The sequence below is a fragment of the Apium graveolens genome, chromosome 2, assembly GCF_009905375.1.
Source record: "Apium graveolens cultivar Ventura chromosome 2, ASM990537v1, whole genome shotgun sequence".
Classification (NCBI taxonomy): Eukaryota; Viridiplantae; Streptophyta; class Magnoliopsida; order Apiales; family Apiaceae; genus Apium; species Apium graveolens.
In genome coordinates this window covers 142,199,382-142,271,470 of record NC_133648.1, presented here as the reverse complement: position 1 = coordinate 142,271,470, position 72,089 = coordinate 142,199,382, and the positions used below count along the sequence as shown (strand labels likewise).

General features: G+C 36.8%; 1 protein-coding gene and 1 non-coding gene across 2 annotated transcripts; one reads left to right on the top strand and one right to left on the bottom strand.

Annotated features, from left to right (window-relative positions):
• Positions 1-46,069: 46,069 nt before the first annotated feature.
• On the top strand, positions 46,070-46,989 carry LOC141707892 (NDR1/HIN1-like protein 1). Its single transcript, XM_074511325.1, has one exon. The coding sequence runs from the start codon at positions 46,186-46,188 to the stop codon at positions 46,813-46,815; it is 630 nt and encodes a 209-aa protein (XP_074367426.1). The 5' UTR covers positions 46,070-46,185; the 3' UTR covers positions 46,816-46,989.
• Positions 46,990-51,830: 4,841 nt separating this feature from the next.
• Positions 51,831-51,937, bottom strand: LOC141709605 (small nucleolar RNA R71). The gene has a single exon (XR_012570171.1). It is a non-coding gene; the product is annotated as a small nucleolar RNA R71 (small nucleolar RNA).
• Positions 51,938-72,089: the final 20,152 nt, after the last annotated feature.

Genomic DNA, 72,089 nt, shown 5'->3' with positions numbered 1-72,089 from the left:
TAGTATTCGGAAAAGATAAAAGTATATGGGAGTATCTTGTAACTTCAACTTTTCAACTTATATCTAGTAAATGATTATCTTATGCATGACAAATATTTTCAGAAAAATGTTGAGACAAGGTTAAATATATGAGATCACCTTGCAACGATATTTTATACAGTTATAAACGGGAACTCTGTTTATATTATACATGTCAGAGGATTTCAAAGATTTGAGAAGTATATATGTATACTGAATATTTTGCGACTTCGTCGCATTAAAATAACAAACTTGGTTTATTTCTTCTTGAACAAGACTTTCATGAGCACTATGAGAATGCTCATATATTGTTAATCATAATACATATTATTTCGGTGGGCTTGTTGCTCACCCTTGCTTTCTTCTTTCATCACACAACAACAGATAGACAAGATGAACAGGATCAAGCTCCCAATTCGCGAGCAGATAGGAAACGTTGCGCAGTTTCCTGTAGGCGTTGATGCCGTTGTAGCTAAGGTAGGGTCTACCAATAGGCTAGGCTTTCAACTTTTGATGTACCAGACTTATGTATATTTATGAATTGTAATAATGGCAAAGAATATGTAAATTTATTCAGAAACCCTTTTGAGGTGTAATGACTTATAATTGTGGAATAAAATGACTTGTGTTATTGTTTGGTATTCATCTCTGAGACTATAACTTGTGGTGTGTGTATATTGTGGGATCACAGTACGCAGTAGTTGGTTGATTATTAAGATTAAGTATTATTAAGGGAAATGGAACTCGTGACAACCCGGATCCCCGACCCCGGATTTGGGGGTGTTACAAAAATGGTATCAGAGCCAAGCGTTATAAACCTCAGAGATGATGTGGCGTTAAGATAATAAGTTCACTAAGATAATAAGAACTCTTGCCAAGTTCATAGTCGGACTACCTAGCGTAGTACTGACAATTAAAACCCTTATGGGAACCCTTATAAATATCATGATAGTAACATAGTTCGTTCTCATATAGGGCAGCGGGGCACCGAACCCTGAGGTTCAGGGGCATCAGCATTAGGATGTTTTATTTCATATTGGAGATCAAATTGTGAATCCAATAGAGTACCCTAATGAGGGACCGGATGAGATTCATATTGAGAATGTTGCGGTTGAGGATGTTATCCCAGAAGCGATTGTTGCTGAGGAGGATCTTGTGGAGGATCCTGACGAGAATGAAGAGAGGACCGCTGAGGAATTGATGACCGTAGTCAGGGCGACTACCAGAGCTAGAATAGCCACGAGGGTGGCACACGAGGATGAAGAGTTACCAAGGGCACAAAGGATAATGAGGGCAGAAGGAGTGGGGCCTTCCACGACACCAATTATACCAGTATCAGACCCTCTTCCAGAGGTTCCTGTAGATATCCATGAGGTTCCACCAATTCCTGTTCCCTCCCCTGTACAGAGCCCAGCACCTACTGAGGAAATGCCACATTTATCTCCTGCACCATGGTCAACTGATATCGTGCTTGGTTATCTATTTGGATCTCCTAGGTCTGCACCACCTGCACCCCATGGACTGCTAGATGCTACCACTCAGGCTTCTCTTATCGCCGATTATTATATGACTTTGGGTGGCCTGTCTGAGGCCCGTAACGTTAGGAGTGATCTGTTGGATCGACTTACTGCACCAAGGATTGAGGGCGGGGTACTTCCGGCAGGATTAGCTTATAGCATGGAAAGGATTGAGGCTACCACCCGAATTACAGCTAGAGGCCATCTTTAGGGTCAGATTGATCCAGCTCTACTTGCAACTATCCTAGACCTCATCGCCGCTTTAATGGAGTAGGTTAGGGATGTCGTGCGTGCCCGTATTTGTTGATCCATATTAGTGTGCAGAGTCTGAGCAATCTGACAAGGATTTCATGCAGCACCGCTTTTGGAGGATTAGCCTAAGTTATGAATGATTAGTTTTGATAACTAGATGATTATCTATGGCAGTACTTTTGGGATAGAAGCGATCAGCTCAGATGATGTAATTCTCTTTAATGTGTTTAGTTGTTGTACCCTCGAACAAATGGTTAAGTATATATTCGTTAATTTCAGTTCAGATCAGTTTGTTTGTGATAAGTTCATATTGTTAATTGCGTTGTGAACACTTAAGAAAGTGTCATGAAGTTTATAGAACTTGAGAATTCATAATTTGCAATCATGCAAGGACTGAACGAGGGAAGGATTTAAGCAAAGTAAGTAAGACAAATATCCAGAGATTTTCAAAAAATTTCCAAGCATTATGCCCCCACGAGGAATAAGATTAGGGGCAAACTTTGAATGTGATAATCAGGGAGGTCGCAATTAAGATATAAGGAAACAGAAAGTCGAGTAAGGAAAGGAGACCCGAGACGGTACTCCTATACTGCAATTCATGGACCTGCCTAAACAAAACTTATACTTTTATCCCTAACCACAACCCTGAGGAAGCAATGCGGTGGGAAATTCTTTCAGGACCTTTAAGTCGCTAAGCTCTCAGAGTTCCAAGGAACAAGCTGAGCTAGCCGAGGCAAGAGCCTGGCTAAAGGAAATAGAGGAATCATTTGAGATTCTAAATGATTGACGAATCACAAAAGACTGTTTTTGTCACTTACCCTCCTAAGAGAGAGACCACCCGCTGGTGGAAGGCTAAGGAAGATAGAGAGATAGTGTAAAAGCTTTAGAGTCAGAACAAAGGCAGACGAGTATGATGAATTATGAATCTAAGTTGTAAAAGCTGTCAAGATTCGTTCTGAGGACACGAATCCGGAATGACGGGATGTTTGAAATCAGTGCTTATGTTGTGTTGCTTCATGAAATGATTGTAAGAGAAAAAAAAACTGAAGTGGAAAGGAATATTATGGCAATAGAGTTTGAGGAATGATGAGGTAGTTGGGTATGAGGAAACCCTAAAGAATCATAGTAATAGAAATAGAAAAGTATATGATCGTCAGGATGATGATGATTCACTATGAGTTAAAAGTTGATGGTTGAAGGCATAAGAGATGTACATATTGTACCCCCTTTAAGTTGGGAGAATTCGAGGAAACCTTGAGATAGTCCGAAAGATAAACAATGAGACGCGGATAGACTGAGGAGACAAGAAAGTAGGAAATTAGGAAAATTGGATGAAGGAAGTGACCTTCAAGAATGTGAAGTATAAGACCGGTGACATGATACCCAGAAAGGGAGACGCCAGGTATGAAAGACATCCCAACATTGAGATGACTGTTGAGATAAACAACAAAAGTAAATAAGGAATTATTAAGAAGAAGTTCACGTTGAACACGACCAATATCTTCCTGGACATCCCTGTTGTCATTACCAAATTAGGAAAGAAAAGCGGGTAACCATTGTTATCTTTTGAAGTCTATATGTGTTGACCTCTGTTTGAATAAGGATGCTATTGTGAAATTGGTATAGACTATCTGGATGGGAATGATTGAATAAGACACCCTTATCAGGGATATATGACTTGATTTATCCATGGAAGGATGCATGTATCTTTTTAAAGGTGGAATTAAGGATAGAACATCTGTAACTTAGAATGAATCCTAGGGGAATGCATAAAGGTTGGCATTTCACCCTTAATAGGGATAGTATGAGTTTTGACGTTATAAATTGGAAAGGATTAAGGTAACAACAACCTTTAAGGATCAGTGGAGAAATTTTTTAGAAGTATATAGACAATGATTCTGGTATTAGTAAATGGTATCTTGATATGCCCTGTGCCTAGGGTGTACCTGATGAAGGATTTAAGGATAACCTTAGAGGTTTTACAAGGAGAAAGGTAATATTCAAAGTTCTCAAGAATAGAAATTTTGATAAAGGAAATGTGACGTAATTATAATAATGCCAGGTGGGGCACATGTTGAACCATAAGAAAGTATAGATTGACCCAATAAGGGTCGAGATTGGTGAAATCAAGGACCCAAAATAAGAGACGTCCTAAGTATGATCAAGAGTCAATCATGACAGTGTTAACCTCTAAAAGACCGAGGCAATAACTTATGGAAAAGTGATGATATATTTTTTTACCAAGGTGTAATGAAGAGCATTTTCACACAAGCAGTGATTGGAAATGAGGTAGAAAATTTAGTTTAAGATCATTTAAAAGACATTGATTGTAAGGAAATTTTACTATTAGGAAAGGCCAAAGAGGTGGCCAACACTTTAAGTGTAAGAGGACAATTATCGGCGCTCGTGCCAGAGGAATACAGTAATAATGGTTAAAGCCGTGAAGGTTATATTATGGTTTGGAAGATTGACATTCCTTCTGATGACTGTGCAATACCCAACCGTAATAGTAGTTTAGTAAAGGTTTAATTCGTATAATCGCCATGAGCGGGCTATCTATCTTAGAAGGTACTATCTTGAGATAAGCCAGGACCATGTTACAGAATGACTAAATGAACCTTTGAGATGCATGTCTCCCAACCTGCTATCGTTGCTTTCATTGAAACTCTTCTGCAATTTTATCTGCTTCATGTCATATGTACATCAAGTTCAGGAGTGTTCTTCATGAATCATGAACGGTGATCATGTTACCTCCTTAGAAGAATTCGATACGAGATGTATGGACTCCGTATGGTTAGCTATTAAGACTTCATGGAAAATGAATGACTACAGTAGGTCAACGGTGGACCCTAGTAGTGCAGGATAGATTCTGCGGGTAATGAGCCGATTAATTACAACTGTGAGAGTTGTATTGGAATGGATGTTGAGATTAAGTACCACTAATCGGGTTGTAGTGATGTATAAGTTATCATTGATAGACTAATTAAGTCGATTATCTACCTATTGAATACTTATTCCTTCTTATCAATAGAGAGTCATATTACTATACGAGGAAGGTTGCAGTGCAAGCATAGAATTCTAGTAACGATGATGTCTAGAATAAGATCCCAGATTCGATTTTCGATGTCGAGGGAGTTTCAAAGGTGATTGTGTATAAGCTCGAGGAAGAGCATGGGTCCATAAAATGATGGATGGAATAGCAAAAATATTTAGGCATGTGAAATATGATGCTATAATACTTGACGTTGATATATATATACGTATATGTTTTGTTCTCCTATGACAAACCTCTATAGTTCAGAGGTAGATTCCAAGCCAGATATTTATGGCAATAAAGTTTTTACGTATATACAATTCTCTTCAGTTCGCTCTTTTCTCTTCTTTTCATTTCATGTAAGCTGAGAAGAACAACCCTTCCAGAAGGGGAGGTATTGCCGAATGACTATCTATTTGTGTGATAGAAGCCTAGTAGGATACCACATGTTGTTTAATTGCTTGTCAAGTACTAAAGGCTGGCCACCTTCTGTACTAACTATGCGATATAACAAGTGTTCATGATCATAGTGATCTCTCAATAAATTCTTTTACTTCTATACGATGGATCAAGCTTTCAAAGATAGAAGCAGTTAGAAAGGAGTAGTATCAGTGCGGTGGTATTCCGAATCTAACGCGTTCGTGATACTAAGGTTGACGCAATTATTAAAAGGTTATAGAATGCTAACGAGCAAAAGTGTAACCGGTATAGTATTATGTACGGAAGATAGTAATGACTACGAACTGGAAAAGAATGGGTATTGAGAAGCAAAAGCTATAATGCTAGAAGCTATGATGAGAGTCTGTGCAATAGACTTGAAAGAATTTGAAATGGTCACTTAACACGGATTGAGTTTTCTTACGACAATAGATCATATGTCAGTATTGAGATATCGCCTTATGAGATCCTTGAGGGAAGACAATGTCGATCTCCCTTATGATAGGATGATGTTACAGAGCGTAAGATGCTCAGACCAGTAGTGGTCCAAAGGACCAAGGATATAATAGATCTAATCAGAGGACGGCTGGTAGTAGCCCAAGGTGGACATAAAAAGTATGTTGATTTGACACGAAAGGATAAGGAATAGGAAATAGGGGACCTAGTAATGTTAAAGGTATCCCTTGGAAAGGTTGGATGAGGTTCGGAAAGAAAGGAAAGCTAAGTCCACGAATTGTTGGACCCTTTGAGGTATTAAGACGTATTGGGAAGTTAGCATATGAGCTAGCCCTACCCCCGAACATGTAGCAAATTCATAACGTGTTCCACGTATCAATATTAAGGAAGTATAATTCGGATGCCAGACAAATAGGGGCATATGAGCGCATAGACATGCAACCCGACGTAACCTATATGGAGCAACCAGGAAGGGTTATAGATTGAAAAGGAACAAGTGCTTAGGAGAAGGGCTATCAAACTAGTCAGAGTTTGATGGTAGAACCACAATGTGGGAAGATTGACTTGAGAGTTAGAAAGTGCAATGCTAAGAAAGTATCCCTATTCATTTTTTTCCTGATTCCGGGACGGAATCCTTTTAAGGAGGGGAGACTGTAATAACCCCAAAATTTTTGAACTTTTAGTAACCCTTATGAATAGTGTTTTGCGGATTATGCTGAATAAGAAAACTTTCCATGCCACACTATGTAGGGGTTCTTCTATTGTTATTCTGAGATCTTATTAGTACTTTATATGGGATATAAGTGTATGTAAAGATCGTCAGAATCCAAATTCGAACACTTTGATTTTTCCCGAAAATCCACCAGATACCGAAAAAATTGAGTATAAGGGAACAGGATAAAAAGGATTTAAATTCAAGGATTATAAGAAAGGATCATAAAAGGAATATAATGTATTGAGAAAGGTTAAGGGAACCCAAAAAATAAGGTCCCGGGTATGATCCCTCAAACGATAAACGAAAACGAAAGTTAAGCGAACCGTATAACAGATCAGCGGTCATTAGCCAAGTAATTAGGAGCTAATCAAAGAGTTTAGTGAGGATGATGTCATCAAACCAATAAGAAGAGGACAAGCATGGGAAGATGACATAAGAATGATGACCTAAGCATGATCAAAAAGGAAGGAAGGTTGGTTGATTATAAACCACACAAAATTCACCATGGTTAAAAGGTAATAAATCAAAACAAAAGTGGATCAACCAAGCCAAACAAATCAAAAAACACAAAAAACAAAGTTGACTCTCATTATTCAAGTGAAGCTCTCGGCTTTTCTTTTTTTCAAAGAGGAAAATTTCAAAATCCAAGATCCAACCATTGTTAAATTGCAAGGTAATTATCCGAGGTTCCTTATGTTTAGTTATGGCTATCCTAGGAGTTTAAGCTCCAAATTCCTTCACAATCTCTTTCAATAAATCATTTAAGAAGAGAGTGAATAGTGTTTTCAAGACATTTAAATTGTTTGATCTTGTGTTTTTGGTTAGATTAAGCTTTGGTAAGGACTTTCAAGGGTGATTCCAAGCTCCTTAGTTACTCTTACTCACCAAGGAAGGTATAATCTCTTAACCTAGCATTTTTATTGAATATTAAGAGATTATTATGAGTAGGATAGTTCATGAGAAGCATGGAGATTGAATATGTAGAGATTAGTTGGTTTTGTGATGTTTTTGGAGTTGTAAATATTGGTTATTAGTTAATGAACTAAAGAATAGTTTTAGTTCATGTTTGAGAATAATATAAATTGGAGAACTTGAGGTGTTGGGGCTGTTTTAGTAATTTATGGATGGAGTTTGGTTGTATGGTTGAATTGTGGTTGATTGTGGATTGATTTGGAGTAGGATAAAATTTGGTAATCGCGTAAACATAGCCGTCGTAATGCCCGATTTCCTTTAGACTGTTTTTGTTCTTAACATCAAGACCCATGAACTAACTGTTAGGTTCTGACCATTACCATGATTAGATAGTTCATGTTACGAGCTTCGTTTTGATATGTGGTTTGTTTGAATCCGATGTACGGTTTAGGAGAAACGACCGTTTTAAGTAACGGCGCTTCGTGACCGAACCATTACCCCTCGCCTTTCTTTGAAACCTTGTTTAAGGACTTTAAATGACTAATTGGGGTATGAAACAATTATTTTAAGTGTATTAGGCAGTTGGTAAGGTACTCGCGAAAGAATCGCCTTAAAACTCTTAATGGTTAATTTATTAAAAATGGTGGAGCCGAGGGTACTCGAGCGACTTAAGTGAATCGTTAAGCGCGAAAGCGAACGTTAGGGCTCTAAATGGTTAAAGTCTAGTTTCTTAAGCGACCGTGGTTTAATTCCGGCTTATGTTGTTGTTCATAGGTTACCGGATCCACTCTAAGCTTAAGTCTACCCCGGAATACTCAGGCAAGTTTTCTACCCGTTATACTGTTGTTGTGATGTAAATATATGTATATGCATTATCTTGTGATAAGTGCATGATTGTTATTAGAAAATATTGCGATATATTGGAGCATGTGATATGGTATATATGCATGTCTGTTTCGTAATCTTGATATCTAATTGTTGTTTCAATTGCTTATAAGTTGCATAATACCTATGCTAGAGATAAGCAGTAGTTGCGTATACCCTTAGTAGAGGGGACCCAAAGGTGAACATTTTTCTAAACCGGGAGTCGATGTTCCCGAGTATAATATATATATATATATATTTATATATATTGATATAGTTTTCAAAACTATTAATCGAATAAGGTTTATTCGATAACTTTATTTTATTTAATGAATATTACTCTGAATATTCATTCGAGGACTTATGACTCCGCTTTATTTAATGAATATTATTTTGAATATTTATTCGAGGACTTAAGACTTCGTTTATTTTATTTAATGAATATTATTTTGAATATTCATTTGAGGACTTATGACTCCGCTTATTTATTAAATAATATTCTTTATTTTATTAAAGAATAATGTTTCGATAATCAAACTTATTTTCGATTATTCAAATAAAGATCGTACTTTCGTATAAGTATATCTTTGGTTATTTATTATTCATTTCAAGTATAAGTTTTAAAACTTTTACTTCAATTATTTTTATAAGGATTATCCTTATGGGAATATTATTTAAATAATAATATTCAGATATTTTCTAATATATCGGGACTGATTTATTTCATTAAATCAGCTTTACTCCAAACATTCTTAAAAATGTTTTCGAGTCTTCAAAATGATTTTAAAAGTTAGAGCTGATCCCACAACTCATTTTCAGATTTAAGATCTTCCTTTCGAAGGAGACTTGGATATTCGCTCAAAAATCTTGGGGATCCGGCTCTGTGGTGTATTTTATATTCGCAACGAGGTTGCTGTTTTGAGAAAACAATTTGATTACTTGCCCAACGTTCGGGAAGTAAGTCCATCTAATTGAATCGTCATAAGCGACAGGATGGGGTACGGTCTATGAAGGTGTAAGAGGCTGGGTGACAGTCAATCCACGCGTGAGTGGCCGGGTAACGGTCTAGGGCGAGGTCCTAATGCGGCCAGGGTGATGACCTGCGAGGAATTCATCCATCTACAGTAGAAAAGGTTACTTATTGGTATCTTTGCCTGATCAGCAAGATATCGGGTTTATGCCAAAATTATCTTCTTTCCAAATTCATTGGATATGACAACTCTGTTTATACTTTTCACTACAGAGGTTTTCAGGGAATGTGTGAGATATATATATATATAGGTGTATATATATTGGGACTTAAATGAAGTATCTCGTAACTTCATTTCTTTTGAATGATATTTCAAAGATTGAATCTATTCAAGTCTTATCTTGTAGTCTCATCTGTGTGATGAACTTTTGAAACTAATTATAACTTGAACGGTGGTAGTTCAAGTAGTATTCGGAAAAGATATAAGTATATGGGAGTATCTTGTAACTTCATCTTTTCAACTTATATCTAGTAAATGATTATCTTATGCATGACAAAGATTTTCAGAAAAACGTTGAGACAAGGTTAGATATATGAGATCACCTTGCAACGATATTTTATACAGTTATAAACGGGAACTCTGTTTATATTATATATGTCAGAGGATTTCAAATATTTGAGAAGTATATATGTATACTGAATATTTTGCGACTTCGTCGCATTAAAATAACAAACTTGGTTCATTTCTTCTTGACCAAGACTTTCATGAGTACTATGAGAATGCTCATATATTGTTAATTATAATACATATTATTTCGGTGGGCTTGTTGCTCACCCTTGCTTTCTTCTTTCATCACACAACAACAGATAGACAAGATGAACATGATCAAGCTCCCAATTCGCGAGCGGATAGGAAACGTTCCGCAGTTTCCTGTAGGCGTTGATGCCGTTGTAGCTGAGGTAGGGTCTACCAATAGGCTAGGCTTTCAACTTTTGATGTACCAGACTTATGTATATTTATGAATTGTAATAATGGCAAAGTATATGTAAATTTATTCGGAAACCCTTTTGAGGTGTAATGACTTATAATTGTGGAATAAAATGACTTGTGTTATTGTTTGGTATTCATCTCTGAGACTATAACTTGTGGTGTGTGGTATATTGTGGGGTCACAGTACGCAGTAGTTGGTTGATTATTAAGATTAAGTATTATTAAGGGAAATGGAACTCATGACAACCCGGATCCCCGACCCCGGATTTGGGGGTGTTACATTTACAGATTGTCTTATCTTCATGAAATCTGTTCTTTAATTGAAATTCATTAAATACGAATTGCTATTTGATGTGGATCTTTAAACTCTGATACTGTTTTGAATGTTCTGTGACTATTCAATCCAATGAGGCTAACTGTGCTAGATGCTGACCTAGTAGTCTTTAACATACTAGAAATCCCATGTTTGAATTAGTTATTTATGTGGAAACTCATTAACACAAGTAAATTCTAATTTTGAGCTTAGTCAAGTTTACTTTGTGTATCTTATTACTAAGTCACAAACTAGATTCTTGCTTCTTATCTGTCAGATTTTGATGTCAGTAAATCCTAAGAATGAACTAAATGCTTATAAGCCTCACTTATCAAAAGAAAAGAAAAGGAAAGGAAAGAAAAGTCAGGTACTCCTTTGAGATCTAGAGTAAGTATGTGGAACGGAAGACCCAAGTGCATTGCTGGTATTAAGTAATATGCATTAGAAAAGCAAATAAATTTTCTTGGTGACTTTTCACATTCTCTGATTACAGGAGAAATACTCTGACAACATCATAAATTCTGATAAACAGTTATGACTCACTTACACCGAGAAGCCACTGTAAAAAGGAATTTCAAAAGATGCATAAAATGAGCAGAAACAGTTGAGGTAGATTCTTGCATAAATTTGTTCTTGAGTAGACTTTGTGATTGATGATAGATTTTAAGCACTTTTCTTAGTTATGCCTTATTTCTAAGATGTACTGAAGTTTATCAAACTTTAATCTTTATCTGATATTCTGCTGAATGCACACACTTTCACTCCATATGAATGTTGAAAATTACTGTGGTGATTAAGTTGTTTTTGACAAACAGTTAAGTGTCATTTGCATAAATTATGAGGACAAGTTCTGATGGAAGTTCTGATGATTAAACTCTGAAGAAAACAAGTCAGTATTTGTATGAAGAATCATAAAAAAGATATTCACTTTTTGAGTACAGAAGCCATAGTCTGATGACTGTTAAAATCTGATATAAGTTTAAGTTCTGATATTAAATCCTGATGGAATCCTTGATGCTTACGTGGCATTATTCTTTACTTGACTTATTTGTGGTAAAAACTGAAATAGTCATATTTAAATCAGAATATATTTTGGTAAGATAAAAGCAATCATAATCATTATGGGTTAGTGATAAACGTGTTTGTCTTGAAAAACTGCATGTGCACAGTAATTATTGTTTATTTCTTATGCTCATTAACTCATGCTTTAACTTTTTACTGACTGTTATTATTACACATCGGTCTACGGAGACGAGGCATCATTATTTTTTACTCTTAATCGTTAAACAGACCTCGCGTCCCTTGGTATTTCATTGGCTTTTTAAATGATTGATCATCCTTCAGTAAAATCACATCTTTTCATTTCTCTTAAACAATGGCACATTTTAGTTGGTTTTACTGCTATGACACATACACTGTGACCATTTTTAGAAATGGAATTCCGACTTCATATCCTATCAACAATATTTCTTTCGACATCTGGATTCAACTTCCAGACAACATTCAAAATGATTTGTTGTCTTTCCAAAGAGAAGTTCATCTCCGTATTCTTAAAAGCAGGAGAAAATCATTCGTCTTGCTGTTCTCTTTGTTGAAAGTAGGAAGAAGAATTAAATGTCATCCATCCATATCTCTTCACCATCAGCTTTGTCAGACTTCTTAGACTAAGGCTGTTGATGTTAAGATTCTTAGACTAGGACTATCTTGTAATTTTTGCATGTAATCTATAAATTTCATGAAATGTACTCGTTTGATATATTAATGGAATTTCCCTTAATTGCAAGATTTAGTCTCTGTTTCTCTCATATTATGTGACTGTGCATGTTCTAATTATAATTTGTTAATCTTTACTTCATATATTTGAACTTTATCATTTGATGAATGTTTTGATTAAAATTATGGTCAATAATAAATTGTGATGATGAGGAAACAATTGAAGCACGGGTTCATGCATCAGAACCTGTGATAGTTGGAGCTGAGAATGTTACTTCTCAGAAAGAAACTGCAGCTCAAAGTTTTGATACTTTGAAGAGGAAATCTGTAAGTTCTGAAGCTGTTAAAACAACTCCTTCACTGGCAAGGAGACTAAAGAAAATGAGGGCAGAAAGGTACGAGGCCAAGCCTATATCTGAGGATTCAACTGAAGCTGAGGAAGGGGATCAGGATTCTCTGATCTCATCAGATCCCGTGGTAATTAAAGCTCTGCCATTCCCTACTCAAGCTCAGGATACTGTGTCAACACCTCATGTCTCTCCTATTAAAGCTACAGATGACGCTGAAGAACAAACTACAACTTCTGAAATAGATATTCATAATTTGAATATACCAAATATTCTTTATCTGGAAGCTCCATCTATAGAAGCTCAGCAATATCCAACTCATTTTCCAATTTTAAATGCTGAGATACCATCTACACCAACCACACCAGCTCTGGAGATAAATTCTGATGTTCAAAATTTAAATGACGCTGTTCCTGAATCTCCAGTTGCTTCACACACTGTTGTGCTGTCAGATGATAATGAGTCTTCCTCAAGTTCTAAAGACAATGTTTATGTTGAGACTCCAGTTCCCATTCTAGGAAAGGAAGAATTGGTGAAGAAATTTGTTGAACAGGAAGCACCTATTCCTTGGGAGGATACTCAAAGAGATGTGGAGTGGACCAAGAAGTGGAATGACACTGATTTCATTCCAAGTTCTAACATTTTGACGGAGCATATTGCTAAAGCTGATGAGTTGCTCATAAATGCTGATTTAAAGACACAACTCAAGATCACTGCTCTCTCTACCAAACATCTTCAAGGTCTACATTCTTCTACTCATGAAAAGGTTGATACACTAAAGGATCATGCTGATAAGCTAGATCTACAGATCAAGCTTGATAAGAACAGATATATCAGACCTACTTGTAATAACCCCCAAAATTTTGAACTTTTTGTAACCCTTGTGAATAGTGTTTTAGCTGAATGAGAAAACTTTTCATGCCACACTATGTAGGGGTTCTGTTATGGATATTCTGAGATTTTATTAGTACTCTACATGGTATATAAGTGTATGTAAAGATCACCAGAATCCAATTCCGAACACTTTGATTTTTCCCGGAAATCCACTAGATACGGAAAGAATTGAGTATAAGGTAACAGGATAAAAAGGATTTAAATTAAAGGATTATAAGAGAGGATCATAAAAGGAATATAATATATTGAGAAAGGTTAAGGGAACCTAAGTAATAAGATCCCGGGTATGATCCCTCAAACGATAAACGAAAACGAAAGTTAAGCGAACCGTATAACAGATCAGCGGTCATTAGGCAAACAATTAAGAAGTTAATCAAAGAGATTAGTGGGGATGATGTCACCCAACCAATGAGAAGAGGACAAGGAGGGAAAGATGACATCATAGCATGACATAAGCATGACATGGGAAGGAAGGAAATGTGGTGGATTATTAACCACACAAAATCAGGGGCAAATAGGTAATTTACCAAAACAAAAACAAAACTACAACCAACCAAGCCAAATAATTCATTCTTCATCAAAACAAAAAAAAACAAGGCATTATTTCTTCATTGCTCTCGGCTTTTACTATTGCAAAGGAAGAAGAAATTCAAAACTCAAGATCAAGGCTTCCTAAATTGGTAAGATAATTCCCTAATCATCCTTATGCATAGTTATGGCTATATCATGAGTTTAAGCACCCCATTCATTCTCAATCTTCTTCAATAAATCAATGAAGAAGATAATGAATAGTGACTTCAAGCATTTTAACTTGATTTTCTTGTTTTTCCTTTAAGATCCAAGCTTTCCTAAGACTCCTCAAGGCTTCTTAAGGCTTCCTAGCTACTCCCACCACTTCAAGGAAGGTATATCATCTCCAAACCCTAGATTCCTTTGTATTATAAGATGATTTTGTTTATTATGGTGATGTAGTAGCTTAATGCTTGTGGTTTAGAGTGTGGGTTGGAGTGGTAGTGAAATGGAATGGTGAATCTTGTTGTTTTGGTTAAAAGAACTTAAGTATAGTTAAATTCAAGCTTAGGCATAATTATAAATGTTAATATTGAATTGATTGGGGCTGTTATGATGTGATAAGGATGGACTTTGGTTGTATGAATGGATTGAGGTTGAATTGTGATGGTTTTTGAATGGTTTAAAATTGGGAAATCGCGTAAACATAGCCGTCGTAATGTCCGATTTACTTTAGACTGCTTTTGTTCATAACATTAGGACCCGAGAAACCCCTGCTAGATGTTTACCATTGCCATGTTTAGATAGCTCATGTTACGAGCTTCGTTTTGATATGTAGTTCGTTCGATTCCGATGCACGGTTTAGGAGAAACGACCGTTTCAAGTAACGACGTTTCGCGAACGAAACTTTTCCCCTCGCCTTACTTTGAAATATAGGTTAAAGACAAAAAAGGGTTAATTAATGTATGAAACAATTATGGTAAGTGTTTTAGGCAGTTGGTAAGACACCCGCGAAAGAATCGTCTTAAAACTCATAATGGTTAATTTATTAAAAATGGTGGAGCCGAGGGTACTCGAGTGACTTAGGAGAATCAGTAAGCACAAAACAAGCGTTAGAATCTAAGTTAGTTAAAGTATAGATTTACAAGTGACTTTGGTTTAATTCCAACTTACTTGTTGTTTATAGTTTACCAGACTCGTCCCGAGCCTTTTATCACCCCCAGTCGCTCAGGCAAGTTTTCTATCCGTTATACTGTTGTTGTGATGTATATGTGTATATGCATTATCTTGCGATAGATGCATGTTGTTTAATTAGCAAATGTGCGATATATTGAAGCATGCTGATATGGTATATATATGCATGCCTGTTTCGTATTCTTGCCATATATATCTGTTGGTTCAGTTGATAATACCTATGCTAGAGAATAGCGGTAAATTGCATATACCCTTAGTATAGGGACCCAAAGGTGAAAACATTTTCTAAAACCGGGAGTCGAGGATCCCGAGTAGATTTTATATATATATATTTATATATATATGGTTATAGTTTTCCAAACTATTAATCGAATAAGGTTTATTCGATAACTTTATTTTATTTAATGAATATTATTTGAATATTCATCCGAGGACTTATGACTCCTTTATTTTATTATTGAATATTATTTCGAATATTCATCCGAGGGCTTATGACTCAGTTTATATTATTTAATGATTGTTAATTGGATAGTCATTTGAGGATGTATTGACTTCTTTATTTTATTTAATGAATATTATTTATAATATTCATTCGAGGTATTATGACTCCGCTTATTATTTAATAATATTCTTTATTTTATTAAAGAATAATGTTTCGATAATCAAACTTATTTTCGATTATTCAAATAAAGATAGTACTTTCATATAAGTATATCTTTGGTTATTTAATACTCATTTCAAGTATAAGTCTTACAACTTCTACTTCGATTATTTTTATAAGATTATTCTCTATGGGAATATTATTTAAATAATAATATTCAGATATTTTCTAAATATATTGGGACTGATTTACTTCATTAAATCAGCATTACTCCAAACACTCTTTAAAGTGTTTTCGAGTCTTCAAAATGATTTTTAAAAGTTAGAGCGGATCCCAAAACTCATTTTTATATTTAAGATCTTCCTTTCAAAGGGGATTTAAATACTCGCTCAAAACCTGGGGGATCCAGCTCTGTGGTGCATTTTACATTCGCAACGTGGTTGCTGATTTGAGAAAACAAATGAATTGATTACTTACCCAACGTTCGGGAAATAAGCCCATCTAATTGAGTCGGCATAAGCGACAGGCCGGGGTACGGTCTATCAAAGTGTAAGTGGCTGGGTGGCAGTCCATCAACGCGTAAGAGGCCGGGTGGCGGTCCAGCACAAGGTCCTTATGTGGCCAGGGTGATGACCGGTGGGGGATTCATCCATCTACTAGTAGAAAAGGTTACTTATTGGTATCTTTGCCTGATCAGCAAGATATCGGGTTTATGCCAAAATTCTTTTCCTTTCCAAAATTCATTGGATGTTACAAACTCTGTTCATACTTTACATAACAGAGGTTCCAGGAAATGTTTAAAAGATATATATGTGGATATATATCGGGACTAAATAAAGTATCTCGTAACTTTATTTCATTTAATAATATTTCAAAGATTGAATCTATTCAAGTCTTAACTTGTGGTCTCATCTATGGGATGACTTTTTTTTAAACCTATAATACTTTGAACAGTGGTAGTTCAAGTAGCCTTATAAATGATATAAGTATAGTGAAGTATTTGGTAACTTCATCTTCCTTTAAGCTTATATCCAGTAAGTAATTATCTTACTTTTGATAAAGGTTTTCAGTAAGTTATCTATTAGATACTTGCATTATTGATTACACTATATATTATCTTGCGAGCTGTAAGGCTCACTCTTGCTTTATTTCTTCATCACACAACAACAGTTAGGAAGGATGGCTAGACTCCAGCAGACCCAGCGCAAGAGCGTGGGAAGCGCCCCGCACCTTCCCGTTGAGATCATAGCTGCTATAGCTGCAGAGGTAGATCTATCTGTAGATCAGACCATCTACTTTTGAGAATCAATTATGTATAATTATAACTTGTGGCAGATAATGGCAATTAACTGTAAATTTATCAAGTAATCATTTTGGGTTGTAATAACTTTTAAATTGCGGATTCAAAGACTTGTACTTATTTCAATTTCATCTCTGAGACTATAACGGGTTGTGGTGTGTGTTAGTATGGGGTCACAGCATGAGGTTAATTATTATTAAATAAGTGAAGTGATATTGTGGAGAGAAAGATCGTGACGACTCGGATCCCCGACCCCGGATCTGGGGGTGTTACAGAAATGGTATCAGAGCTAAGCGTTATAAACCTCAAAGATGATGCGACGATATAATAACAAACTCACAAAGATAATAAGAACTCTTGCCAAGTTCATGGTCGGACTACTTAAAGTAGTGCTGACAGTTAAAACCCTTACGGGAACCCTTATAAGTATCATGATAGTAACTTAGCTCGTTTAATGTGTAGGCGCCTGAGATAGAGGACCCTGAGATGTTCGAGCGTGAGCATGATGAGGCACTGCTAGATGTTGAGGATCAGGAGGAGCCTGAGATGGAGGAGGATGAGGAGGACCCCTCAGAGGAGTCAGAGACAGAGGTCATTGCTATTCCAGAGGAGGAGGACCCGGATGAGGTCCCAGTAGCTGAGGAACGTGTCGGACCTATGGTAGTGTATGCTGGTACCCCTTTACCCACACTTCCGGTGGTCAGAGCTCCTACCCCTCCACCACTATCTTGGATCCCTTATGATGACAGCTCAGAGACCCATACTTCCGAGCCTAGGCAGACTGAGGAGGCACCCCCAGCGGCTCCGGATTCACCACCTCTTGACCCTGCCCACAGGCAGTCTTCGTTAGCCCACGGCTATGTGCAGGATGTACTGAGGACCCGATTGGCTGTTGCTGAGGCCCGACTGGATGAGGCCAGGAGGGAGTTGGATGCGGAGAGGGCGGGTAGGCGTACCCGAGCTTATGAGACTAGGGCCTCTATACCCCGATCCTTGAGGAGGGAGCTTACGGGGATAGAGCTCACGTCCCGAGCCAGACTCAGATCTCTCCAGGGGGACAGGCATGGTAGGATCTCCAGGCGGCAGGCTGACTATATCTTCCGTCGTGCGATGGAAAGGGTATGGGAGCTGACCCACTCCGGTGTGTGATTCAGGATTGACGATGGAATAGTCTAGTTGTCTAGTTAGCCGAGGCCTTAGTAAGAGCCAATTTTCCGGGATAGTTGACTTGTATATAGCATCCCTTTTTCTGACTAGACAGATAGACTCTTGTGTATCACTTTTGGGACAGATGGTTGTAGCATTGTTGTACTTTTGACCAGATCAGACTATGTATTTCTCGCATTATGTATATATTTGTTTCCGTTCGGTTCAGTTCCTTAGTGACGAGATCACTGTTTTTATCATTATTATTACTGCACTTCGTATTAGAACTGTCATAAAATAATAGAATTGCGATATACGTTCTCCCCATTATAAGAGTTGTGCAAGGCACAATGTTGTATATGATTGTGACCTAACGTTGAATTTCCCAATAATATTTTTTTTATCAGAATCATGCCGCCAAGAAAGATTGGAACTAGGGCGAACCCTGGATCTGAGGACCAGGGAAGCCATAATCAGGACAATAGAAACCAGGAACACAGTGAAGAGGAAGATGAGGATTATGTGGAACAGGATGACTCCCTGTATGAAGAGGAAGAGGAAACATATGATGTTGAGGGATTTGAGATAGAGGCTGAAGAAGGAGAAACTGAGGTTGAGCAACCAGTACCAAACCCAGGCATGGATCCCATGGGCCAGTTCATGCAACTCCTAAGGCAGAACTTGGAACGTCAACCCAACCCACCCCCTCAAGGAAATAACAATATTGTGGCAAACTCTTTCAGGGCTTTTAAGTCCCTTAAGCCCCCTGAGTTCCACGGATCAGCCGACCCAGTTGAGGCAAGGGCATGGTTAAAGGAAATGGAGAAATCCTTTAAGATTCTGAGTACCGATGAGGCACAGAAGACTGTATTTGCTACCTACCTTCTGAAAGGAGAGGCTAACTACTGGTGGGAGGCCAAGAAAAACATGGAGACAGATGCTAAACCTGGGAGAGATTCAGTCAGTTGTTTCTGGGAAAGTATTTCCCGAGGTTTATGGAAAACCAGATGGAGCTCAAGTTCTTGGAGCTAAAGCAGAATAACTTGTCTGTAGCAGAGTACGAAGCGAAATTTACTGAGTTATCAAGGTTTGTGCCGGAGTTTGTGAGCACCGAGGAAAAGAAAGCTAGGAGGTTTCAGCAGGGACTGAAACCGTGGATTCCGAATAGGGTGGCAATCCTTGAGCTTACGGATTATGCCACTCTGGTGCAAAAGGCAACAATTGTAGAAGCTGGAAGTGAACAGATGCAGAAGGAAAGAGAAAAGAAGGGAATAAAGAGGAAAAGTATGAGCATGGGTGGAGGTTCCGCAGGAAGGAGCTTCCCAACTAGATTTAATCGAGGAGCAGTGTCCCTACCGGGAAGGAACACTGGGTTTAAGCGGCCCATGAGCGTGAGTGTGAGCCAGAGTGGCCAGAAGTCAAGAATGTCCTATTCCAACCAGTCTCGACCCCCATTGCCAGCATGTAACACTTGTGGAAGGATGCATTCTGGGGAACGTAAAGGAAAGCCGGTAATCTGCTTCAAGTGTGGTCAAGAGGGTCACTATTCGGACAAGTGCACTTCGCCAATCCCCATTACCCGCCCAACCACCACTTGTCATCAGTGTGGACGCCCGGGTCATTGGAAGAGGGAATGCCCAATGAACAAACCAGCAGCTTCGGGAGCAAGCAGGGCTGCTTCTAATAAGCCACCTACCGCAAGGACTTTCAACATGACAGTCCAGGATGCTATGAAAGATTCAGATGTGATAGCAGGTACCCTTTCTCTAAATTCAGTCAGTGCAAACATTTTATTTGATTCGGGAGCAACTAAATCTTTTATATCAAGGGACTTTGCGCATAAATTAAGACTTAAAGCTAAACCCTTGATAGAACCGTTACAAGTAGAAATAGCCAATCATGAAATTATTCCTGTTAACCAGATTCACCCCGCCTGTGAGATAGGCATAGGGGAACAATCTTTTAGTGTTGATCTGATTCCTTTTAAATTAGGGGAGTTTAATGTAATTTTGGGAATGGACTGGCTATCTAGCAATGATGCTCAGATAGACTGTAAAGGGAAGAAAGTTAAGTTAAATATCCCAGGGAAGAAAGAAGTTATATTTAGAGGAAAGAGGCAGACGCAGAAATTTTTGACTATAGCCCAGGCCAGAAGGATGCTACGAAAAGGAAATGAGGCTTACCTAGCCTATGTGGTGGACACACAGAAGGAGGTGCCCAACTTACAAGATATTCCAGTAGTCAACGAATTTGAAGATGTATTCCCACAAGACCTTCCGGGATTACCACCCGATAGAGTGATTGAATTTGCTATTGAATTGGCCCCCGGGACGGCGCCAGTTTCAAAAGCACCTTACCGGTTAGCCCCATTAGAAATGAAGGAATTAGCTATCCAATTGCAGGAACTCTTGGATAAGGGTATGATAAGACCCAGTGTGTCTCCGTGGGGAGCACCAGTTTTATTTGTTAAGAAGAAAGATGGGAGCATGAGGCTGTGCATCGACTATCGAGAGTTGAACAAGCTAACCATAAAGAACAGGTACCCATTACCTAGAATAGATGATCTGTTCGACCTGCTAAAGGATGCTGTTTATTTTTCCAAGATCGACCTGAGAACTGGATATCACCAACTAAAGATTAAACCCGAAGATATTTCCAAGACAGCGTTCCGTACCAGGTATGGGCATTATGAGTTCTTGGTGATGTCCTTTGGATTAACCAACGCCCCAGCGGCTTTCATGGATTTAATGAATAGAGTATTTAAGAAGTACTTGGACAAGTGTGTGATAGTTTTTATCGATGATATTTTGATCTACTCAAGGACTGAGGCAGAACATGCATAGCATTTGAGAATAGCTCTAGGAATACTCAGAGAGGAACAGTTGTATGCCAAATTCTCGAAGTGTGAATTCTGGCGGAATGAAGTACAATTTTTAGGACATGTGATCAATAAATAAAGAGTATTGGTCGAGCCCTCCAAGATAGAGGCGGTCTCGAATTGGGAAAGGCCAACCACACCCACAGAGGTAAGGAGTTTCATAGGATTGGCCGGCTACTATCGTAGATTTGTACAGGACTTTGCGAAGATCGCAGCCCCTTTGACACGACTTACTCGTAAGACAGAGAAGTTTGAATGGACGGAGAAATGCGAGAACAATTTTCAGGAATTAAAGAAAAGGTTGGTAACGGCCCCGGTGTTGGCATTGCCGGACGGAAAAGGAGATTTTGTGATATATAGTGACGCGTCGCACAAAGGATTAGGGTGTGTGCTTATGCAGCACGGTAAAGTGATTGCGTATGCGTCGAGATAATTGAAGGAATACGAGATTAGATATCCTACTCATGACCTTGAGCTCGCGGCAATAGTATTTGCCTTAAAAATTTGGAGGCACTACCTGTATGGAGAGAAGTGCGAGATTTTCACAGACCATAAGAGCCTCAAGTACATATTTACGCAGAAAGAGCTCAACATGCGCCAGAGGAGATGGTTAGAACTAATCAAATACTATGATTGTGAGATTCTCTATCATCCAGGGAAAGCCAATGTGGTGGCTGATGCCCTTAGTAGAAAGGAAAGACTCAGAATGATAACGACTTCGGAAGAATTGATAAGGGATTTTGAGAGAATGGAAATAGAAGTAAAGGTAACCGGAACCGGAACTGAAAAGCTTTTTGAGATCTCAATGCAGCCAGAGTTATTGGAAAAGATCAGATTGTGCCAAGAGAAAATAATGAATGAAGGCAGAGAGTCAATAACTGGAGAGGAGATCCATACTGAGAAAGATGATAGAGGGATAATGAGGTACTCCTACCGGATTTGGGTTCCGACTATTCAAGAGCTTAAAGATGAGATTTTGGATGAAAGCCATAGTTCAAGGTATTTCATTCACCCGGGAAGTACCAAGATGTATAGGGATTTGAAGGAATATTACTGGTGGCCCAACATGAAGAGGGACGTAGCAGAATGGGTAAACAAATGTTTGACTTACCAAAGAGTAAAGGCAGAGCACCAGAGACCCAGTGGACTTTTACGACCCCTGGAGATTCCCGAGTGGAAATGGGAACAGATGGCGATGGATTTTGTTGTAGGCTTGCCAGGGACGAAAGCCAATCATGACGCCATATGGGTAATTATAGACCGACTGACAAAGTCAGCTCATTTCATTCCTATCAATGAGAGATACACAGTCGATAGACTGGTGGACATTTACCTTAAGGAAATAGTGACGCGACATGGAGTCCCAGCGTCCATTGTCTCAGACCGAGACCCAGGTTCAACTCCAGATTTTGGAGGAGCTTTCAAGAATGTGCGGGGACCAAGTTAAATATGAGTACCGCGTACCATCCCCAGATGGATGGGCAGAGTGAAAGGACCATCCAGACACTAGAGGATATGTTGAGAGTCTGTGCAATAGACCTTAAAGGAAGTTGGGATGATCACTTGTCGTTGATCGAGTTTTCTTATAACAATAGCTTCCATGCTAGCATCGGAATGCCGCCTTATGAGGCCCTGTACGGAAGAAGGTGTCGATCTCCCTTATACTGGGATGAAGTGGGGGAGCGGAAGATGCTCGGACCCGAAGTGGTCCAAAGGACCAAAGATATAGTGGATCTTATCAGAGGGCGACTTGTAGCAGCCCAAGACAGACAGAAGAAATATGCAGACCTAGCCCGAAAGGACAAGGAATATGAAGTAGGGGACTTAGTACTGCTGAAAGTATCCCCTTGGAAGGGATTAATGAGGTTCGGAAAGAAAGGAAAACTAAGCCCAAGATACATTGGACCTTTTGAGATATTAAGACGGATTGGAAAGTTAGCTTACGAGCTAGCCTTACCCCCTAACTTGCAACAAGTTCATAATGTGTTCCATGTGTCAATGCTAAGGAAGTATCATCGGGATGCCAGACACATAGTGGAGTACGAGCAGGTGGATATGCAACCAGATCTGACTTACGTGGAGAAGTCAGTAAGGATTATAGATAAGAAGGAGCAGGTGCTTCGGAACAAAGTGATCAAGCTAGTCAGAGTACTATGGCAGAATCATAATATGGAAGAATCAACTTGGGAACTAGAAAGCGCAATGCTAGAAAAGTACCCCCATTTATTTTCTATTTGATTCCGGGACGGAATCCTTTTAAGGAGGGGAGACTGTAATAACCCCCAAAATTTTGAACTTTTTGTAACCCTTTTGAATAGTGTTTTAGCTGAATGAGAAAACTTTTCATGCCACACTATGTAGGGGTTCTGTTATGGATATTCTGAGATTTTATTAGTACTCTACATGGTATATAAGTGTATGTAAAGATCACCAGAATCCAATTCCGAACACTTTGATTTTTCCCGGAAATCCACTAGATACGGAAAGAATTGAGTATAAGGTAACAGGATAAAAAGGATTTAAATTAAAGGATTATAAGAGAGGATCATAAAAGGAATATAATATATTGAGAAAGATTAAGGGAACCTAAGTAATAAGATCCCGGGTATGATCCCTCAAACGATAAACGAAAACGAAAGTTAAGCGAACCGTATAACAGATCAGCGGTCATTAGGCAAACAATTAGGAAGTTAATCAAAGAGATTAGTGGGGATGATGTCACCCAACCAATGAGAAGAGGACAAGGAGGGAAAGATGACATCATAGCATGACATAAGCATGACATGGGAAGGAAGGAAATGTGGTGGATTATTAACCACACAAAATCAGGGGCAAATAGGTAATTTACCAAAACAAAAACAAAACTACAACCAACCAAGCCAAATAATTCATTCTTCATCAAAACAAAAAAAAAACCAAGGCATTATTTCTTCATTGCTCTCGGCTTTTACTATTGCAAAGGAAGAAGAAATTCAAAACTCAAGATCAAGGCTTCCTAAATTGGTAAGATAATTCCCTAATCATCCTTATGCATAGTTATGGCTATATCATGAGTTTAAGCACCCCATTCATTCTCAATCTTCTTCAATAAATCAATGAAGAAGATAATGAATAGTGACTTCAAGAATTTTAACTTGATTTTCTTGTTTTTCCTTTAAGATCCATGCTTTCCTAAGACTCCTCAAGGCTTCTTAAGGCTTCCTAGCTACTCCCACCACTTCAAGGAAGGTATATCATCTCCAAACCCTAGATTCCTTTGTATTATAAGATGATTTTGATTATTATGGTGATGTAGTAGCTTAATGCTTGTGGTTTAGAGTGTGGGTTGGAGTGGTAGTGAAATGGAATGGTGAATCTTGTTGTTTTGGTTAAAAGAACTTAAGTATAGTTAAATTCTAGCTTAGGCATAAGTATAAATGTTAATATTGAATTGATTGGGGCTGTTATGATGCGATAAGGATGGACTTTGGTTGTATGAATGGATTGAGGTTGAATTGTGATGGTTTTTGAATGGTTTAAAATTGGGAAATCGCGTAAACATAGCCGTCGTAATGTCCGATTTACTTTAGACTGCTTTTGTTCATAACATTAGGACCCGAGAACCCCCTGCTAGATGTTGACCATTGCCATGTTTAGATATCTCATGTTACGAGCTTCGTTTTGATATGTAGTTCGTTCGATTCCGATGCACAGTTTAGGAGAAACGACCGTTTCAAGTAACGGCGTTTCACGAACGAAACTTTTCCCCTCGCCTTACTTTGAAATATAGGTTAAAGACCAAAAAGGGTTAATTAATGTTTGAAACAATTATGGTAAGTGTGTTAGGCAGTTGGTAAGACACCCGCGAAAGAATTGCCTTAAAACTCGTAATGGTTAATTTATTAAAAATGGTGGAGCCGAGGGTACTCGAGTGACTTAAGAGAATCAGTAAGCGCAAAACAAGCGTTAGAATCTAAGTTAGTTAAAGTATAGATTTACAAGTGACTTTGGTTAATTCCAACTTACTTGTTGTTTATAGGTTACCAGACTCGTCCCGAGCCTTTTATCACCCCCAGTCGCTCAGGCAAGTTTTCTATCTGTTATACTGTTGTTGTGATGTATATGTGTATATGCATTATCTTGCGATAGATGCATGTTGTTTAATTAGCAAATGTGCGATATATTGAAGCATGCTGATATGGTATATATATGCATGCCTGTTTCGTATTCTTGCCATATATATCTGTTGGTTCAGTTGATAATACCTATGCTAGAGAATAGCGGTAAATTGCATATACCCTTAGTATAGGGACCCAAAGGTGAAAACATTTTCTAAAACCGGGAGTCGAGGATCCCGAGTAGATTTTATATATATATATATTTATATATATGGTTATAGTTTTCCAAACTATTAATCGAATAAGGTTTATTCGATAACTTTATTTTATTTAATGAATATTATTTGAATATTCATCCGAGGACTTATGACTCCTTTATTTTATTATTGAATATTATTTCGAATATTCATCTGAGGGCTTATGACTCAGTTTATATTATTTAATGATTGTTAATTGGATAGTCATTTGAGGATGTATTGACTCCTTTATTTTATTTAATGAATATTATTTATAATATTCATTCGAGGTATTATGACTCCACTTATTATTTAATAATCTTCTTTATTTTATTAAAGAATAATGTTTCGATAATCAAACTTATTTTCGATTATTCAAATAAAGATAGTACTTTCATATAAGTATATCTTTGGTTATTTAATACTCATTTCAAGTATAAGTCTTACAACTTCTACTTCGATTATTTTTATAAGATTATTCTCTATGGGAATATTATTTAAATAATAATATTCAGATATTTTCTAAATATATTGGGACTGATTTACTTCATTAAATCAGCATTACTCCAAACACTCTTTAAAGTGTTTTCGAGTCTTCAAAATGATTTTTAAAAGTTAGAGCGGATCCCAAAACTCATTTTTATATTTAAGATCTTCCTTTCAAAGGGGATTTAAATACTCGCTCAAAACCTGGGGGATCCAGCTCTGTGGTGCATTTTACATTCGAACATGGTTGCTGATTTGAGAAAATAAATGAATTGATTACTTACCCAACGTTCGGGAAGTAAGCCCATCTAATTGAGTCGGCATAAGCGACAGGCCGGGGTACGGTCTATCAAAGTGTAAGTGGCTGGGTGGCAGTCCATCAACGCGTAAGAGGCCGGGTGGCGGTCCAGCACAAGGTCCTTATGTGGCCAGGGTGATGACCGGTGGGGGATTCATCCATCTACTAGTAGAAAAGGTTACTTATTGGTATCTTTGCCTGATCAGCAAGATATCGGGTTTATGCCAAAATTCTTTTTCTTTCCAAAATTCATTGGATGTTACAAACTCTGTTCATACTTTACATAACAGAGGTTCCAGGAAATGTTTAAGAGATATATATGTGGATATATATCGGGACTAAATAAAGTATCTCGTAACTTTATTTCATTCAATAATATTTCAAAGATTGAATCTATTCAAGTCTTAACTTGTGGTCTCATCTATGGGATGACTTTTTTTTTAAAACCTATAATACTTTGAACAGTGGTAGTTCAAGTAGCCTTATAAATGATATAAGTATAGTGAAGTATTTGGTAACTTCATCTTCCTTTAAGCTTATATCCAGTAAGTAATTATCTTACTTTTGATAAAGGTTTTCAGTAAGTTATCTATTAGATACTTGCATTATTGATTACACTATATATTATCTTGCGAGCTGTAAGGCTCACTCTTGCTTTATTTCTTCATCACACAACAACAGTTAGGAAGGATGGCCAGACTCCAGCAGACCCAGCGCAAGAGCGTAGGAAGCGCCCCGCGCCTTCCCGTTGAGATCATAGCTGCTATAGCTGCAGAGGTAGATCTATCTGTAGATCAGACCATCTACTTTTGAGAATCAATTATGTATAATTATAACTTGTGGTAGATAATGGCAATTAACTGTAAATTTATAAAGTAATCATTTTGGGTTGTAATAACTTTTAAATTGCGGATTCAAAGACTTGTACTTATTTCAATTTCATCTCTGAGACTATAACGGGTTATGGTGTGTGTTAGTGTGGGGTCACAGCATGAGGTTAATTATTATTAATTAAGTGAAGTGATATTGTGGAGAGAAAGATCGTGACGACCCGGATCCCCGACCCCGGATCTGGGGGTGTTACATACTCTTGAGAAAATTGAAGCCATTGAGAAGATTCAAGAGAAGCAACAGGCCCAAATTGATGAGGTCATGGCTAACCAAGTTTCTCAGAAAGCTTAATTGGAAGAAATACAATCTTCAGTTGAACTTCTTCTTTCTCTCTTACTTCCTGATGATGCCAAAAAGGGGGAGAAGGTAGTTAAGTCCAAATACTCACCTACTCAAATACTGAAGAAAAAGGATGATAAAGGTGATGATCAGGGAAACTCTGATAAGAGTAGTGGTCAAGGAAAAGTTTGTTAGGTCCCAATTTGTTTGTAGAAGGGGGGGTTGAATGCAAACAATACCGTTTCGTCGAATAAAATGCGGAATAAAATTGTGAAACAAAATTCAAGTTAAATAAAACTTTTATTAAACTTGAAAGGTGTTACAACTACGGTATCGGTTACAAGGGATTAATCTCAAATCAATTATTACAAATTTAGAATAAATTCGACATGAACTTTTTCTATTTTTGTAATTAAAAGATCAAATGCTAAAAGCGATTTGAGATTAAGTTCTAGGGATTTTAATCCGCTAGATAGATATACAAGAACAAGATAAGTAATTCTAGTGGTTTGGATTTAACATTAACAAACTAGAATATTTGATCTTGAATAAGCAGATGGATGATGAAATATTTTTCTTTTGTTCTCTGCTGAGTTCTCTTGTTCTGTATGAATGAATGATTGAATGATTATCATGAATTGCTGCTTCTGCTTTTATTTAACAATCCAACCGAGAGGAAAAGAACTGGAATGACAATCCTTTTTAGCTTGAAAGACTTTCGGTGAGACAATCTATTAGAGCTAGCAAGACAATTAAAATGAACTAGCAAGACTTTCGGTATGACTATTGATTGTCATACCGATTGTCATATTAGTTCAAATGAAATTGTTTTACTGAATTAATAATTGATTTTAATCTAAATAATAATTCTATCAATACAATCAACTGAATTAGCATGACATTCGGTATGACTATCAATTGTCATACCGATTGTCATACTAGTACAATCAGTTGTCTTTTTAGAATTATCACAGATTTTAATCAATTAACATTCTGAAAATCCTTAATATTAATTCTAAATTAATTAATCAATTTAATTCAATTAATCAATAAATTAATCCTTGCAGATATAATTTATTCTCTTAATTAAATTATATGACTTAATTAATTAATAGTGAATTAATACTATCCCTGAGCAGCATCCATTCTTCTGACAATCTTCTGAAAGTCTCTGAGACTTATGAATCAATTCCGTCACTTCAATGCTGACACTCGATGTACTGTCTGGTTCATGAGTGACTAACTTTTGTGACGTTTCTTCATGTCTTGACTTTGCTGTTCTGATTGAATCCTTGTAATAAATGATACCTTGACGAGATCTCTGTCACTTGATTAAATCCACGATCTTGATTTATATCACTGAGGCATGATCAAATTCTTGAACTTCTTCCAGTGAATCTTCAAGTCTGCAGATGAACAATGTTTCTTTATTCTTTGACAGATGTTACTTTGTGAGATCTCTCTGATGCTTGATCCACTATTTACTTATTACATTCTTATTTGAGTTGAGTTAAATACTCGAATAAACGAGTAGGCTATGACATATGCCTTTCAATCTCCCCCTATTTGCTTGTTAGACAATAACAACAAATACCTAGAGGATAACTCAACTAACAAATAAGAAAAAGATATAAACAGTAATGTAAAGTAAATAGCAGAAGAGTTCTGGATTATATTTAACATTTTCCAGATTCCAAATGAAATTTACAAGTGAATACAAGATAGATGTTCCTCTAGCCTGAACATATAACTACATTAGACTATCTTGATTCATAACGCTCTAATCATATTACATTGAGTTTTGAGCTAATTGACTTTAGTTGTCTTCTCTTCTGACTTCACCTTCTTCTAAATCTTGAAGCAATTCCTTGTCAAAAACACGATCCTTTTCTGAAGTGAAGCTTGCAGGTCTGACTGGTTGAACTCCAACTGTCTTCAACTTATTCTTGAGTTGATTGTACCTTTTAACATTCTTCTCACAATAAGCTTGAATCAAGTCAGCAGCTTGAGTCTTCAACATGGATGAATATCCAGCAGTTCTCAAATGATGTTCCATCCAGACCAGATGCTTAGCTGAGTAGTCTTTAAGAGATTGTACATCTAGCTGACAGATTTGAAGACAATCAGACTTAAAGAATCTCACCTGATGAGGATTGTTGACCACTTGAGGACTAGCCCTGCTGGCAAACTCTTTAAGCCTTTCCCGAAGAACTTCATTCAACTCTGAGCTTCTTTTCACTTTGTTTAAAAGAACCCAAATCTCTGACAACGAACGATTCTCAAATAGATGAAGTGACACCTTGAATGATCCTTCACTCTGACAATATACAAAAATGCTCATCTCATTTAGGGATCTATCAAAAGCAGCTGTGATCCTTGAGACTTCAGTCTTGATAGCATTCATGTACATGTCATTGTTAGGATTTGAGATTTCCAGCTTGTCAAGAAGATGTAAGAACTGCCTATCATTGTTAGTGCATAGCTGAGGCATATCGAGTACTCTCCTAGCTTCATCCCACTTTCCACCAATCTTCAGTCTGACATCTCTTCTCCTTTCTTGAGCTTTAATGTCATGAAGACGTTGCTTTTGAAGAGTTTCTGTTCTTTGTATGTCTTTTCTCCTATCAATGATCTGTGATACCTTCTTGAGTTCAGCTTCTTTTCTTTGCATCTCTGACTGCTCTTTCTGAAATTCTTTCTCAAACCTAGGATCCACTGTATCTTCTTCTTCCCAATCTTCAAAATCACTTTCTTCTTCAGCTTCAAATAACCCATCTTTATCTTCCTGAACTGGTTCAGTGGGAATGTCAAAAATATCGAAGTCATCCTGTTCTCCACTGTAGTAGGCATCATCAGCCTTTCCTTTATCTCCAGCAGAAGTATCTTTTTCTTTCCCTTTGGAACTACTCCCTTTCTTCTCCCCCTTAGTTGAGGGATCCTCTGCTGACTTTCCTCTGAAACCTCCACCACCTCCAGAGCCTGATCCTCCACCAGACGGTCCTTCAAAATAAGCTCTTTGATCTTCATTAGGGCAATGAGAATTCTTGATCATGTAATATAAGTGCTTCATGCCTTCATTTAGATGTTCCATGCCCGTCTCTATCTTTACAAATCTTGAGTTGTCCAGTGAATGATTCATCTCAACGAGGTCTTCAAGAGAAGTCATTCTTGTATGTAGGGAGCAGAAGTTGGATATGTCATCAGCTGATAAATTTGGAGTGTCCTGAATAGAATTGAGCTTTGGTATTACAGTAGTCTTTAAATCTGAGATGTCATTCCTTATGATTGCAAGCTGATTGTCGACAGAGGTGGAAGAAGAAGACCGTTCAACCACTTGTGCTTTGAATGCTTGAGCTTCAGCTTGACTTTTAGCAAGTTCTTCTTTCAGGGCAGCAATCTGAGCTAACAGGTTGACAGTATCAGTGTCTGTGTGTGCTCTCACCTGAAGTTCACTCGTATTTGGTTCACTCATCTCACGTGCATGTGTTTCTCTCAATATGATTGCTCGTGAGGAGTCTTCCAATTGCTTGTCTTGTGTACCTGCATTAAAAATCACCCTAGCCTCTTCAAGAGAGGTCAGTGGTGGTGCAATGGGAATTCGCGAGTCCCGATCCTCAGTCAATGCTATCAAATCTTTTGGAATAGATGTCTGAATTGCTTCAGGGATAGATTGACCGAGTTGCCCTCCACTTTCTCCAGATAAATCTGCGAGTGGAGAATCCCATAAGGGAGCCAGAGTTGTTGGATCTGGGAGGGGAGAAAATGACTCTATTAAAGATGGCGGAGAGTCAGATTTTCCCTCTGAAGCATGTGACTGCTCTTCTGCCGTAACTATGGCAGGCACTGTAACCGACTCGACGTGCACTCCTCGCTGGGTGTCCTGAGTATTATCTGGGGAAGTGTATGGTTCCATTGTGAGTAATGGAATTGTGCTTGACTCAGTACAAGATGCCATGGCCCGATGGCGAATTTCAATAGATGCATCCTGTTGAGAGAATGCCTCTAGTAACTGTTCATTGGCCATTTCAAAGTCCATGTCCTGTTGGGAGGACAAGGATGGGCTTTCAGATGCCTCAGAATAGGTTTTTCTTTTCTTAGGAGGAGGCAGAGCTGAGGGTTCACTCATATTTGACATTGTACTACTTCCTAGTAATCTTCTGGGTAACATTTTAGACAGTGGGGGAGAGGGTGAGATAGAATGAGACTCTGTGTTTGGCTCTATGACCTGGGATTGAAGCTGTGGTTCTACAACTTCATGGTCAGCCCTATCAACCACTGAGGGTCTGTTAACAGAAGTAGGAAGAGAGTGAGAGTGAGAGTGAGGAGTTACTACCTGTAATGGAAGAGCCTGGGTGGCTTGAACCACTGGAGGTTGAGGTTGCTGTTCATGGCCGGGAAGATTAAAAATAGGCAAGGGAATATAATTGGCCATGAAAGCAGATACAAGTACTGGTACTTGCATAAATTTGAAGGTTGTGTCTTGGCGAGTGTAAATCTTTTTGCTAACTGGTGGGGGTTCGGTTACAGCAGAGTTAGCAAAAAGTGCTTTATGTTCAGGGTGAGTAGATGATCTGCTATGAGCATAAGAAAACGAGCATAGTAACATGATACCCTACGATTTGTAGAATGATCACGTAAAGCAGAAGTTAGACGTCTCAAGAGAATGGGAAAAAGTAGTTTGCCAAAATTGATCCTTTGATTGAAAACAACCGCAAGACCAATATACTGCAGGGTGGAAGTAATGTTATGAAAATTAGATTTTGTGCAGTTGGCAAACACTTTGGAAATTGTATCGAAGAATATATCCCATTCAGACACCAAATTCGATTTAGAAAGTTTGGTTAAATTGATCACCCCCTGATAGTGAATGGCATTGAAAAAATTTGTGATATCATTTTCAGAGGGTAAATTACAGAAATCGTCTAGTGGAAAATTTAACGCACGATTGACGACTGTTTCATCAACTACATACTGTGTGTTTGCGATGGTGAATGAAAAAGATTTTGAATCATCGGCCACAGTAGAAGTTGTACAAATCAGTCTAAGTAGATCGACGTTTAAAATCACATTTGATTTAATAGCAGAGCTAACAATCGAATGATCATTTAAAAATCTAATCCAAGGCTTAAATTTTTCAACATCACATTTTTCCGGATTGAAATAACCAACTTGATTATGCGCGACAATTTGGAAATAGAGAGCCATTTTTTTTTTATAAAATAATAATAAGACACAAGCTTTTCAGAATTTTAAGAATAATATTAAGAAAATTCGAATTAATTAAATTAATTTAATAATTCAAATTAAATTAATTATAATCGAAAAATTTAGACAGAAATGTATCTCATTAAAATTCTTAAATCACTAACACAGTTTTGACACACCAAAAGACACAAATAAGAAATTAAAATTAAAATGGAATTTGAAGGGGCAAACTGATTTTAATTTGATTTTTGCATTTTTTATAATAACTTTTATTTTTAAGAAAATTTCAGCAGCACCTCTTTATGTATATACTTGTATGTATATATCACAAAGTGATGATTAAGTTTGCTGAGTAAAAACTCGAGCAAGGAAATAACAGGTTTTTGGTTTGGTTCTTGTTCGAGGAGAGAGAAGAGAGAAAAAGAGAGTGAAAAACTGTTCAAAATTCTTGAAAATGAACTGTTATGTTGAAAATGATTTAACACAACACATCAATAGCCTTATATAACAGCTGGTATGACAATCCGGGATTGTCATACCGATTGTCATACCAGGCAAAAGAAGGAAAATAAAACAAATACAAATAAAAATAAATAACTGAATAAGTATTAACATTATAACTGGTATGACAATCTGATAGTCATACCGATTGTCATACCAGTACAAAATAAAACAATATAATTCTGATATTAATTTTATTACTGGCATGACAATCAATAGTCCTACCGATTGTCTTGCCAGTTATAAAATTAATCTGATATTAAAATAAGCAATCAATATTACTAAAATGACTTTCAGCAAGACAATTTCAATTGTCTTACCGATTGTCTTTCTAGAATAAGATAAAATAAGCATAACAGATTTATATTTTCATGTTTACTGAAATGATTTTCAGCAAGACAATTTTAATTGTCTTGCCGATTGTCTTTGCAGTAGAAAAACAAAATGAACATGTACAGACAACTATTAATGTACTGAAACTTCATTTCAAAATAGTAAAACTGAAATAAAAACTTATAATTTTTACAGAAAATAAAGACAATATTTCAGAATTAATTATTTTTATTCCAAAAATAGATTTCTGTTGAATTTTAGCAAATAAAATTCATAGAAAAATATTTTTAGAGGAAATAAAATATTCTGAGATATTTTAAATTAACAAGTAGAGTAAATAACATAGATAAGATAATGTATATTACATAGAAATAAGCAAGAAATATGATAAAATGATAAAATAAATTTGCAAATGAATTTTTCATTTATGAAAAATTCATTTGTAAATTCATTCAAGAACAGATTCCAGATATTAATTAAATTAATCACAAAAACTATTTAACATGCCCAATTTACCAACTAATCTGGTAAATGTGGATTCGTCAAGTGGTTTAGTGAAAATATCTGCTATTTGTTCTTCTGTTGGAACAAAAAATAGTTCAACAGTACCATTCATGACGTGCTCTCTAATAAAATGATACCTGATGTCAATGTGCTTTGTCCTCGAGTGCTGCACAGGGTTGTTGGTGATGGCTATTGCACTTGTGTTGTCACATAAAATAGGAATCTTCTTCAATACAGAGCCATAGTCTCGTAGTTGGTTCCTAATCCACAAGATCTGAGCACAGCAGCTTCCAGCAGCAATATATTCAGCCTCGGCCGTTGAGTTGGAAACTGTTTGTTGTTTCTTGCTGTACCATGAGACTAGCCTGCTTCCTAGGAATTGACAACTTCCTGAGGTGCTTTTCCTATCAACAACACTTCCTGCGTAATCTGAATCTGTATATCCAACAAGGTTAAAACCAGATTCTTTAGGGTACCAAATACCTAGATTTGGTGTTCCCTTAAGATATCTTAAGATTCGTTTAACAGCAACGAGATGAATATCTCTAGGATCCGCTTGGAACCTTGCACATAGGCATGTAGCATACATAATATCTGGTCTACTTGCAGTAAGATAGAGTAACGAGCCAATCATACCTCTGTAGCTTGTGACATCTACCTTAATGGAGTTTTCACATGGTCCAAGCTTGACAGCTGTAGTTGATGGAGTCCTTGCTGATGCAGAATCCTCTAGATTGTACTTTTTGAGGAGTTCCTTGAGATACTTGGATTGACAAATAAATGTTCCATCTAACCTTTGATTTACTTATAATCCAAGAAAGAACTTCAGCTCTCCCATCATGCTCATTTCAAACTTGCTGTGCATTAACTTAGCAAATCTCTTACAGAGATTATCATTAGTAGACCCAAATATTATATCATCCACATAGACTTGGACTAATATAGTATCATTCTTATGTTTTTTAGAAAAGAGAGTTTTGTCTATGACACCTCTAATAAAGCTATTTTCAATAAGAAATTCAGAGAGAGTGTCATACCATTTTCTTGGTGACTGTTTTAGCCCATAGATAGCCTTGAAAAGAAAGAAGACAAAATCCATATGATCTGGATCTTCAAAACCAGGAGGTTGCTCTACATATACCTCTTCATCCAGCTTTCCATTCAGAAAGGCGCTCTTGACATCCATTTGATAAACTTTAAAGTTTGAAAATGCTGCGAATGCCAGAAATATCCTGATGGCCTCAAGTCTAGCCACTGGAGCATAGGTTTCATCATAATCAATACCTTCAGCTTGAGAATACCCTTTAGCTACCAGTCTTGCCTTGTTTCTTGTAACCACACCATCTTCATCTAGTTTATTCCTGAATACCCTCCTTGTACCAACAGCTTTCTTGTGTACAGGCCTAGGTACCAGTTTCCAGACTTGTTGACTTTCAAACTGATTGAGTTCATCTTGCATAGAAATCACCCAATCTGGATCAGTTAGTGCTTCTTCAATTTTCTTAGGTTCCATCTCAGAAAGAAATCCTGAGAACAGACACTCATTTTGAGTAGCACGTCTAGTTCTGACTCCAACATCTGGATCACCAATAATCAACTCAAAAGGGTGAGCTTTATTCCAGACAGTCTGTCTTGGAAGATTTGATCTTGATGATTCGCCTTGAAATTCATTGTGATGTTGTGTCCTACTAGATGATCCTTCAGCATCTCCCCCTGAGTTGTTGCCATGTTGACTTGAAGATTCTCCGTCAGTAGCAGTGGTATCTCCATTGTTTCCAGAGTTTCCATCACTATTACCTTGAGTATTATCAGGATTAACAGGTTCTTCAACAGCAACAACCTCAGGTTCTTGACCATGTTCTGACTCTGAATCTGACGTATCATCAAACTTCAGTTTCTCAGAAGGATCTTCAGTTTGGATACTAGGGAGTTTAGTGTCATCAAATGTAACATTGACACTTTCAGTTACTTTGTGTTGATCAATGATATACACTCTATATGATCTTCTTCCATATCCAACAAAAATACCCTCATATGCCTTTGCCTCGAACTTACCACGACGATCATCTCCATCCTTGAGCACGAAGCATCTGGCACCAAATACATGAAAGTATTTGATAGAAGGTTTCTGTTCATTCAAAATCTCATAAGGAGTTTTCATGAAGTCTTTGTTGATTAGAGTTCGATTCTGAGTATAACATGCAGTATTGACAGCTTCAGCCCAAAAGTACATTGGAAGACCTGATTCATTTAACATCGTTCTTGCAGCTTCAATCAATGTACGATTCTTCCTTTCTACCACTCCATTTTGCTGAGGGGTTCTAGGAGCTGAAAATTGTCTGGTAATCCCTTTGTCTGTACAGAATCCATTTAGAAGTGCATTCTTGAATTCTGTTCCATTATCTGACCTTATTGCTCTAACAGGGACGTTAGAATCTAACTCAATCATCTTGATATGATCAATCACAACTTGTGGTGTTTCATCCTTAGAGTGAAGAAATAAAACCCACGTATACTTGGAATAGTCATCAACTATCACAAGACAGTAACACTTCTTTGACATAGAAAGGATATTAACTGGACCAAATAAATCCATGTGCAATAATTGCAGAACACCAGTTATGGAAGATGTGTCAGTGCCTTTGTGACTTGCTTTCTTTGACTTTCCTTTCTGGCAAGCCTCACATAGTCCTTCTGGAGAGAATTCCAGCTGAGGCAGACCTCTTACCAATTCTCTTTTGACAAGAGAATTTATTGTCTTGAAATTGAGATGGGAAAGTCTCTTGTGCCATAGCCAACTCTCATTTGACGATGCTTTTGCATAGAAACAATTGACTTCAAGATTGCTTCCAGAGTTCATGTCAGCTACGAACAGATTTCCTTTCCGTATTCCCATTAAGGAGGGTTTTTCACTTTTCTTGTGCAGAATCTGACACTTCAGCTTGTCGAATAAAACATTGTAGCCGTTGTCACAGAACTGACTAATGCTAAGCAGATTGTGTTCAAGTCCTTGCACAAGATATACATTTTCAATGATAACATTTCCAGCTTGCAAACAGCCATATCCCTCCGTTAAACCTTTGCTGTTATCTCCAAAGGTAACCACTGGGCCAGCTTTCTCAACCACATTTGATAGCAGGGCTCTATCTCCGGTCATATGTCTTGACGATCCACTGTCAAGAATCCATACTACCGGTTGTACCTGTTTAATGCCCTGCAATACAAATGGATTAGAACTTCTTCGGAACCCAAGCTTGGCTGGGTCCGGCATACTTGTAAAATTGGCCTTTATCAGGCAAAACAACATTCTTAATTTCACTATTCTCAACATTCTCAATGACTGAACATTTGACCTTTAAAACAGCCTTATCAGATTTATGTTTAGGCTTAGGCACAAATGTCTCCTTTCTAGCTTTAGGAGGACTAGCAGTCTTAGACCTATCATGCTTTCTATTATTCACATGCTGACGAGGAGTAGTCTTATCATTAGAAGCATGCTTACCATTAAAATAAGCAAACAACAGATTAAAAGCACAAGACATACAATCAGGAACACCACATGCTTTATGAGAAGGATTAACAATAGGCAATTTATGCATGGTAGACATGGCATTTGTGCTATCCAACTCATGTGTGTCTGAGTTAGTCTCAGTTGCTTTCACAACCTTGACTGGAACTTTTGACACACTTGACTTGGAGACAGCTTTCCCATTAGCATTATCTTCAGCACGGATTTCTTCTTGAATAATAAAAGAGGTCTCATCAAATGGTTCAGCAATTGATTCCTTATAGAGGGGTTCATCAACACCCTTAAGCACATGTGGTACTTCCCTGCCTTTAGCACATACATGAGGAGGGGAGTTTATGCCTAATTTTCCAATAGCAGCATTGTAATCATAACCTATTCCATGTGTTTGATTAACAGCTTGCTTATTGTAAAACTCTTTGGACTTCGATCAAGAATTAAAGTAAGCTTTAACCTTAGCCTCAAGACCGGTGATCTTGTCTTTGAGAATAGTTTCGAGTTGTCTATAACAGTCAACTCTATTCTCTAGAAAAGATACTTGGTCTTTAAGTTTATCTTGATTAATGTGCACAAGTCTTAATTCATTGACCTCTTTCTCAAGGTCTTTGATTTGTTGATTTAACAATTCATTATCACGACGAGCACAATCTAAGTTACCTCTTAGATGATAAACCATTTCAGCATCAGAAAGTTTTACCTCTTTTCTTGACGATGAGGTGCTTGCATCACTAGCCATGAGAGCAAGATTCCCAACTTCTTCATCTTCACTGTCAGTATCATCCCAGCTTCTTCCCTTTGCCAGGTACGCCCTTTCAGATTTACTCTTCTGATTAGAATCGTAAGAGTTCTTCCTTGCTTGTTTTGGCTTCCTGCATTCTGTGGCAAAGTGTCCCAACTCATTACAGTTGAAGCATCGAATGGTGCTTCGATCAACCATCCCTGTTTTATACCCACCACTGCTGGTGTTAGAGGATGAAGATCCACCTTTCTGGAATCTGTTGTAGTTGGACTTGTACTTGAACTTGGGATTCCTTTTGAATCTGACATTTGAGAATCTCTTGACAATCAGGGCCATTGACTCATCCTCCAATTGCTCCAGTTCTTCCAAGGAATAATAATCATCTCCTGATTGATTTGTAGTAGGTGAATCAAATTCTGCTACTATCACATTATCTTCAACCTTGGAAGACTGTACCATTCTATCTGACTGTTGAGATTGTTGTTGATATAGTGGTTGTTGTTGTTGTTGTTCATCAGCTACCAGAGCAGTAGACGTGCTGACCACTCTTCCTTTCCCGTAAACTTCCTTCTGCTGAATCTGCTCCAACTCATAAGTCTTTAACACACCATATAGCCTTTCCAAAGAAATCTCACTCAGATCTCTTGCTTCTCTTATGGCAGTGATTCTATGTTCGAGATGAGTTGGCAGTGTTAAAAGGAACTTTTTATTGACCTCCCTGATGGAATAGTATTTACCATTAATGTTCAGGTTGTTGATCAATGCATTGTACCTCTCAAACACTTCAGTGATTCCTTCTCCTGGATTAGATTTAAAGTATTCATACTCAGAGGTTAGGATTTCTAGTTTGTTCTCCCTAACTTCCTCTATGCCTTCATTAATAATCTCAATAGTTTCCCAGATATGTTTAGAATCTTTACAATTCATCACATGTCTGTTCATTAGGGGATTAAGGGAATCTACTAAGATTAATTGAAGGCTAGCATCCAGGGAAGCTTCTTCTATTTCAGCAGGAGAGAAGTCCTCAGGATTCTTCACATAAGTTCTCGCTTGGGTGATCACCACATCATTCTCTATTACCTCTGGTTCAATAACCATAGGAATTTTTGGACCCTTCTTCAACACTTGCAAATATTTGGGATTAGCAACCTGTAAAAACAGTAGCATCTTCTTCTTCCACATCACATAATTTTCTTTATCGAAAAGTGGAATTTTAACGGTTCCAACTTTTTGTGTAGTCATTATGAATTTTTGAGTGAATAAAAATTCAAGAAGTGAAAGAAACACAAAAGTCTAGGATCTTGATTTGTACGTTAATCAGAAGGCTCTGATACCAATTGTTAGGTCCCAATTTGTTTGTAGAAGGGGGGGTTGAATGCAAACAATACCGTTTCGTCGAATAAAATGCGGAATAAAATTGTGAAACAAAATTCAAGTTAAATAAAACTTTTATTAAACTTGAAAGGTGTTACAACTACGGTATCGGTTACAAGGGATTAATCTCAAATCAATTATTACAAATTTAGAATAAATTCGACATGAACTTTTTCTATTTTTGTAATTAAAAGATCAAATGCTAAAAGCGATTTGAGATTAAGTTCTAGGGATTTTAATCCGCTAGATAGATATACAAGAACAAGATAAGTAATTCTAGTGGTTTGGATTTAACATTAACAAACTAGAATATTTGATCTTGAATAAGCAGATGGATGATGAAATATTTTTCTTTTGTTCTCTGCTGAGTTCTCTTGTTCTGTATGAATGAATGATTGAATGATTATCATGAATTGCTGCTTCTGCTTTTATTTAACAATCCAACCGAGAGGAAAAGAACTGGAATGACAATCCTTTTTAGCTTGAAAGACTTTCGGTGAGACAATCTATTAGAGCTAGCAAGACAATTAAAATGAACTAGCAAGACTTTCGGTATGACTATTGATTGTCATACCGATTGTCATATTAGTTCAAATGAAATTGTTTTAATGAATTAATAATTGATTTTAATCTAAATAATAATTCTATCAATACAATCAACTGAATTAGCATGACATTCGGTATGACTATCAATTGTCATACCGATTGTCATACTAGTACAATCAGTTGTCTTTTTAGAATTATCACAGATTTTAATCAATTAACATTCTGAAAATCCTTAATATTAATTCTAAATTAATTAATCAATTTAATTCAATTAATCAATAAATTAATCCTTGCAGATATAATTTATTCTCTTAATTAAATTATATGACTTAATTAATTAATAGTGAATTAATACTATCCCTGAGCAGCATCCATTCTTCTGACAATCTTCTGAAAGTCTCTGAGACTTATGAATCAATTCCGTCACTTCAATGCTGACACTCGATGTACTGTCTGGTTCATGAGTGACTAACTTTTGTGACGTTTCTTCATGTCTTGACTTTGCTGTTCTGATTGAATCCTTGTAATAAATGATACCTTGACGAGATCTCTGTCACTTGATTAAATCCACGATCTTGATTTATATCACTGAGGCATGATCAAATTCTTGAACTTCTTCCAGTGAATCTTCAAGTCTGCAGATGAACAATGTTTCTTTATTCTTTGACAGATGTTACTTTGTGAGATCTCTCTGATGCTTGATCCACTATTTACTTATTACATTCTTATTTGAGTTGAGTTAAATACTCGAATAAACGAGTAGGCTATGACATATGCCTTTCAAAGTTCAAGGAAAATCTTCTACATGGAACAAGTCAAGTTCTGATGCTGTGAATGCTAAAAGTCTGAAGTCAAGTCCTGATAAGCAAAGTCTGATATCAAGTTCTGATATTCTGATTCAATCAGGATCTAAAGAATCTCAGAAGTTTTTACAAACTCTGAAGCTAAAAGGGAAGCAGACTACTGTTTATTACAAAAATCCTAAAATCCAGACACTTGATGAGGAGATAGCTAGAAGATTATTTCTGAAACAAAATCCAGGAATGGATTTGGAAACTCTCAAGGAGGAAGAAGCTAGATTTGCAGCTGAGAAGACAAAACTTAAGTCTAAAACTTCTAATGCAAAGAAACCTCCAAGGCCTAAGGAAAAAGGCATTGTGATCAGGGAAAAGTCAAATTTTGAGACTTCAAAGTGTAAGACTAGATCACAAACTGAGATTGATCCTAAGTTAAAAGGAAAAGAAAAGGTTAGTGAACCATTAAAGATTGAGAAAAAGATAAGTTCTTCCATTCCAGTCTATCAAACTATAATGCATGATGATGATTTGATAGAAGATGAAACTGTTCAAATTCTGAAGAGAAGAAAGATAATTGAAGAATCTAAAACAACCTCTGACACTGCTCAAGTTGTTCAGAATGAAGAACAAAAGGGTTATAGAAGAAACAACAAATTCTGATCAAGTTAATTTGGAAAAGATGACAATTGCTGATAAGAAGAAGCTGTTATGGGAGAGAGCTACTCCAGTTGAACCAAAATCCAATCTTATGATGAATCAACTCGCAACATTTGGATTGAGATCCAAGCAACCTAGAGATAAAGCAAGATTAGGTTCTGATGAAGAAAAGATACAAAAAGGAGTAGAAGTTACTCTAAGAGATCCTTTTATGTTGATAGACAAACCATATGAACAAATCAAACAAAAGCAACTTGACAAAGTGTTGTCTGCTCAAATTATGATAGATGCTCATGATAAGGATAATCTAAAGGAGAAATTGATTTTATTTCTCTATGATGGATTAACTTACAGACTAGCTGATACTGATGTGCTAAAAAAGTCTATCAGAGAACTTCAACATATTCACTATCTTCTGGAAGTAAAATTTGATGTTACAAAAAGATGGTCAGAATACATTTTGAAGGCTATAAGAGATCTATTTAGAATCTCTATTACAAAGACTTCTCAGTATATACCAATGATTACTGAAAGTGATGGAAGAGAAATTCCTATGCTGAAGAATTCTGCTAAGGTGGAAGTTATTCTGAAAGGAAAATGCTTATGTTATAATGAAAACTCTTCACATCCTAGAGTTATAACACTTGGTGATGGACTTGAAAGAACAACAATTCAAGCTCTCAGAACAACCATTTATCAAATTGGTGATAGTAAAGATGAAGAACTGATGCGGGTCAAAGCACAGTTAGTTGAAGTTCTGAGAAAAGCTGAAGACAAGCTGGTAAGAGATTTTGTTAAGAATCATTATGGATTCAGATTGATCCAGTGAAGTTGGTAAAGCTACAAGTACTGTGAGTTGTAGTTAATAGTCTTATTAACTCTCATTGCCTTTAAACTTAAATGTTTTTGACATCACCAAATCTATTAACTTGTATATTTTTGCACAATTTACAAGTTGGGGGAGATTGTTAGATATATTTAAGATGTCATGTATAATATGTTTTATGTTTAGTTTTCATATCTTAACAAACAGGAAATATCAGTACTTACTGGAATCAGTACTTACTGGAAGTCAGATCTTAAGGATATCAGGACTTAGATTATCAGAAGATAAATATCAGAAGATGGATATCAGAACTTAAGTACGAGAGGACTAACAGTTAAGGAAGGAAGCTGATTTACAGGAAAGAAGATCAAGACTAATACAAAAGAAGATGTGCATGGAAAGAGTTAGAAGATAAGAAGACTTGTATAAGATATCTGATTGATATATTTTAGGAGACAGAATTATATTCCATATCAATTAGAAGTTATCTTGTAACTGTGTACTATATAAACACAGACATAGGTTTACACTATATGTGTTATCATTATCGAGAAGATCATACATTGTAACCTAGCAGCTCTCGTGATATTTGTTCATCACTGAGAGAGAACAGTTCCATTATAACAGAGTTTATTATATCGAATATATTTGTTTACTGTTACTTGTGTTCGAAATTGATTTGATTGTATTCTACACTGTATTCAACCCCCTTCTACAGTGTTGTGTGACCTAACATCTAGCACATACTAATCCTTGATATGAGATTGTTTATCTGACAAACCTTTATGCCTTGTATAGCAGAAGACCATTCCTTGTAACCTTTGCACCCTTGGTTTTCTACACTTTGATTCTTTCCTTGAATTGAAAGTCAATCTTCTTGTTTACCTTGTTATACCTTTCTGATGTTGTAAATCACCTTATACTTCAAGATAAATGTTGTTTATGATTCATTTTATTGAATTACATTGTTTATCATGTTATTATTATAGAATTGGATTATTTTTAAATATGGACCAGATTTGTGGTCAGACCAGATTTATGGTCGTATTAGGTCAATGTGTGCCTTGGATCCAGTATATAGAGCAAAGCTGAGAGCCTTACTCGGGGTTAGTGCGTGACTGATCAGCAGCCTAACCTTGATTTTTAAAATAAAAGTGAATATCCAATTCTAATCATTGCTTATCAGGAAACTTGATTCCTTATATCATTTCAATTGATCATTATTAAATCTCGGTGCTGTCATTGTGACTTGCTGAGCTAGTTAGCTCACTCTTGAAAATATGTTTATGTTCTTTTCCAGTTAATAAGGAATTTGGTGATGGCGAGGCTCCCCAGTCAAGTGTGCCAGCTAGGTTTACAGGTTGAGGTGGAATAAGCTAGCGGAAGTTGTGTGGCTTAGTGTGTGCTAAAAGTTTATAATAAAGTTTGACTTCAAATGTATGATAAATAAATTTGGGATTTGGTACGTTTGTAATAAATAAGATTGTGGCTTGTGGACATACTTTAAACTGTTGTGATCCTTGATTATGGTAAGTAGGGTCATTGCATATATTATTATATTCATAAACATGTTTAAATATGGTGTGTGTATGTGTTGTGGGCCCCAAACTTCTGACCCGGGTTTGGAGGGCGCCACAATAGCGCTTTCCATTGCTTGATCTTTATCCGTAATTATAGTCATTGTATGCTTATTCCCTACACCTTCAATCCAATTATGAAGAATCTACTGAAAATTCATTGCATGTTCATCCCACATTAGTGCAAACCCAAAATTCACCGATTGATAATGATGGTTCACTTCAGTAAAAGGGATAAATGGTATGTCATATCTATTTTTCCGGTAATTCGTGTCAAAAGCGACAAAATCGCCAAAATTTTAGTAGGCCATTAAACATCTTGGATCAATCCATACAAGACACTTCAACCGATTCTCTTCATGACCTTTGGTCCTAATAAAATATTTATAACCACTTTATTTATTTAATGTATGTAACAAGTCCAACCCCAATTGGGCATCACTAATTTCAAACCTTTTCTTCCTCTCATCTCTTATCACATTCCTAACATGTTGAGCATCGAAATCGACTTTATCATTATCTCCATGAATGTTACCAATGACATTTATCACTTGAAAATTTTGAACCGCCCAACCATAAAGAGTTTTAATAAAACTACGGGTAGCGGTGTTCACATGCCTTTCGCGTTCTACTAAATTCATCTTTTTAGGGGAAATAAGACTGTGATTGTGTACCAATTCAAGACTAGTTATCTTCCAAAGACTTATGTTCTTTTGGTAATTCACATACATTCTCAACTTGCACTCACTTTTAGGAAGAACCTCTCGACGATGTTTAGCATTACTATCTTCAGCGACGACACTTTTTCCCGAAAGTCTATAAACATATAGACGACCACATATATATATATATATATATTGTGATTACGCCTATGAGTTACTTAAATTTTAATGAGAAATCCATTTTTTAAAGCATAAGCCCTAAAAAATTATCGCCCTCATCCAAAGTTTGGAACAATTGATTCATATATGGAACTTCATTACCATCAATATTTTCATAAAAGTTTGCACCTTCTACATTATCATCTTCATCGTCACTCTCAAGATTATCATTTTCAAGCTCATTTTCACTTTTCAAAATTTCATCTTCCTCGACATCAACAAAATCTTCATCTAAATTAACAAACTCTTCATTTTTTTCAATATTATCTACAGACTCATTATTTTCAACAAATTGAAGGGTTCTAGTTTCTTCACTCATATTTAAATTATGAAGATGTAAAATATGATCAACACCCTCTTTTTTTCTCATTTTTAACTTAATGACGAAACATACCAACAAATAAATTATCTGCATGACAAATAAAAGTTTAAGAGAAGAAATGTACCTTAGTTCGAGAGAGTTGCTTGAATTTTTTTTGAAAATTCGTCGAAACTTGGAGTTTTTCGGAGGAGATTATTTCGTGTGATTTAATTGAGCACAACCGAGGGAAGAAAGGGGGCTATTACGGATAAGGGAACAGTTCCCAACCCAAACAATATCCACGGTCCTTGTAATTTAATTTCTTCGGACTGTCAGTGTAATTTAATTTCTTCGGACTGTCCGTGTAATTTAATTTTTCCACACCGCAGATATTATCCGCGATTTGTGGGATTATTTATTTTAATCTCAACTGTTTGATGGTGGTTTCGACAGTTAAAAAATCGTTTAGCGCATAAAACGTCCCTCGCAAATTGCCAGAAAGCCCCTTAAATATGGTCCGAGCTCTCTATACAAAGTCGTTCGAACGTGTTACTATAATTTTGTAATGAAATTAATATTATTTGTTATTTGCTACCCACAAGTCTCTTCTTCGATTTACTTAGAACCATGCACGCAAGTCTAAAATTATTTTTACGGTCGTAAACTAAATTCAAAATGAAATCATTTCTCAATGTCGAAGTATTTCGTTTTAATTTGTGATATCTACAAACATAAGAAACGTGAGTCCTCTCCATTATTAAATGATACCATTTCATAGAATTAAGTAATAGAATTCTCGTTTCTCATCTTGAAAGTCAGTTTGACAATTGATTTATCAAAATCGAGAAATTACAAGTTCAAAGACCGCATACCCCACAAACTAGATAGATAGACGATCTCTCCGGGCTAATACGTACATACCCCACGCTAACATTAACAATACTGGAAACAAGTAGTCTAAATTTCATTATTTAACACCCATTGCCCACATTATCAGACATCTACTCATTCACATTTTTCCCTTTCCTTCATATCACCTGATCTCCTACCTAAATAACCAGACTCATCATGTCAACAAAACAGTGTAGCCACCACAAAGACAAACGAAAGAAGATCCTCAAGCGTGTGTGCGGTACCATTCTCGTCATCCTCTTCATCCTCCTGCTCACTTTCCTCATCATATGGGCTATTCTACAACCCAAAAAACCCCGTTTCATCCTCCAAGACGCAACCATCTACGCTTTCAATGTCACACCCGTCCCCAATCTCCTCACGTCCAATTTCCAAGTCACTGTCAATTCTCGTAACCCTAACAGCAAAATTGGAATTTTGTACGATAAACTCGACATTTTTGCCACTTACAGGAGCCAACAAATCACTTACTACACAACCATACTCCCAACCTACCAAGGCCATAAAGACTCAAACGTCTGGTCTCCGTTTATTTACGGAAACAACGTCCCCGTGGCCCCGTATAACGGGGTTGCCTTGATCCAGGACCAGTCCAACGGGGACATATGGTTAATGATCAAGATTAATGGAAAGGTGAAATGGAAAGTTGGATCATTCACCTCAGGACATTACAATATTCATGTCACATGTCCAGCGTATATCCCGTTCGGGAATCGTAACAGTGGGATTGCTGTCGGTAGCGCCGTTAAATACCAGCTCTCTACCAAGTGCAAAGTCAGTTTCTGAACTCTTAATCAGGGAATCAGTTCGATCAAGTTATAAGCTGACGCCGTTAAGTCTTTGTATGTCTTTATTATATACCAACTTTCATTAATTTTGAATACGTCGGTGGGTTGTAAATTTTGCTCAATAATAGACAATATGAAAATCGTTATAGCAAAATTACAAAATTTTCTTCAACATATTTATATTATTATGTATGATTGAAATATACATTTATGTTTGTTTTGAAGTTATTAATAATTTGCGGATCAATAGATAAGTCAAAAAAGGGTATGCATGTGATGGAAGTTTTTGGTGTCATTTACTCTATGTTTAAATTTGCTTACTTCTCCCATGCCCTACGCGGACGCACATATATTTTTATTTCTACTTTTATATCTATTATTATAGGTACCAGAAATTTTAAAAAAATACTTCTAACAATATTTTTGAAATAGTTTTGCTTATATAACTTAAATGAAATTGAGCTAGAATCGAACTGTACAGAGTAAACAACTTGGGCTTATCGTTTCTCACCTTGTAAACTGAGGGTAATTGGCAAAATAGAAGTAGGCCGGGGTAGCATTTCTAGAATCTGAAAAGCCGGATCCGGTGAGCTGTTTTGTCTTTCTTGGTGATAAATGTTTGATTAAGAAAATATTTGAGGGAGAGTCGGCGGGAGCAATAGCAAACAAAATAAGTAGCACTAATATTTTTGTGTACAAGTAAACAAATATAAAATCACTAAAAATAGAACATATGAGCTAATACAGATGTATGAAGCATATATGTTTTAATAGATAATTACGAAGTGGACGTAATATTCGTACAAGGTGTTATATGCATATTAAAGAAGAAGTTTGAATTATTGGGAGTTTTGGATGTAAGGTGAGTTTAGTTTTCTGTCTTCCCCCGCACTCATGTAAAAAATATATATTTGGTGGTCCTTTACCGATTAATAATTGAGGAGGAGTAGGACCGGCAACAAGTAGAAAGTGAGTTTCTAATGCTGTTCATAACAAACGCTTGCTTATCTTATTGTAATCAGTTTAAGGTCTCCTGCTCCCCTCAACACCATGATATTTTGTGCCAACTTATGATTGGACCTTCATCACGACACTCTGGAATGGCTGGATAGATTAACGGCATTTGCATTTTATTGCCGTCATATCTGATTTTCTTTTATGATTAAATTTAATAAGGTTTAATTAAAAATTTTCTTTTAAACAAATTAATTCAAATTAATATACGCTATATAATTGGAAATATTATAACATTTATAAATATACTCCCTACTCCCTTTCATTTCTTCACCATTTTCTTATATGGATGGATGTCCTCTCAAATATTCTTTATATTTCAAAATTTTCTAAATTCAGCAAAATTTTATAAAATAAAAATTACTTACATTCACTCATTATTTTCACTATATTTATTTTATATATTAAATATTGATTGATTCCGCTACTTTACTTATTTTTTTAATTTTTATCCACTATTTTACTTTTTTTATCTTTTTAGAAGTATAATTTTTAATTCGTAAAATAAAAAAAATAATTCATTAATCAATTTAACCATTAAGTCGTCAAAGACTTGGAGAGTATTTAGTTTGTATTACATGGACCATGTAAAAACCCGAATTTTTGGGATTTTGTAAAACATTCGATTAATAGTTTTCCTGACAATCGTGGAAAATTTTTAGCCCACACTATGTTATGCATGAAAAATTTAGTTTCCAAGTCGATAATGTGATTATACGTACCAAATGAGTGTATGTAAAAGTCATTAGTTTTCTAAGAAAACCAACTTCGTAAAACGACCTTAATTAACTTACGAACTATCAAGAAATACGAGAAATTATGTTACAATCACGAATCTAGAATTCTACAAATTAAAACCCAAGAACAAGATTACAAAGCATAAAGAAATTATAAGAAAAGGATTTACCCCGCTAATCGCTTACGTGGATTTATCACAATAACGAATAAGCAACCAAGCGAATATGTAAGCGATTAAATAAACGTATCAAGCCCATGCAACTTCCCATGCAAGCTATGCAAACTAATTAGTACGAAATGCAACCAAGGATTGATAATCAAATAGTAACCATCTAAGAAGCATAGTAACCTAGTTGTAACGAATAGTAAGAAGCATGTAGTAGTAGTACTTGGCTAGGTTTTTAGCCTTTTGACAAAAGCCATGCTACTAGATTTGATTCAAAGATATGCATATCTAATTATATACAACAAATCTACCAACACTTATCCAAGAAGCAAGCAAGCAACACAAAAATTTCTCTCCCTCTCCCCCTTAAGCTTCCATTCGGCTATTTTGAAGAAATCAAGAAACCAAAATCAAATCATCAACTTTTAGCCATGAATAAATTATACAAATAATTCATAAGCTTCCTCATCATCAAATCATGGTAAAATAAATCTTTCAAAGCATTTTCTTGAGGTTTTGATGGTTAAATAAAATGATTAAAGTGATGATAAATAATGTCAAATAGTGGCTTTTAGTGTTTTCTTGAATTTCTTGGAAAGATCTGGGTTTCTTAAGCATACCAAGGACTTATCAAGTATCATCCATCAAGAAGAGAACCTCCCAAGCTACCAAGAAAGGTATAAAACTTTATTCAAACTTTGTTTAAGCTTTAAGTTTCAAGAAAAGTAAGGATCTTGGATGTAAGTATGGTTTTGATGGTTGTTTTGTTGATTTTTTGAGTATTAGTTAGTTAGATGCTAAAGTTGATGTTGTGGCCTCAAGAACTTTATGTTATTGAGATTATTAAGTAGTTAAATGTTGTAATGATGATTGTTGGTTGGTAGTTAGTAGTTTAGAGTAAAAATGAAACACATATCGTAAACGTAACGACGATAAACTTATCGAATCATGACATTAAGTTTTCTGCAGAAATACAAAAAGTGTAAATTGTGTTTTCTAGAAAACTAAGAGTTGATAATGATAGAGCTTGTTTTAAGAATTGTTTAGGTGCTTGAATCGCATGATTTTGATTTACAGTTCAAAAGATATGTTTGTTTTGGTGAGAACGATTTACGCGTCAAAAACTGCTACGAAATATGAACTTTGGAAGTATAAATGATCAATTTAAAATTATTCAAAAATCATGAATATTTTACAGAGAGTAAAAAATAGAGTATACTAACTGCCATAAAATTTCAAGTGAAAATGTGGATTTTTCAATTTTATAAAAATATCGGAGCCGAGATCACGCGAGTAGAAATCCTTAAGGATCGCGAGAGGAGCCGTGAGTAAAAGCAAATGAGATAAGAGACATAAAGGATCGTGGAGTGAAAACGAAGTTATTGACTACTCGTACTTTATTAAAATGATGAGAGTAAATCGAGTCGTGCAAATTGATTATAAGCGTTGCGTATTTACTAAGTAACATTAAATACGATTAGAAGCTAACAGGATGATAATGTTCTTGATTATAGATTTCCGGACTAACTCAAGAGCACCATCCACCTCAAAATACCCAGGCAAGTTTATGAACCCTACTCCATATACTGTTGTGTTATGAAGATTGTTTTACTATCTTTCGTACAAATGCCATGTTTGCCATATTAGCAAATTATGAACTTTTACGTGTCGCTAATGATTGAGATTAAGATGAATATATCGTAGAATATTTTAAAGCTATTGAATAACGTGATGTATAAGTTATAAGACCAAGATCCGGTCAGCTCTCATAAAGTATAAACCATGCAATCATCCCGGAGATGTTTTGGACAATTAAATGTCTGTAATTTTTTTTTATTTCAAGGGACTCGATGTCCTCTTGCAAATTTTAATTACCACGAATATATTTAAAATGATTTTCAAATATCGTATTCCCCCAACTATATTTAATTACTCAAAAAATAAATATTATTTCATATTTTCGTATAAAAAGGAGAAGTATTATCCGACGATTATTATATTTTAAACTCACTTACTCAAAATTTATTAAAGATTAATTTAATTTCTTAAACCTAAATTAGTTATGGAATAGTATTCCAAATATTCTTTTAAAACAGAATTATTCGAGGTATAATTATATACTAATTATTGAATATTTATTAAGTGATTTAATATGATATAAAAATCATTAAACCTACTTTTAAACATTTTCTAGAACTCCAGAAAACTATTCTAATGCTTTCGGATTATCGAAAAATATTATCTCGACGTATTTTAAATATTTTGATATAGTGTCAAAAGAAACTCCCCCTTATTTATTTATCTGTTGACAATGGTCAACTCACATTATCTTAGTACTTCCTCTGAAAATTCACAGAAGTGTGTATATATATATATATATATGAGATGAGTTGGGCCTATCAACAAGCAAAACACTTGGGAAACTTTGATGTGGTTCGAGTTTTTGGGATATGATAGGATTTTTCAAATACCTAGGAGGGGAAGACTCTAGTACTAGAGTACTTGGGAGACTACCAAAGGTACCGCAGGCGAAGGTACTCTGTGTTCTCAGGAACCTGTGAAGTGCGTGCATACCCGAAATGGGACACATAGCCCGAATGAGGCCAGGGTGATAACTGGGATACTTAGGTGTCGTCCTTCTACTAGTAAATTTTTTTACAGATTTCTATATTAGGACTGATCATCGTATGCGGTGGCTCCGGTGAATGTCCTATTCTTCCAATTGGAATTGAGATGCAATACCGTAACTGATAAGTGGCATTTTATACCACTTAGAACGTCTTATAATGGCTTGAATTGATGTCTTAAAATCAAGTATTTTGTGTATTTGATGCGTTTTTCTAGCAGAATTCTGTTTCTTTTGAAGGTGCTGCTACTGAATATCCCAACCTGCACATCAGGAATTTCGTCGAGATCTGTAGTACTTTCAAATATAATGGTGTGACTGATGAGGCTATCAAGCTGAGGCTTTCCCATTCTCTCTGAGGGATAAAGCTAAGGACTGGTTACATTCTGAACCAACTGGGTCCATCACTACTTGGCAAGATCTTGCGCAGAAGTTTCTGGTGAAGTTCTATCCAATGGCGAAAACTGCGGCTATGAGGATTGCTCTTACTCAGTTTGCGCAGCAGCCTACAGAATCCATGTGCGAAGCTTGGGAGCGTTACAAGGAGATGTTGAGAAAGTGTCCACATCATGGTATGCCTGATTGGATGGTGATCATTGGTTTCTATAATGGTTTGGGGGCCCAATCTCGGGCCATGCTCGATGTAGCAGCTGGAGGCGCCTTGTGGGCCAAAAGCTATACTGAGGCTTATAATCTTATTGAGACTATGGCTGCAAATGAGCATCAAAACCCAACTCAAAGGATGATGCCTGGGAAGGTAGCAGGTATTCTGGAAGTTGATGCAGCTACAGCTATTGCAGCGCAGCTCCAAGCGCTGTCTATGAAGGTCGATTCTTTAGCCACATATGGAGTCAATCAGATAGCGATGGTCTGTGAGCTTTGTGCAGGTTCTCATGCTACGGATCAGTGCTCTCTTGTTAATGAATCTGTTCAGTATATGAAAAATTATCAGCGACCGCAGCAGCCTGTGTCAGCTACTTATCATCCTAACAACAGAAATCATCCAAATTTCATCTGGAGTAATAATCAGAATGCTATTCAGCAACCATATCAGCAAGGCGTAAGTAAACAGTTTAATCCACCTGGATTCCAGCAACCACATCATTAAGCTCAAAGGCAATCATATCCTCAACAAGGAGGTGCTGCTTCAGTATCTAGTGCTGATTTTAAGGAACTTAAGTTGTTGTGCAAAAGTCAGGTTGTTTCTGTCAAGACATTGGAAAATCAAATCGGTCAGATAGCCAATGCAGTGCTCAATCATCAACCTGGCACACTTCCCAATGATACTGAAGTGACAGGAAGAAAGGAAGCTAAAGAGCAAGTCAAGGCTATTACCTTAAGGTCTGGAAAAGTTGCTGATGCTGAAAAAGTAAAAGACGGAGAAGCTGAAGTTGGTGATGAAGAAGCTAAGCAAAAGGAGAAAGCGGCGGAACCAAGGAAGACTGCTGTTGAAGACACTCTGCCTGAGGGTAATACAGGGGAGAAACAGCTCTATCCTCCACCACCTTTCCCTAAGAGATTGCAACAACAAAAGCTGGATAAGCAGTTCGCTAAGTTTTTGGAGGTGTTCAAGAAACTTCACATCAACATACCTTTCACTGAGGCTCTGGAGCAAATGTAATAACCCCAATTTTTGGAATTTTTGAAACCTTTATGAATAGTGTTTTCCTGATTATGCTGAATAAGAAATTTTTTCATGCCACACTATGTAGGGGTTCTTTTATTGTTATTCTGAGATCGTATTAGTACTCTATATGATAAATAAGTGTATGTAAAGATCGTCAGAATCCAAATCCGAACACTTTGATTTTTCCCGAAAATCCACAGGATAAAAAGGATTTAAATTCAAGGATTATAAAAGAGGATCATAAAAGGAATATAATGTATTAAGAAAGGTTAAGGAAACCCAAGTAATAAGATCCCGGGTATGATCCCTCAAACGATAAACGAAAACGAAAGTTAAGCGAACCGTATAACAGATCAGCGGTCATTAGCCAAGTAATTAGAAGCTAATCAAAGAGGTTAGTGAGGATGATTTTATCAAACCAATAAGAGGAGGACAAGTGGGGGAGGGTGACATAACAAGGTGACATAAGCATGACAAAGAAAGGTGTGTTGTTGGTAGATTAAGAACCACACAAAAGTTACCATGGTAAAAGGTAATAAATCAAAAAAAAAACAAATCAACCAAGCCAACCAACAATTCATTTCACCAAAAACACAAAGTTATTTCCCTTTCTTCATCAAAAGCTCTCGACTTTCTTCTTCTTCAAAGAAAGAAAAAGTCAAAATCCTAGCTCCAAGCTTTGTTAATTAGCAAGGTAATTATCTAAGACTCCTTATGCATAGATATAGCTATCCTCTAAGTTTGAGCTTCTAATTCATTCACAATCTCTTCCTAAAAATCATGGAAGAAGAGGGTGAATAGTGTTTTTCAAGAACTAAAATTTTTGTTCTTGAGTTTTTGTTTAGATTAAGCTTGGATAAGGACTTTTAAGGGTGATTCCAAGCTAATTACTTGATTCTCCACTCTCCAAGGAAGGTATAACCCCTCCAAACCCTAAATTTACTTTGAGTATTAGGTTTAGTTTTGTTGTTATAGTTCATGAGAGGCTTGATTGTTGTGTATGTAGAGGTTAGTTGGTTTTGTGATGTTTTTGGAGTTGTAAGTATAGTTTAAATTCATGTTTGAGAATAGTATAAATTGATAATATTGAGTTGTTGGTGCTGTTATGGTGAAGTATGGATAGAGTTTGGTTGGGATGTTGATTGTGGGTTGGTTGTGGGTTGATTTGGAGTGGTATAAATTTGGGTAATCGCGTAAACATAGTCGTCGTAATGCCCAATTTACTTTAGACTGTTTTTGTTCTTAACATTAGGACCCGTGAACTCACTGCTGGGTTATGACCATTGCCATGATTAGATATTTTATGTTACGAGCTTCATTTTGATATGTGATTCGTTTGAATCCGATGTACGGTTTAGGAGAAACGACCATTTTAAGTAACGGCGTTTCGCGAACGAACCATTACCCCTCGCCTTACTTTGAAACATAGGTTAAAGACCTAAAATGACTAATTGGAATATGAAACATTTATGTAAAGTGTATTAGGCAGTTGGTAAGGCACTCGTGAAAGAATCTCCTTAAAACTCTTAATGGTTAATTTATTAAAAATGGTGGAGCCGAGGGTACTCGAGCGACTTAAGAGAATCATTAAGCGCAAAGCGAGCGTTAGAGTCTAAATTGGTTAAAGTATAGATTTATAACTGACTTTGGTTTAATTCCAACTTATATGTTGTTTATAGGTTACTAGACTCGTCCCAAGCTATTTATAACCCCCAGTCGCTCAGGCAAGTTTTCTACCCGTTATACTGTTGTTGTGATGTAAACATATTGATGCATTATCTTGAGATAAGTGCATGACTGTTATTAGAAAATCTTGCGATATATTGGAGCATGTTGATATGGTAGATATATGCATGTTGTGAAATCTTGATATTCTTTTATCAATTCAGATGCTTATAAACTGCATAATACCTATGCTAGAGATAAGCAGTAGTTGCGTATACCCTTAGTATAGGGGACCCAAAGGTGGACATTTTTCTAAAATCGGGAGTCGATGTTCCCGAGTATATCTATATATATTTATATATATATATAGATATTGTTTTTAAAACTATGAATCGAATAAGATTTATTCGATAACTTTATTTTATTAATGAATATTATTTTGAATATTCATTCGGGGGCTTATGACTCCGTTTATTTTATTAATGAATATTATTTTGAATATTCATTCGAGAGCCTATGACTCCGTTTATTTTATTAATGAATATTATTTTGAATATTCATTCGAGGGCTTATGACTCTGTTTATTTTATTAATGAATATTATTTTGGATATTCATTCGAGGACTTATGACTCCGATTATTTACAAATTATTATTCTTTTTTTTATTAAAGAATAATGTGTCGATAATCAAACTCACTTTGATTATTCAAATAAAGATATTACTTTTGTATAAGTATATCTTTGGTTATTTAATATTCATTTCAAGTATAAGTTTTACAACTTCTACTTCAATTATTTTTATAAAGATTATTCTTTATGGGAATATTATTTAAATAATAATATTCGGATATTATCTAATATATCGGGATTGATTTATTTCAATAAATCAGCATTACTCCAAACACTCTTTAAAGTGTTTTCGAGTCTTCAAAATAATTTTTAAAAGTTAGAGCGGATCCCAAAACTCATTTTTATATTTAAGATCTTCCTTTTAAAGGGGATTTAAATATTCGCTCAAAACCTGAGGGATTCGGCTCTGTGGTGTATTTTATATTGACAACGAGGTTGCTGCTTTGGTAAATGAATTGATTACTTACCCAACGTTCGGGAAGTAAGTCCATCTATTGAGTCGGCATAAGCAACATGGGCTCAGTGGGCGTCCATGAAAGTGTAAGTGGCTCAGTGGGACTCCATCAAATGCGTAAGTGGCTGAGTGGCAGTCCAGCATAAGTTCCTATTACGTCCAGGGTGATGACCAGTGGGGAATTCGTCCATCTACTAGTAAAAAAGTTACTTATTGGTATATTTGCCCGATCAGCAAGATATCAGGTTTATGCCAAAATTCTTTTCTTTCCAAATTCATTGGATATTACAACTCTGTTCATACTTTACATGACAGAGGTTTTCAGGAAATGTATGAGATATATATATATATATATATATGGATATATATATCGGGACTTAATGAAGTATCTCGTAACTTCATTTCTTTTGAATGATATTTCAGGGATTGAATCTATTCAATTCATATCTTGTAGTCTCATCTATGTGATGAACTTTTGACACAGATTATACCTTGAACGGTGGTAGTTCAAGTAGTATTCGGAAAAGATATAAGTATATTGGAGTATCTTGTAACTTCATCTTTTAAACTTATATCTAGTAAATGATTATTTTGTGCATGTCTAAGATTTTCAGAAAAACGTTGAGACAAGGTTAGATATATGATATCACCTTGCAACGATATTTTTATACAGTTATAAACTGGAACTTTGTGTATATGATGCATGGAAGAGGATTTCCAAGATTTTGAATAGTGTATATATACATATATACTGAATATTTTGTGACTTGGTCGCGTTAAGATATCAAACTTGGTTCATTTCTTCTTGACCAAGATTTTCATGAGTACGATGAGAATGCTCATACATTGTTAATTATTATATATATTATTTCGGTGGGCTTGTTGCTCACCCTTGCTTTCTTCTTTCATCACACAACAACAGATAGAAAAGATGAACAGGACCAAGCTTCCAATTCACAAGCGGTTAGGAAACGTTACGCAGTTTTCAGGAAGCGTTGATGCCGCTGTAGCTGAGGTAGAAATTACCAATAGGCTAGACTTTCAACTTCTGATGTACCAGACTTATGTATCTATATGAATTGTAATATTGGCAAAGAAATGTAAATTTATTAAGAAACCCTTTTAAGGTGTAACGGTTTATAATGGTGGAATAAAATGACTTGTGTTATTTTTGGTATTCATCTCTGAGACTATAACTTGTGGTGTGTGTGTGTGTATATTGTGGGGTCACAGTACTCAGTAGTTGGTTGACTGTTAGGATTAAGTATTGATAAGGGAAATGGAACTCGTGACAACCCGAATCCCCGACCCCGGATTTGGGGGTGTTACAGAAATGGTATCAGAGCCAAGCGTTATAAACCTCAGAGATGATGTGACGTTAAGATAATAAGTTCACAAAGATAATAAGAACTCTTGCCAAGTTCATAGTCGGGCTACCTAACGTAGTACTGACAGTTAAAACCCTTACGGGAACCCTTATAAATATTATGATAGTAACTTAGTTCGTTCTCTTATAGGGCAGCGGGGCACCGAACCCTGAGGTTCAGGAGCATCAGCATGAGGATGTTTTATTACATGTTGGAGATCAAATTGTGAATCCGATAGAGTACCCTAACGAGGGACATAATGAGATTCATATTGAGAATGTTGCGGTTGAGGATGTTATCCCAGAAGGGATTGTTGCTGAGGAGGATCTCGTGGAGGATCCTTACGAGAATGAAGAGAGGACCGCTGAGGAATTGATGACCGTAGTCAGGGCGACTACCAGAGCAAGAATGGCCGCGAGGGTGGCACTAGAGGATGAAGAGTTACCAAGGGCACAAAGGTTAATGAGGGCAGAAGGAGTAGGGCCTTCCACGACACCAATTATACCAGTATTAGACCCTCTTTCAGAGGTTCCTGAAGACATCAATGAGGTTCCACCAATTCCTGTTCCCTCCCCTGTACAGAGCCCAACACCTACTGAGGAAATGCCACCTTTCTCTCCTACACCATTGTCACCTGATACCGTGCTAGGTTACCCATTTGGATCTTTTAGGTCTGCACCACCTGCACCCCGTGGACTGCTAGATGCTACCACTCAGGCTTCTCTTATCACCCGATTATTATATGACTTTGGGTGGCCTGTCTGAGGTCCGTAATGTTAGGAGTGATCTGTTGGATCGACTTACTGCACCAAGAATTGAGGACGGGGTACTTCCGGCAGGATTAGCTCATAGTATGGACAGAATTGAGGCTACCACCCGAATTACAGCTAGAGGCCATCTTGAGGGTCAGGTTGATCCACCTCTACTTGCGACTATCTTAGACCTCATCACCTCTGTGATGGAGCAGGTTAGGGATGTCGTGCGTGCCGGCATTTCTTGATCCATGGTAGTGTGCAGAGCCAGAGCGATCAGACAAGGGTTTCATGTAACACCGCTTTTGGAGGATTAGCCTAAGTTATGAATGATTAGTTTTGATGACTAGATGATTATCTATGGTAGTACTTTTGGGATAGAAGCGATCAGATCAAATGATGTAATTCTCTTTAATGTGTTTAGTTGTTGTTCCCTCGAACAAATGGTTAAGTATATATTCGTTAATTTCAGTTCAGATCAGTTTGTTGGTGATAAGTTCATATTGTTAATTACGCTGTTAACACTTAAGAGAGTGTCATGAAGTTTATAAAACTTGAGAATTCATAATTTGCAATCATGCAAGGACTGAACGAGGGAAAGATTTAAGCAAAGTAAGTAAGACAAATATGCAGAGATTCTAAAAAAAAAAAATTCCAAGCATCATGCCTCCACGAGGAATAAGATTAGGGGAAAACCTTGAATGTGATAATCAGGGAGGTCGTAATTAAGATATAAGGAACCCAGAATATAATGAAGTGGAAAATGAAGATTTTAAATTAAAAGATGACCCCAATTATGGGGAGTAGGAAGAAATATTTAGACTGAGAAAACAGAAGTCGAGCAAGATAGGAAGAACCAGGATGGTACTCCTATTGGGCAATCCATGGACCTGCCTAAAACAAAACTTATACTTTTACCCTAACCACCACCTTGAGGAAACAATGTGGTGTGAAATTCTTTCAGGACCTTTAAGTCGCTAAGCTCTCAGAGTTCCAAGGGAATAGCTGACCCAACCGAGGCAAGAGCCTGGCTAAAGGAAATAGAGGAATCATTTGAGATTCTAAATGATTGACGAATCACAAAAGAGTGTTTTTGTCACTTACCCTCCTAAGAGAGAGACCACCCACTGGTGAAAGACCAAGAAAGGCACGGAGCAAGAGGTTATAATAAACTGATTACAGTTTAGTCAATTGTTTTCAGGAAAGTACTTCCCAAGGTTATGGAGATAGTGTAAAAGCTTTAGAGCCAGAACAAGGCGGACGAGTATGATGAATTATGAATCTAAGTTGTAAAAGTTGTCAAGATTCGTTCTGAGGACACGATTCCAGAATGACGGGATGTTTGAAATCAATGCTTATGTTGTGCTAGTTCAGGAAATAATGATAAGAGAAAGGAAAATAAAAAGAAACTGAAGTGGAAAGGAATATAAAGGCAATAGAGTTTGAGGAATAATAAGGAATTTGGGTATGAGGAAACCCTAAAGACTCGTAGCAATAGAAATAGAAAAGTAAGTAATCGTCAGGATGAGGGTGATTCACCATGAGTTAAATTGATGGTTGAAGGCATAAGAGATACATATATGTTGTACCCCCTTCAAGTTGGAAGGATTTGGGAAGCCTTGAGATAGTTCGAAGGATAAATAATGAGACGCGGATAGACTGAGGAGACAAGAAAGTAAGAAATTAGGAAAAATTGGATGAAGGAAGTGACCTTCAAGAATGTGGAGTGTAAGACCGGTGGCTTGATACCAGGAAGGAAGACGCCAGGAATGAGAGATATCCCAACATTGAGGTGACTGTTGAGATAAACAACAAAAGTAAATACGGAATTATTAAGAAGAAGTTCACGTTGAACATGACCAATATCTTCCAGAACATCCTTGTTATCGTTACCAAATTAGGCAAGAAAAGCGGATAACCGTTGTTATCTTTTGGAGGCCATATTGATTGACCTCATTTTGAATACAGATATTATTGTGAAATTAGGCATATACTATCGAGGTGGGAATGATTGAATAAGACACCCTTATCAGGGATATATGACTTGAATTATCCATGGAAGGATGCATGTACCTTTTTAAAGGTGGAATTAAGGATAGAACATCGGTAACTTAAAACGAATCCTTGGGGAATGCATAAAGGTTGGCATTTCATCCTTAATAGGGATAATATGAGTTTGACATTATGAATTGGAAAGGATTAAGGTAACAACAACCTTTAAGGATCAGTGGAGAAATTTTTCAGAAGTATATAGACAATGATTCTGGTATTAGTAAATGGTATTTTGATATGCCCTGTATCTAGGGAATACAGGAGGAACGATTCAAGAATAACCTAAGAGGTTTTACAAGGAAAAAAAAGTAATATTCAAAGTTCTCAAGAATAGAAATTTTGATAAAGGAAATATGACATAATTATAATGATGCCAGGTGGGCACGTGTTGAACCATAAGAAAGTATAGATCGATCCAATGAGGGTCGAGATTGGTGAAAACAAGAAGGACCCAAGATAAGAGACGTCCTAAGTATGATCGAGGGTCAGTCGTGGCAATGTTCACATCTAAAGACTAAGGCAATGACTTATGGAAAAATGGTGATTTTTTTTTCTTTCTTCTTTCACCAGGACTTAAGAGAAGCATTTTCGCATAAGCAGTGATTGAAATGAGGTAGAAAATTTATTTGGAGGTGGTTAAAATGACATTGACTGTAAGGAAATTTTACTATCAGGAAAGGCCAAAGAGGTGGCCGACACTTTAAAAGTAAGAGGATAATTATAGGCGCTTGTGCCAGAGGAATGCAGTGATAATGGTTGAAGCCGTGAAGGTTGTACTATGGTTTGGAAGATTGACATTCCTTCTGATGACTGTGTAATACCCAACCGTAATTGTAGTTTGGTAAAGGTTTAATTCGTGTAATCGCCATGAGCGGGCTATCTATCTTAGAAGGAACTATCTTGAGAATAAGCCAGGACCATGTTTCAAAAAGGACTAAACGAACCTTTGAGTTAAGTCTTCCATTGAAGGCATATGATTAAGAATGGTATTAACCTGCTATCGTTGCTTTGATTGAAACTCTTCTGCAATTTTATCTGCTTCATGTCATGAATGTACGTCAGGATCTGGAATGTTCTTCATAAATTATGAATGGTGATTATGTTAACTCCTTAGAAGAATTCGATAAGGTAGGTATGGACTTTGTATGGTTAGATATTAAGATTTCATGGAAAACGAATGACGACAGTGGGTCAGCGGTGGACCATAGTAATGCAACAATGATTCTGCGAGTAATGAGATGATAACAACTGTGAGAGTTGTATTGTAATGGATGTTAAGGTTATATACCACTAATCGGGTCGTGGTAATGTACAACTTATCGTTGATAGGCTAATTAAGTCGATTATCTACTTATGATATATTTAATCCTTCTTATCCATAGAGAGTCGTATTACTATACGAGGAAGGTTGCGGTGCAAGCATAGAATTCTAGTAACGATGATGTCTAGAATAAGATCCCAGATTCGATTTGCAATGTCGAGGGAGTTTCAAAGGTGATTGTGTATAAGCTCGAGGAAGAGCATGGGTCCATAGAATGATGGACGGAATAGCAAAAATATTTAAGCATACGAAATGCGATGCGATAATACTTGATGTTGATATATATACACATATGTTTTGTTCTCCTATGACAAACCTCTATAGTTCAGAGGTAGGTTCCAAGCCAGATATTTTATGGCAGTATATTTTTTTTCATATATACAATTCTCTTCAATTCGTTCTTTTCTCTTCTTTTCATTTCATATAAGCTGAGAAGAACAACCCTTCTAGAAGGGGAGATATTGCCGAATGACTATCTATCTATGTGATAGAAGCCTAGTAGGATACCATATGTTGTTTAATTGCTTGTCAAGTACTAAAGGCTGGCCACCTTCTATACTAACTATGCAATAGCACAAGTGTTCATGATCATAGTGATCTCTCAACAAATTCCTTTACTTCTATATGATGGATCAAGCTTTCGAAGATGGAAGCAGCTGAAGGAAGTAGTATCAGTACGATGGTATTCCGATTCTAACGCGTTAGTGATACTAAGGTTGATGTGGTTATTAAAAGGTTATAGAACGCTAACGAGCAAAAGTATAACCAGTATAATATTAGGAACGAAAGGTAGTAGCGATTACGAACTGGAAAAGAATGGGTATTAAGAAGCAAAAGCTCTAATGCTAAAAGCTATAATGAGAGTCTGTGCAATAGACTTGAAAGAATTTGGAATGATCACTTAACGCGGATTGAGTTTTCTCACGATAATAGATCGTATGCAGGTATCGAGATGTCGTCTTATGAGATCTTTGAGGGAAGAAAATGTCGATCTCCCTTATGTTAGGATGAAGTTGTAGAGCGCAAGATGCTCGGACCAGCAGTGGTCCAAAGGACCAAGGATATGATAGATCTAATCAGAGGACGGTTGGTAGTAGCCCAAGATGGACATGAGAAATATGTTGAGTTGACACGAAAGGACAAAGAATATGAAATAGGGGACCTAGTAATGTTAAAGGTATCCCTTGGAAAGGATTGATGAGGTTCAAAAAGAAAGGAAAGCTAAGCCTACGAATTGTTGGACCCTTTGAGGTATTAAGACGTATTGGAAAGTTAGCATATGAGCTAGCCCTACCCCCGAACATGTAGTAAGTTCATAACGTGTTCCACATATCAATGTTAAGGAAGTGTAATTCGGATGCCAGACAAATAGGGGCATATGAGCGCATAGACATGCAACCAGACGTAACCTACATGGAGCAACCAGGAAGGGTTATAGATCAAAAATGGACAAATGCTTAGGAGAAGAGTTATCAAACTAGTCAGAGTTTGATGGTAGAACCACAATGTGGAAAAATTATGTAAGAGTTAGAAAGTGCAATACTAAGAAAGTATCCCTACTCATTTTCTATCTGATTAAGGGACGGAATCCTTTTAAGGAGGGGAGACTGTAATAACCCCAATTTTTGGAATTTTTGAAACCCTTATGAATAGTGTTTTGCTGATTATGCTGAATAAGAAAACTTTTCATGCCACTCTATGTAGGGGTTCTTTTATTGTTATTCAGAGATCGTATTAGTACTATTTATGATAAATAAGTGTATGTAAAGATTGTCAGAATCCAAATCCGAACACTTTGATTTTTCCCGAAAATCCACCAGATACCGAAAGAATTGAGTATAAGGTAACAGGATAAAAAGGATTTAAATTCAAGGATTATAAAAGAGGATCATAAAAGGAATATAATGTATTGAGAAAGGTTAAGGAAACCCAAGTAATAAGATCCCGAGTATGATCCCTCAAATGATAAACGAAAATGAAAGTTAAGCGAACCGTATAAACGAAAACGAAAGTTAAGCGAACCGTATAACAGATCAGTAGTCATTAGCCAAGTAATTAGAAGCTAATCAAAGAGGTTAGTGAGGATGATGTCATCAAACCAATAAGAGGAGGACAAGTGGGGGAGGGTGACATAACAAGGTGACATAAACATGACAAAGAAAGGTGTGTTGTTGGTTGATTAAGAACCATACAAAAGTTACCATGGTAAAAGGTAATAAATCAAAATAAAACAAATCAACCAATCCAACCAACAATTCATTTCACCAAAAACACAAAGTTATTTCCCTTTCTTCATCAAAAGATCTCGACTTTCTTCTTCTTCAAAGAAACAAAAAGTCAAAATCCTAGCTCCAAGCTTTGTTAATTAGCAAGGTAATTATCTAAGACTCCTTATGCATAGATATAGCTATCCTATAAGTTTGAGCTTCTAATTCATTCACAATCTCTTCCAAAAAATCATGGAAGAAGAGGGTGAATAATGTTTTTCAAGAACTAAAATTTTTGTTCTTGAGTTTTTGTTTAGATTAAGCTTGGATAAGGACTTTTAAGGGTGATTCCAAGCTAATTACTTGATTCTCCACTCTCCAAGGAAGGTATAACCCCTCCAAACCCTAAATTTACTTTGAGTATTAGGTTTAGTTTTGTTGTTATAGTTCATGAGAGGCTTGATTGTTGTGTATGTAGAGGTTAGTTGGTTTTGTGATGTTTTTGGAGTTATAATTCTTGGATTATTGATTAATGAACTTAAGTATAGTTTAAATTCATGTTTGAGAATAGTATAAATTGATAATATTGATTTTTTGGGGCTGTTATGGTGAAGTATGGATGGAGTTTGGTTGGGATGTTGATTGTGGGTTGGTTGTGAGTTGATTTGGAGTGGTATAAATTTGGGTAATCGCGTAAACATAGCCGTCGTAATGCCCGATTTACTTTAGACTGTTTTTGTTCTTAACATTAGGACCTGTGAACTCACTGCTAGGTTTTCACCATTGCCATGATTATATAGTTCATGTTACGAGCTTCGTTTTGATATGTGGTTCGTTTGAATCCGATGTACGGTTTAGGAGAAACAACCGTTTTAAGTAACGGCGTTTCGCGAACAAACCATTACCCCTCGCCTTACTTTGAAACATTAAAGACCTAAAAGGACTAATTGGAATATGAAACATTTATCTAAAGTGTATTAGGCAGTTGGTAAGGCACTCGCGAAAGAATCGCATTAAAACTCTTAATGGTTAATTTATTAAAAATGGTGGAGTCGAGGGTACTCGAGCAACTTAAGAGAATCATTAAGCGCAAAGCGAGCGTTAGAGTCTAAATTGGTTAAAGTATAGATTTATAAGTGACTTTGGTTTAATTCCAACTTATATGTTGTTTATAGGTTACCAGAGTCATCCCAAGCCATTTATAACCCCCAGTCGCTCAGGCAAGTTTTCTACCCGTTATACTGTTGTTGTGATGTAAACATATTGATGCATTATCTTGAGATAAGTGCATGACTGTTATTAGAAAATCTTGCGATATATTGGAGCATGTTGATATGGTAGATATATGCATGTTGTGAAATCTTGATATTCTTTTATCAATTCAGATGCTTATAAACTGCATAATACCTATGCTAGAGATAAGCAGTAGTTGCGTATACCCTTAGTATAGGGGACCCAAAGGTGGACATTTTTCTAAAACCGGGAGTCGATGTTCCCGAGTATATTATATATATTTATATATATATAGATATAGTTTTTAAAACTATGAATCGAATAAGGTTTATTCGATAACTTTATTTTATTAATGAATATTATTTTGAATATTCATTCGGGGGCTTATGACTCCGTTTATTTTATTAATGAATATTATTTTGAATATTCATTCCAGGGCTTATGACTCTGTTTATTTTATTAATGAATATTATTTTGAATATTCATTCGAGGGCTTATGACTCCATTTATTTTATTAATGAATATTATTTTGGATATTCATTCGAGGACTTATGACTCCGATTATCTACAAATTATTATTCTTTATTTTATTAAAGAATAATGTTTTGATCATCAAACTCACTTTGATTATTCAAATAAAGATATTACTTTTGTATAAGTATATCTTTGGTTATTTAATATTCATTTCAAGTATAAGTTTTACAACTTCTACTTCAATTATTTTTATAAAGATTATTTTTATGGGAATATTATTTAAATAATAATATTCGGATATTTTCTAATATATTGGGACTGATTTATTTCATTAAATCAGCATTACTCCAAACACTCTTTAAAGTGTTTTCGAGTCTTCAAAATGATTTTTAAAAGTTAGAGCGGATCCCAAACCTCATTTTTATATTTAATATCTTCCTTTTAAAGGGGATTTAAATATTCGCTCAAAACCTTAGGGATCCGGCTCTGTGGTGTATTTTATATTCACAACGAGGTTGCTGCTTTGGTAAATGAATTTATTACTTACCCAACGTTCGGGAAGTAAGTCCATCTATTGAGTCGGCATAAGCAACATGGGCTCAATGGGCGTCCATGAAAGTGTAAGTGGCTCAGTGGGAGTCCATCAAATGCGTAAGTGGCTGAGTGGCAGTCCAGCATAAGGTCCTATTGCGGCCAGGGTGATGACCAGTGGGGAATTCGTCCATCTACTAGTAGAAAAGGTTACTTATTGGTATCTTTGCCCGATCAGCAAGATATCAGGTTTACGCCAAAATTCTTTTCTTTCCAAATTCATTGGATATTACAACTCTGTTCACACTTTACATGACAGAGGTTTTCAGGAAATGTATGAGAGATATATATATGGATATATATATATATATATATCGGGACTTAATGAAGTATCTCGTAAATTCATTTCTTTTGAATGATATTTCAAGGATTGAATTTATTCAAATCATATCTTGTAGTCTCATCTATGTGATGAACTTTTGACACAGATTATACCTTGAACGGTCGTAGTTCAAGTAGTATTCGGAAAAGATATAAGTATATTGGAGTATCTTGTAACTTCATCGTTTAAACTTATATCTAGTAAATGATTATTTTGTGCATGTCAAAGATTTTCAGAAAAACGTTGAGACAAGGTTAGATATATGAGATCACCTTGCAACGATATTTTTATACAGTTATAAACTGGAACTTTGTGTATATGATGCATGGAAGAGGATTTCCAAGATATTGAAAAGTGTTTATATACATATATACTGAATATTTTGCGACTTGGTCGCGTTAAGATATCAAACTTGGTTCATTTCTTCTTGACCAAGACTTTCATGAGTACGATGAGAATGCTCATACATTGTTAATTATTATATATATTATTTCGGTGGGCTCGTTGCTTACCCTTACTTTCTTCTTTCATCACACAACAACAGATAGAAAAGATGAACATGACCAAGCTTCCAATTCGCAAGCGGTTAGGAAATGTTACGCAGTTTTCAGGAAGCGTTGATGCCGCTGTAGCTGAGGTAGAGATTACCAATAGGCTAGACTTTCAACTTCTGATGTACCAGACTTATGTATCTATATGAATTGTAATAATGGCAAAGAAATGTAAATTTATTAAGAAACCCTTTTAAGGTGTAACGGTTTATAATGGTGGAATAAAATGACTCGTGTTATTTTTGGTATTCATCTCTGAGACTATAACTTGTGGTGTGTGTGTGTGTATATTGTGGGGTCACAGTACTCAGTAGTTGGTTGACTGTTAGGATTAAGTATTGATAAGGGAAATGGAACTCGTGACAACCCGAATCCCCGACCCCGGATTTGGGGGTGTTACAGCAAATGCGTAGTTATGCGAAATTTATGAAGAGTATTCTTTCAAGGAAGGTGAAACTGGATGACCTTGAGACCGTTGCTCTAACGAAAGAGTGCAGTGCTGTGCTGCAACAAAAATTTCCTCCAAAGCTTAAAGATCCAGGTAGCTTCACCATTCCTTGCACCATTAGGAAGTTGTCTTTTGAAAAATACTTGTGCAATTTGGGAGCAAGCATCAATCTGATGCCGTTGTCTATCTTCAAAAAGTTGAATTTGCCTGATCCAAAGCCCACCTACATGTCTCTACTCTTGGCTGATCGGTCTATTACATACCCACGAGGCATAGTGGAGGATGTGCTAGTAAAGGTGGATAAGCTCTTCTTTCCTGCAGACTTTGTTATTCTGGATTTCGAGGAAGATAAGAAGATTCTCATAATCTTGGGGAGACCTTTCTTGGCTACAGGTCGTACCTTGATAGATGTGCAGAAAGGTGAACTTACTATGAGGGTGCAGGATCAGGATGTGACATTCAATATGTTCAAAGCGATGAAATTCCCTACAGAAGACTAGGAGAGCTTAAAGGTGGATTTGATTGATTCTGTAGTAACTTTAGAACTTGATCATACGTTAATGTCTGATGCATTAGAGAAAGCCTTAGTGGGGGAGTTTGACAGTGATGATGAGGATGGCAATGAGCAACTACAATATCTAGATGCTTCTCCTTGGAGGCGAAAGCTAGACATGCCATTTGAATCTCTTGGTACTTCTAACCTCAAAAATGCTGAAGGAAAGCTCAAACCATCTATTGAGGAAGCACCTACCTTGGAGCTTAAACCATTGCCTGAACACTTGAGGTATGCTTTTTTAGGTAATGCATCTACTTTACCTGTTATTATTGCATCTGACATTTCAGGTAGTGAGGAGGACAAGCTCTTAAGGATCTTGCGAGAATTCAAATCGGCTATTGGATGGACTATAGCAGACATCAAGGGGATCAGCCCCTCATATTGCATGCATAAAATTCTGCTATAGGAAGGTAGTAAGCCAACGGTTGAGCAACAACGAAGACTTAATCCTATCATGAAAGAAGTGGTGAAGAAAGAAATTCTAAAATGGCTGGATGTAGGAATTAATTATCCTATTTCTGACAGTTCTTGGGTGAGCCCCGTGCAATGTGTACCTAAGAAATGAGGTATTACTGTGGTAGCAAATGAGAAGAACGAGCTCATTCCCACTCGAACAGTCAGAGGATGGAGGGAATGCATGGACTAAAGAAAGTTGAACAAGGCCACGAGGAAGGATCACTTCCCTCTTCCATTTATTGATCAGATGCTTGACAGGTTGGACGGACATGAGTATTATTATCTTCTGGATGGCTATTCGGGGTATAATCAGATATGTATTTGGCACGTTTACTTTTCGCAAAGTTTCGTTTGGCTTATGTGGCGCACCGGCCACTTTTTAGAGATGTATGATAGCTATATTCTCTGATATGATTGGAAATAATGTCGAGGTGTTCATGGACGACTTCTCCGTCTTTGGACATTCATATGATGAATGTTTGAACAATCTTTGTGCGGTGCTCAAAAGGTGTGTGGAAACTAATTTGGTGCTTAACTGGGAAAAATGTCATTTAATGGCGCGTGAAGGCATTATTCTTGGGCATAAGGTCTCTAGCAAGGGTCCGGAGGTGGACAAAGCCAAGGTGGGAGTCATTGAAAATCTTCCACCACCTATTTCTGTGAAAGGAATCCGTAGTTTTCTTGGTCATGCGGGTTTTATCGGCGTTTCATCAAGGACTTCTCGAAGATATCAAAGTCGTTGTGCAACTTGCTCGAGAAGGATGTGCCTTTCAAATTCGATGATGAATGCTTGACGGTATTCGAGACTCTCAAGAAGAGTTTGATAACTGCACCAGTTATTACGGCACCTGATTGGTCAGAGCCTTTTGAGATGATGTGTGATGCGAGTGATTATGCGGTGGGAGCAGTTCTTGGGCAGCGCAAGAATAATCTATTTCATGTTGTCAACTATGCTAGTAAGACTCTAAATGGAGCTCAAATGAACTACACCACTACTGAGAAGGAGCTCTTGGCTATAGTGTTTGGTTTCGAAAAATTTTGATCTTATTTGCTTGGGACAAAGGTGACAGTATTCACTGATCATGCGGCCATTCGCTATTTGGTTTCCAAGAAGGATTCGAAACCTAGACTTATTCGTTGGGTGCTCTTGCTACAGGAATTTGATTTAGAGATCAAGGATCGAAAAGGTACTGAGAATCAAGTAGCTGACCATCTCTCTAGATTGGAGAATCCCGATTCTACTTCACATGATAAGACATTGATCAACGAATCTTTTCTGGATGAGCAGTTGTTCGTAGTTCAGGAGGAAGAGCCATGGTTCGCAGATATTGTGAACTATCTTTTCAGCAATATAATGCCTCATAATATGAATACAGCTCAAAAGAAGAAGTTTATGCATGAGGTGAAGTGGTATATATGGGATGAACCATATTTGTTTAGACAGGGAGTTGACCAGATCATCAGGAGATGTATCCCATTCTGTGAGACGGAGGGGATATTACGAGACCGCCACTCCACAGTTTATGGTGGACATTATGGTGGTGAGAAGACGACAGCTCGTATTCTGTAAGCATGTTTTTTCTGGCCTACTTTGTTTAAGGATGCTCATCAGTTCATTTTAAGGTGTGATCGTTGCCAAAGAGTGGGGAATCTTACGAGGAAGGATGAGATGCCGTTAAATGTGATGCTTGAAGTCGAGATCTTTGATGTTTGGGGAATCGATTTCATGGGACCATTTGTCTCATCCTGCAATAATCAGTACATCTTGTTGGCAGTCGATTATGTCTCAAAATGGGTAGAAGTCAAGGCTCTACCGACGAATGATGCAAAGGTAGTGTTGAATTTTCTTCATAAGAAGATTTTCATGAGGTTTGGAACGCCACGAGTAATTATAAGTGATGAGGGGTCGCATTTCTGCAATCACAAGTTCACTTCTATGATGCAGCGCTACAATATGAATCATCATGTTGCTACTGCCTATCATCCGCAAACGAATGGTCAATCAGAAGTGTCTAAAAGAGAGATCAAGCGCATTTTAGAGAAGGTTGTTTGTCCGTCAAGGAAGGATTGGTCTTTAAAGCTCGATGAAGCTGTTTGGGCTTACAAAACAACATACAAGACTCCACTTGGGATGTCCCCGTTTCAACTTGTTTATGGTAAGGGATGTCATTTACCTGCGGAGCTTGAGCATAAGGCCTATTGGGTGTTGAAGAAGTTGAACCTTGATCTAGATGCAGCTGGAAAGAAGCAAATGCTTCAGTTAAATGAACTTGATGAATTTCGACTCCAAGCGTACGAGAACAACAAAATGTACAAGGAAAAAGTGAAAAGGTGGCACGACAGGAAGTTATATCCTAAGTCATTCGTGTCGGGGCAGCAAGTTCTTTTATTTAACTCTCGTCTCCGACTTTTTCCTGGAAAGTTGAAATCAAGGTGGTCTGGACCTTTTATTGTCAAAACTGTGTTTCCACATGGAGCGGTGGAGATTTTTGAGAATGATCCGGGCCAAGAATTCAAGGTTAATGGTCAGCGTTTGAAGCATTACTATGGGAACAGGACAAACCGGGAAGTGGTTAGTGCCGTTTTACTGTCAACTTGAGCGAAGTAACCTACGTCAAGCTAATGACGAAAAAGAAGCGCTTCTTGGGAGGCAACCCATGATTTGTGACTATAGGAACCCTTAGAAGTTAGTAACCTATACAAAACCACAAAAAAAAATCAGAAAAACCAGGGCAAGAAAATATTTTTCCAGAAGGTCCCTGAGCGCCCGCTCAGCTCTGCTGAGCGACCGCTCAGGGCCCGACTGCCTGATTTTTTTTTAGCCTAATAAAAAGCCAAAAAAATCAGAAAATACAAAAATACAAACACAAACCCACTACCCACGAACCCTTTTCCCATAAACCCACATTTTTAACCCTCAACCCCACTCCTAATCAAATTTTAACCCTAATCTTTACCCTATATATACATACAACTATTCCATATACTCCCCCATACACTTTCAACCTTAAACTCTCTCCCATATTCAAAAACACAAATCTTAAGCACTTGTTCTTAATTTCAATGGCACCTAAGAGAGCCCGAACGATTGATAGCAGCAACACTGTTCCTACTGCTGATTCTTCGAGGGGTACTGTTGCGAGACCTCGTTTGTTTGATAGGGCTGTTGGGGAGGAGTATACTAGGCTTCTGGGTAAGCCGATTTTGAAGGAGAGGGGATTCTTACCATCGGGGAGGGATGGTGAGTTGTTGCCAATGATTGCTGAAAAGGGTTGGATTTCTTTCTGTGAGTCACCGGAGGCAGTTCCGATGAGCGTGGTTCGCGAGTTCTATGTGAACGCGAAAGCTGAAAAGAATGGGTTTTCTGTTGTGCAGGGGCTGACGGTGGATTATCATCCTGAGGCGATTCTCCGTGTGATTGGGCAGCGCCAGAGGAAGCCCACGGAAGAGAATTGGAATGAAAAGACTGCTGAAGATTTTGACTTGGATTTGATTTTTGCTACTCTCTGTAGGTCGGGCACGGTTTGGACGTTCAAGACTGGGACTAACGAGTATCGTCATTTTCCGGCGATTGCGATGAATAGGTATGTCCGTGCATGGAATGCCTTTATTTGTGCTAATATTCTGCCTACTTTACATGCACATGAGATTACAGTTGAGCGAGCACAGTTGTTATGGGGTATTTTGAATGAGGAGTACTATGTGGACCTTGATGATTTCATCTACTAAGGAATTCTGAAGTTTTTGAGGGGAGCGAAGCACATGAACATCCCTTATGCATTTACAGTTAGAAAGCTTTGCCAAGCAGTGGGAGTTCAGTGGCCTTCTCACGAGCAGTTGCAGATGACGGCCGCTCCTATTGATTCCAGGACTCTGAATGCGATGCAAGAGTGGACTGGTGGAGAGCCCGAGGAGCATGGGCTGGATTATCATCTTCCAGGAGGGCATCCAGCAGCTGGTGCTACCATGGTGAGAATGGGGCATGATGAGGCAGGCTCTTCTAGAGCTCAGGAGGGTGTTGG

Excerpts from the sequence above, each read along its gene's own strand:
- LOC141707892 (XM_074511325.1), top strand. The coding sequence starts at position 46,186 with ATGTCAACAAAACAGTGTAGCCACCACAAAGACAAACGAAAGAAGATC.